This window comes from Columba livia, chromosome 12 (assembly GCF_036013475.1).
Source record: "Columba livia isolate bColLiv1 breed racing homer chromosome 12, bColLiv1.pat.W.v2, whole genome shotgun sequence".
NCBI classification, from domain to species: Eukaryota; Metazoa; Chordata; class Aves; order Columbiformes; family Columbidae; genus Columba; species Columba livia.
The window spans coordinates 1,427,752-1,490,119 of NC_088613.1; the positions used below are offsets into that span (position 1 = coordinate 1,427,752).

A 62,368-nucleotide genomic window follows, 5' to 3' on the forward strand; every position below is an offset into this window, starting at 1 on the left:
GTCCTTTTTTTCCCATTTGTCTTAACTATTTCCCTGCAGGATCGCAAGAGGCAGTATGAGCTCCTCAAGCTAGAACGTGATTTCCAGAAGCAGGCCAATGTACTTCGGCGGAAAACGGAAGAGGTGAGGAGCGCATATCCACCAGAAACTCCCAAACCGTTCCTAGAGGTCTGCAGAGTACAGTTGGAGGTTGTAAGAGGATATGCAGAAGCTTCTTAAAAGCGGTTTAGAGATCTGGAAGGAGGTGTTTTTCTCCCTGTAGAAAAACCCCGTGCTTCTGGCTTGTAGGCTCTGAGGGACTCTGGTTAAACCTGCTCCCTAAAGGGGAAATTTCCCTGTGTCCCGATGTCTGGCTTGCACTGTGTTTACCTCCTGGTTTCAGCTGTTGCCCATGGAGTGAAGTGACTACTGTTCAGCTCTTGTGTGAAATGTTTTACAGGCAGCAGCCGCCAACAAGCGCCTGAAGGATGCTCTGCAGAAACAACGGGAGGCTGCCGAGAGACGGAAGGAAACTCAAAACCGGGGAATGGAAGGGGTTGCTGCTCGAGTCAAAGTAGGTGATACATGTTGTGCATTCCACCAATGAGCAAATGGAGTTTCAGCTCGGTGCTGCTGGGGTTGACGCTGGAGAGCAGAGGGGAGAAACATGGGGTTACCTGTTAAAGGAGGCAGTGTGATTATTGAATTTGTCTACGAAGGCGTTTCAGAAGGTACAGTTCTGCAGTTGAGACTGCAGTAAATTCCTCTTTCTTTTTCCTCCAGAGCTGGCTTGCAAATGAAGTAGAGGTTCTCGTTAGCACTGAAGAAGCTCGACGGCACCTTGCAGACCTGCTGGAGGACAGAAAGATCCTGGCACAGGAGCTCCATCAGCTTAAAGAGAAGAAAGAGGCTGGAGAAAACCCACCTCCAAAGCTGCGGGTAAGAGAGGGAAATACCGTTTTCCCTGTCCCACAGCTCTGGCTGTTCAAGTACTGTCACTTGGTCACTCTTCTCTGACCTTTCCCTTCAGAAGGTGGGATGGAAGTGGTTCCTCTCTGGAAGAAAAGGGCTCGTGTTGTTACTGTCCCCTGGCATCTCAGGGAAACAGAGTTGCTGATGTAACTTATTAATTAATGCAACACATTTGATGCATGTGAGTGGGTCACAGCCCTTATCAAAGACTTGATGCTTTCGAGAAGGAAAAATGGTATTTAAGCTACAGAGAGATGGCTCCTCTTTACTGAAATGTCTGTAAATGGAAGCCCAGTCCTGCGTGCATTTCTTCACCTGTTTCTCATTTCTGTCCCGTGCTCTAATCCCTCAGAGACGCACCTACTGCATCACAGATTTGCAGACATCAGAGTTGGACCTTTCCCTATCAAAGCAGATAGAAAGCCTGGAAACTGAGATGGGGCTCAGGTAAGGCAGCACCACAAAGCTGATTTGCAGGGCCTTGCCTTCATTTTCTTCCCCATCTCTACCTACAGTTCTTCTGTGGCAGTCAAATAAATTACTGACAGTGAAAAAATATGAAGTAAGGCCATGTGTTTTCTCCTGGTTTGATTCTTTTTTATTTCAAAATGTGGGGATGTGAGGGCACTGCTTGTTTGCTAAAATTGCTTTGTGCTTAAATGCTTGTGAGCATCTCTGTGTGAGGGAAACACTGTACTTTTAATTGGAAGTGGGGAGGGGAGGAGAAGCTCCCTGGTGTCGCCTTGCACACTCCAGCTGCTTCCCTAAGCACTCAAAATTTTAACTGGAACCGTTTTGTCTAATGTGCTGGTGACAGCCCAGACACTAGCCCAGGTTTTCTCCTGTGTCATAATCTCAAATACACACGTTCTTCCAAAGGAGTGCCCAGATAGCGGATCTGCAGCAGAAACTCTTGGATGCTGACAGTGGAGATCGGGTGAAACAGCGTTGGGACAGCATTGCAACAATTCTAGAGGCTAAATGTGCTTTGAAGTATCTCCTTGGAGAGGTAACTTCTGAATTTTCCTATTTTATCACTAAAAACAAAGGTTTTAAGTGCTTAGCCAGAAATAAAAAGATATGACTTACAGGCTGATAGCAGAGATGAATTCAAGCGAAGTGCTGCTGTGCTGGGTGAGGTTGATTTCGCCTTCACTGGTGCGTGTCTGCCCAACAGACTCTGCAAACGTGGAACTCACTGACCCAAGCGCTCGTCTTGCTCTTGTCTTCCAGCTGGTCTCCTGCAAAGTGCAGGTGAGCAAGTTGGAGAGCAGCCTTCAGCAGAGCAAAGCCAACTGCTCGGACATGCAGAAGATGGTGACTGAAGAGCAAAACCACAGGGCGGAGATGGAGGCCGAGTTCCAAAATCAGTGTTTGCTGCAGGAGCAACAACACCAGGAGAAGGTAAAACAGGAGGAATGGACATCTTGAGAGCTCCTGTGTCTTGGCTCCGATTCCCAGATCTGCTCAGAGATAAACGCAAAGTGTTGTGCTGAAACCAGCCGTGAGCTGGTCGAGGTTTGGTGAAGTCTTGCAGGACAGCTGACAAAAACCCAAGAAATCTCCCCATTTATCTTCTGTTTTATCTGATAACTTTTCGTGATGCTTGAAGTGAGGACGTCATACTTGAGCACCAGATAACTTTTGAAGTAGATCAGGGCAGAATCACGCTGAAAATGGCAGAAATAATATTTCTGAAATTGCTAAGGCCTTAGAGCGGCCAGGAATTCACGCCTGTTTGCTATGTTAATTTGCTTTTAGGTTCTGTACCTGCTCAGCCAGCTGCAGCAAAAAGAAACAGCAGAGAAGCAATTGGAAGATTCACTGAATGAGCAAGAGAAAAAGCTGCAAGAGCGAGTCAAGTTCCAGGTGGAGTGTTGGGACGTGGCTTTGGGGAGATGTGGCCATCGGGGATACCTGTCACTCGGAGCGGTGGCCTTAGAGTGAGGAAGGTGCAGGAGGATGGAGAGTGTTTCCATTTGTAGCTAAAATTGTGCTCAGTTCACTTGGTTCCAGGGGATAATTGTTATATGAGTTGGAATAAGCCGGGGGGGGGTGGTTCATGTATCTTTTTCTGTATTTTCTTCCATTAAATAAATGTAAACAGGAGGAAGAGCTGGAGAAAATGCGGGAGATCTGTGAGAAGAACCAAGAGCTTCTGCAGGAGAATGAAACTCTTAAACAGGTAGAGATCTGTGCAGACATGAGTCATAAGAGCTCCGTGGCAGCTGGGTTAACGAATTTGCAAAGCTAACTTTTGTCCCTCTGAACAGAAACTGCTGCTTATCCAAGTTGCCAGTGGACAGAAGATACGTCACGCTCAGCAAATGTCATCTGAGTCCCCAGATTCTTCTTTTGACTATATTCTACCCAAAGTAAAGGTGCTGTATCCCACTTCTCTTGCTTGTATTGGACCTGGGCTTTTTCCAAAAGACAGTCTTGGCCAGTAATAATCTTGATTTCTTCCTCCCAAGTTGCTTTTTATAAGGCATCTTGTTCCATTTATTGAAGTGGGCCAGGTCTCTACTTCAGACAGCCCCGATGATACCCGTTTTCAGAATACTGCTGAAAATACCTTGTGTTAGTTTTTGGATTTAAAAAAAAGAGAGGAAAAAAAAAACCCAACTTGTTTCCATCTGGCTCTGTATCCTCCTTAGTAACCCAGGTGGCTTCTCTGCAGCATTTCCAGTCTCTGAATGATGGAGCAAAGCATCTGTCACAGAAAATGTAATCACTGCCTTGCGAAAGGGATGAATCTTCGTGCTGGGAGGAATAAATGATCTGACACTATTTTGCCAAGACTATGACACCAATCTATTAACTTTCCAAGGCTTTGTCAACTTTTTTTTTTAAATTCTAGCAGTTCAAATTGAATTTTTATTCCCTGACAACTTGATCTTTTGTTTTTTCCCTGACCCTCCCTCCTCCTTGGCTGCCTGAGGGGGATGGGGCCGTGCTTTGGGGCCCTCTGAAGTGCCCTTGTCAAACATAAACCCGCTGTTTGTTCTTCGGGGGCCTCAACCCTTGTGATCTCTGCATGTAGCCAAAGACTGGCCGGCAGACGACAGCGAAATCGCGTGGAAGATGCCCAGAGATGCACGTGGAAGAGCTGTTCTCAGACTCGGACACTGGAGAGGAGGCAGAGGATGCCGAGTGGCTTCCGGTAAAACCAGGCAGAGGAGCAAAGAAAGTCGTGATCGGGGTAAGATCTGGTTACCTGTGGCTTGTTCTTCCCTGGGAGTCACTTGCCTGTGTCCTTACGGATCTGCTGTGTGTACAGAGAAACTGTGAGACGGTTGCATCTCCACCATTGTTCTGAAAAGCCTTTATACGTTGTTTATATTGGTTGTTGGGGTAGATTATGACACATTTCATGACAGTCACTGGAAATGTCAGCAATTACCCCAGGAAAGCTTAAGAATTTTAAGGTCAAGCTTTAGTTCCTTTCACTGGAGCTTTCCAACCTGATAAATCCTGAATGACGGTACTAGGGGTGGTTTGGGTTTTGGGGAGTTCTTTTTGGCCGTGTTGCAGGAAGGAGCGTTTGCGGTTCTTCTGTGTTCATTTACGCAGCCCAGTAGAACCTGAGTGCAAATTCCGGCTCAGTTCAGAACTGAGTTCAGAATCACAGAATCATTTTGGTTGGAAAAGCCCCTCAAGATCGAGTCCACCAGTTTCCCCAGCCCTGGCACTGCCCCATGGCCCTGAGAACCTCATCTCAGGACTAAGAGAAGATGCTTTGGTGGGGATACTGAAGCAAGAGTTGGCTCTGTAGCTGCAAAGGTCTGGTTTTTTATTCCTGGGAGGCAGGACTGACAGTGAGACAATGAAAGGTCCCTGGCAGCTTAGGGCTGGTCCCATCCTTTCGTTTGCTGCCAGCTGTGGCGATCTAGACTCAGTCTATAAAACATGAAGCTCTTTCTACACAGAACTCTCTTTTTCTGTTGTGTTTTCCTCTCTTAGTGCTCCTGCAAGGGCTACTGTGGGAACAGGCGCTGCGGCTGCAGGAAGCAGGGGTTGGGCTGCAGCGACAGCTGCAGCTGCGACTTGTTCAACTGCAGGAACAGGGACCCCGGCGTGCGGGTGAGCGGGGCTGGGGGGCCGGCGGCCAAACTGTTAGCAGTGTGAGCAAAGCTGGCTGAACAGGTCAGCGCTTGTGCTGTTAGTGATTTGGCAACACCACATACACACCGTCCTGAAACGTGTAACGTTGCTGGAATTCAGTGGTTAGCAGTGGGAACTGAGGACAGAGTTTTCCGCTGCAGTACCAGGAATATAGAGATTTGCACAATGTCCCAAATCCCACATTTACCCACTTGTCAGCCCTGAGTCTGAGACAAACAATTTAAGTCTTCCTTATGCACTTAGTAAATGAAAATTGTGTCTTTAGCTTTAAATGGCACAAAAACTTAACTAATTTTTAGGGGGTTTGTTGTTTGGTTTTGTTTTAAGAACAGAAGGGTGATTTAGGGAGGGGATTGTAGCATCAGGAAGGTTCATGAGCAACTGGTGGTAGTGAGAACTCTTGATAGAAGGGTCTGCTGCACTCTTGGAGATTTGAAGTAGAGACCACCTGTAGTAATTATTTAATTACTGTTTTATGAAACTAGTTGCCTGACAAAGGTGTCCAGCATCCTGTACTAGGAATTACTTGACAAGCTGCTGGCTTGGAGACCCCTGATATTCCTTTAGCGGTGGGTGGGGAAGGAAGGGAGGTTAGATATTGTAGAAATGTCTTTAACCTTTGCTGCCCCCAGGACGCTTTACTGGGCGAGGACCAAACACGGGACTCAGGAGGTTCCTTCAAACTTGAAGACCTCAGTGAAGTGACTGCAGGAGGGACCTTCTTTCAGCCTGTGAATATCACCTCACCCTCGGAGGTACTGCCTGACGCTGGAATAAATGAACAGTGGTTCGCAATGTGCGCACGCCTTAGTTAGGGCTAGTGACAGATCTTAAGGAAAAAAAAGACCCCGAATGATAGAGTGCTGGCAGGAAATTCCAAACAGACTACAGCTGTCAAGCCAGCTTGTATTTAAGCTTTGAGTCTGTGTCTCTAAGCTTTGAGTTTGCTGAATTCTTAAGTTTTCGTACTAAAACTTTGCCACATGGGTTTCACACGCTTTCCTGCTGCCCCTCCCAGCAAGCAGAGACTGGTAACTGAGGGGCCGGCAGGACAAAATCACGTCTGTCTACATCCAGAGTGACTGTTCTTAAGCCATTGGGTGCTCAGGCTTGGCAGCTGTAATTTCACCTCAGCTGAATGAATTCCCTCATCCCACATGTGCCCTCTGTGCTATTCCAGACACCGTCTCACGAATTTGTCCTCAGAATTTTGTCGAGTAAAGAAATGAAGCAATTCTTGCTGTTGGCCTGGCAGCCTGTGTACGTGCTGCCCCGAGCTCGGGTGCCAGCTGCTGCTGCAGGGCGGCTCCAAAATCGTCCTCCGTGTTCTTCCGCCAGGTGCTGAAGGACATCACGGAGCAGGAGGTGTCCCTGAGGAAGCCCAGCGCTGCCGCCGCCCTCCTGAGGGACGAGGAGGCCCGGGAGAACCAGGTACCGCTCGGCAAGAGGAAGAAGAGGATTCTGAGCAGCAACACCAGCTTCTTCTCGGGCTGCACCCCCATCAGGGAGTTCGAGTGACGAGCACAGCGGCCACTCTCGGGCGGTGCATTAGACCCTCGCTAGCACTATGTCAATAATTGAAGTGATTTTAAATAGTTTTTGTAGCTTTAATAAAGGTAGTAAAACCTTGCTGACTTCTAGTTGGACATGATTATGTACATGGTACGATCTCTGCAATTAAAATGGATCTCTGAACTCTTCCAGCAGCTGCTGCTCCTTTTCTTGCAGGGGAAGCACAGGGCAACTTGCAGCGCGAGTGGGAGAAGTGGGGAGAAGGCTTTACGGCACACTTAAAAACAACCGGTAAAACAATTAACTCACATTCCTGACAAGCTGCTTGATTTGCAGAGAGGCAACACACAGGAGCATGTAACACGTACTGTAAAACTCGCAGGTAACACCCTGATAGCAAACATTCGCATTCTCTACTGCTCATTTCAACACCAGTGCTTCCTTAGCTTCTAAGTTTTCAACCTGCTTATTGATGGCCTCTTGAAGATGGTCAATAAATTGCTTGTAATTCTCATTGGGACCCCGATTAGCTTCTTTATCTCCATTGCGTGATCTTATACCCTAATTTCTGCCCTATATTGTCCCAAAGTTCAAGTTTAAAAGCCTTCTCGGTTTCTGCCGGGTAGCCATTACTTCTACACCAAACTAACAGTCTACGTGTGTTACTTTCTTCATATTTAAGTCCTCCCACAGAGAGAATAGCAGGAGGAGCTTTCTGTTTTGTTGTTGTTGTTTTTTATTTTCTTTCTGTTTTGTGTTTGGCATTTTTTTGTATGTGTTTCTGTGGTTTGTTTGTGGTTGATTTTTTTCCCCAATGGCAATAGTGATAACTCAGGCTGACACTGGGCGTGCGATGGACCGTGCCTTGGCCCTGCACCTTCCCACAGCTCTGTATCCCACGCAATATTCATAATTACGTGCCTTCTGGTGCAAGCAGAGCCGGCTTTTCTGCACAGGATTTAGTCAGACATGTCCTTAATCACCATCAAAGGGTAACTGCATGGTTTCTCCTCAATCCAGTTCGTACCAACATGCATGAGCAATGCAACTTTCCTTTGACTCCGAGCCTGTTCCCTTTCCGAGGGCGCGCACTCCGGGTCGCAGCAGCTTCACCTGTGCCCGTGGGGCTCTCGCCGGTGCGAGCAGCTCGGAGGCACCGACCCGGCTCACCCGTGAAACCTGCAGATCAAGACAAGAACCCGCGTGGTCCTGATAGAGAGAACTGACTAACTAACTGTTTAAGGGTGTCTAGCTTAGAGCTTCATGTAACCCATTATGTTAAGAAAAAACAGAACCTCGTCGAATGCCAAGATAAGAAGTGTTACAGCACCTAGATGTAAACTTAAGGCACCAGCTGTAAACTTGAGAAGACGAGATAAGGAAGATTTACAGCAAAAGGAGGGGAACCAGTCTGGTTTCCATCGACTTGGCAGCTTGGGTTCCAGTCAATTCAACATAATGAGCCAAAGGTAAAAGGTTCACTGTGACGAAGCTGAAGGAGCCTTCATCCACAGACCCCCAAAGACCCCTCCTCGAGACCACCAAGTGACACTGTGCAGGTGCAACAGGGAGGGATCAAGGAGGAGACTATGGAAATGATTACCTGGGACTCATTTTAATGAGAAGCAGGGAAAGGTTATGAATATGTATAGGAGTTCCTGGGGTCATTATGAATATGTAACACCTTCCTGTATTTAAACACACCTCATATTGTTAGAAGTTGCGCATGAATGGTGGAATAATTCCCCTCGTGCCTGACGTCAAAATAAACGTGTCTGCTTTATAACCTTGCTAGTTGTAAAGTTTTATGACATTATAGGTTGTAAAGTTGTTTCCGCGCGTCAGTCCCACGCTGACTGCAGCCGCCTTTTTTGCTTTCCAAGCGTGTAAAAAGTCACTGGTAGCCATAAAATGTTTATTTCCAAGTGAGTTAAAGAAGCCGGTGAGTCATGAGGACGTGACCCGGCACGAGGGCATCGGCCTCGTCCCCAGACCCTCCCGTCCTTGGGGACCTGGGAACGGCGGGTCGGGATTATTTGATATCTGCAGAACAAAGACGTGGCACAAAAGGGACCAGATCATGTGGGTCAAGCAAACTGGTCGTACTGGTCAACGGGATGGTGGAATCACCCACCCGGGGCTGGGAGCACCTGGGCACAGGGAGAGTGGGGAGAATAGACGTTTATTCACACATTATATTAAACTATGACAGCTATAAAATGTTGACTGAAAACGGGTTCATTGTCTTCCTGCAGTTACAGACCCTTCCCTTTCCCAGCCAGCACGCTCGTTGCTCGGGCTTAGTTTGAGAACAAGAGATACCACCCGGCAGAGTTAATGCTTTAATTGCTCTGTCTGAGAGCCGAGGACACGTGAGCTCTGCCCACAGCTGTGGGGCGTGGGGGGCAGAGGTTGACTGACACCCCCACTGAGCAATGAGTGTTCCAGCCCGTTAGCATCATGCTAATTATTTAAGAGTGGGAGGTTTAGTCGGCCCTTTTGCCATTTTGCAGAGGCCTCCGGGCTTTGCTGCCTTTTCTCCCCGCTCCTCATCAGGATGGGCTCTGGGACCAGGTGCGTTGCTGGGACCGGCTGCTCGGGAATTGAATGAGTACCTTTTATTTATATTATAAATATCTATTTACTAGTAGTGTATTAGTATTTTGCTATTTATGAACCCGTGTTTGCCTCAATCAGTTTGTCCCTTCTCTGCGGGTTCTCTCCCCTATGGGAGCAGTGAGGAGCGGCTGCTGCGCCAGCGCGGGTTAAACCGCCACAGAAAAGATATCTTCTATACATTACATTACATTACATTACATTACATTACATTACATTACATTACATTACATATTACATATTACATATTACATATTACATTACATATTACATTACATATTACATTACATATTACATTACATATTACATTACATTACATTACATATTACATTACATATTACATTACATATTACATATTACATTACATATTACATTACATATTACATTACATATTACATTACATTACATTTATACTATATTCTATGCTATATACAATATATACACATTATATAGTAATATAATGTATTATGTGCCCTATGTTTTTTATATATATGTATATATATATAAAAAAATGTCCTCTGAGGTGTCTGTGGAGAGTGTGTGTGTGTATATATATATATGTATGTATATACGTGTGCATATAAAAGACTAGCTGTCTGTGAGATGGGAGAAGTAAGTGCATGTAGTGATTTATTAATGTTTAATTAGAGATCCAATATAACAGCATTGTTGTCTATATATTATAAAATAAATTCTAAATGATAGATTATATAATATACAATAATGCATAATATATTACTTATAGCACATATATTCTATATAATAATACAATAATATTATAATTATACTATGTATTATATGATTATATGTATAAGTTATATTTTACATACATAAAAGTCTGGCTCATATTGTGCATACAGAGAATGTTTAAATACAGAATCACAGCCAGACAAACAAACGTGAAGTTCGAGTCCAACCGTGGTTCTTTTTATGTGTGTGTGTATGTGCGTATGTATAAATATGTGGGCTTTATATTTAAGCTATACAAGAACATAGTATTATATGTTCGCTATTACATTATATGCTTTATGTTCGGGTATATATTGAATATAATTTTAATCTGTATATATATATGTTTTTATATATAGCTGTTAAACACCCACTCACCAGCCTAAACCTTCCCATGACAGGATGGCTGAGGTTATGTTTGAATTTTTATATATATATATATATATATATATATATATATATATTTATATTTATATTTATATATACATATACATATACATATACATATACATACACATATATATACGTGTGTATATATATATACACATACATATATATATATACACACACATGTGTATATATATATATATATACACACATGTGTATGTATGTAAATATATATATATTTAAAAACAAACAAACAAATAAATAAATAAATATAGAAAAAGCACAGGTTTCTATGTGTTTTAGATATACTATATATGAAGTAACCATGCGATAGAGTATATATTATGTTACACATTATATAATAATATTATGTATTATCACGGAATCACAGAATCGACTGGGTTGGAAAAGCCCTCAGAGATCATCCAGTCCAAGCCTTGGTCCAGCTCCAGTCCATCCACTAGATCATGGCACTAAGTGCCATGGCCAGTCCCAGTTTAAAAACCTCCAGGGGCGGCTGTGCCTTATATATATATATATATATATATATATAAAATAAATATATATTTAAAAAATAAATATATATAAATATATATAATGTTACACAGTTATAGTATTATGTTACAGTATATATTATGTTACATATTATATAGTAATATTATGTATTATGTGCCTTATATTTTTTATATATATATAATGTTACACAGTTACAGTATTATGTTACAGTATATATTATGCTACATATTATATAGTAACGTTATGTATTATGTGCCTTATATATTTTATATATATATATATAATGTTATACAGTTACAGTATTATGTTACAGTATATATTATGTTACATATTATATAGTAATATTATGTATTATGTGCCTTATATTTTTTTATATATATATATATATAATGTTACACAGTTACAGTATTATGTTACAGTATATATTATGCTACATATTATATAGTAACGTTATGTATTATGTGCCTTATGTATATATATATAATGTTACACAGTTACAGTATATATTATGTTACATATTATAGAGTAATGTTATGTATTATGTGCCTTATATTTTTTATATATATATAATGTTACACAGTTACAGTATTATGTTGCAGTATATATTATGTTACATATTATATAGTAATATTATGTATTATGTGCCTTATATATATATTTTATATATATATATATATATATATATATAAATGTTCTCTGACGTGTATGGAGAGAGTGTGTGTATATGTGTGTGTATATATATATATATATATATATGTATGTATGCATATAAAAGACTAGCTGTGTGTGAGACAGGAGAAGTGCGTGCATGTGGTGATTTATGATGTTTGGTTAGCGAGCCGATACAACGGACTCGTCGTCTGTCTCACCGGCAGTTCCAGCCGCACAGGCAGAGCTGGCTGTGCACAGTCCCCCACGCTGCACGTGTGGGGGCGCAGAGGGGACAGACGGTGTCTGAGCCGGGACAGACGGACACGGAGGGAGACAGCGCGGGGGTGGGGGGATGGAGATGCAACGGGTGGTGGAATCATCAATAAGAAAATATTAAAATAATAAAAATATCAATATATATAAAATAATAACACTATACGTGTAAAACTATACATCGACATATATCAACATGCATATTATATAATAGCAAATGTTAATAATATGCAGCATGTTCTATAACATGACATTGTGGCATATATTAAAAAAAAACCCTATATGATGTTTTGTTATAGCTTATGTTTTGTCACATATTATGTATGCTTTTATATAGGAAAATGAACTAGTGCCCGAGCATGTGTGTGTTTATACAGTGTCCATATATGGAACAGGTGACAGTGTGTGTGTGTGTATGTAAAAAAACTGAACTGACCTGTGTATGTATGGCTACATACAGCTTTAATAAGCATGTTTAAAAGGAGGGGGGGAGTGGATATCTTATAGTTTTATTTATACATATAGATATATTTGCATAGTATATATGTAAGAATAGTGTACCTGAGAGTGTGGACGTGTACAATATTAAAAAAAATACATATTCTGTGTTACGGTGTATGCGTTGTCCAATGTTGTAGGCTGTGTATGTTCTACACCTATAGAAAGGGTGTCTGAGGCTGCACAGAGCGTAAATATATGTAGCTATATCAAAGAATGCGTCTGCAAGAATGTATATTTGTAACACAAGTGCATACACAATATGTATTAGATAAGAAGGGGGGCTGAGCGTGTTTATGTGCATGCATAATTAACTACTCTATGTCCTTTGTATGTTCACACTATAGTCTCCCTATATATACAGTTTGTGTATATCTCTATCTATCTCTATCTCTATCTCTATCTCTATCTCTATCTATCATCTCTATCTATCTATCATCTCTCTCTATCTATCATCTCTATATCATCTCTATCTCTATATCATCTCTATCTCTATATCATCTCTATCTCTATATCATCTCTATATCTATCTATATCTGTCTTATCTATCTATAAAACAGAATAGCTGCTTGGGAAACTTTGAGGGTGTTTCATACAGTTATTTGTGTGTGTATACATCCATATATAAATGTATGTAAAACCACCTGCTGCATACGTACACACACGTTTTTGGTGTGTTTGCGTTTCTGATTCGCCCCCACCATCCCCTCCCTGCGGTGACAAGGGTCGTTCCGCAAGCGCCCCGTGGGGACAGGGAGCAGCCCCCCAACAAACCCTGTGTCCCTGTCCAAGCTGCTTTGTCCGCCTGCTTGTCACGCGCGGTGGAAACACGGGGTTTGCGTTTGTAAAGGAGCCAGAACTGGTGCCAGAGCCCCACAAGCAGGGGAACGGAGCCCTTGGGAAGGGCCCTGGGAGCTCCAGCGTCTACTGAGGACACGGGTACAAAAGCGAATCTGGATATATGTTTTTATATATAGCTGTTAAACACCCACTCACCATCCCAAACCCTCCCAGGACAGGGTGGCTGAGCTCATGTTTGAATTAAAATAAAGAAATAAATTAAAAAAAAAAAATATATATATATATATATATACACATACACACACATATATATATATATATATAAAGCATAATTTTCTATGTGTTTTAGATATACTATATATAAAGTAACCATGTGATATAGTAAATATTATTATGTTATACATTATATAGTAATATTATGTATTATGTACTATATATATATATATATATATATATATATATATATAAATGTTCTCTGAGGTGTGTGTGGAGAGTGTGTGTGTGTGTATATATTTATATATATATATGTTATATATGTTGTTATATATGTTGTTATATATGTATGTTATATATGTATGTTATGTATGTTATGTATGTTATGTATGTTATGTATGTTATGTATGTTATGTATGTTATGTATGTTATGTATGTTATGTATGTTATGTATGTTATGTATGTTATGTATGTTATGTATGTTATGTATGTGTTCTCTGAGGTGTGTGTGGAGTGTATATATTTTTATATATATATATTATATATATACACACACACACACTCTCTCTCCACACACGCCTCAGAGAACATTTATATATATATATATATATATATATTATATATGTTCTCTGAGGCGTGTGTGGAGAGAGTGTGTGTGTATATATGTATGTATGTACGTATGCATATAGAAGTACCAGTTTGACCACGCGATGAGTGGGACGTGCAGCGATTCGGAAATAAAGAACAAATCCCGGCTGGGATTTTACCTCCTGTGTCTCAGCTATTTGGGGAAAACGAAGGCCGATGCCCCAGCCCCGGCCCCGCTCACCCAGGACTCTCTTTGGCGTTATTGGCAATAAATCTCCGTGTCACACCACCAAGCGTTTTCTAAAAATCACTTTTACTTGGCGCGGGGCAGAACTGGCTCCCGAGAGACGGGCACGCGTGGAGAACAGCGCAGGAGGGGACCGAGGGGCATCAGACACCACGGACGACAGGACAGATCGGCTGCTTTCTCGTCTGCCGCGGGCACCCAGCTGTCAATTACCAGCGTTTACAAAGGAATCGCGGCAGAACCCGTCAGACTCAACAGCCGTGGCCGAGGACGGGAGGGGACGGGACAGTCTCGTCACAAATTGTCGTAGTCGTCGTCGTCTTCGTGCTTCCTCTTCAGGGGGTTCGAGTCGTTAGGTGGATTCTGTGATGAAACCATGTTTGTGGTAATAAGAATGTTCTTTGGTCCAATTAATGAAGGATTAATTAGAACATTCTGAACTGTTGGAGTAGTTGGTGTGGCTGTGAAAAAGAAAAAGGAGCTTGAGAAAATGCGAATTACTTTTCCCCGAGTGAAAGAGAACGTCCCAGGCAATAACGCAGCACGGCACGCGAACAGCCCGGGCTAGAAACCCCCAAACCCTGGGAAACGCCACGCGGAGAAACAGGCAAATGCTGGCTGGGGAAACCTGCCCGAAGCGGCACGTTCCAGAGCCACATTCTTACTGTAAATTTAACTTCCCTTCTGCTAAAAACAAACCCAAAAAGTGGTTTTGCCCCAAGAATCTGTGTTGTTTTCCGCGCTGGAGTTTTCACCTGACTTGACGGCCGCCTGGGAGGAGGGGATCTGCACCGTGAACCTCTGTCCCGCCAGGGACACCGGCGTCCCCACCTTCGCCGACACGGACACCGTCTGTGCGGCCGGCGTGCCTGCAATCCAACAGCGCCCCGTCAAACGTCCACGCGTTTGCCAAAATACGCTTTACAAAAACAATAAAACTACTTGCTCGCGCGAATCTGATTTCGGAGCGGAACTTGTTATTTTTCAAAGCAGAGGAGCACACGGAGCTGGACACACGGTTGGGTTTTCAGGCACATTTACCTGCACAATTCCAGGCTGCAAAGGCGCTAAGGTGCTCGTGCTCAGCTGCACATTTAGTGAACCTTTTAAAACTGGATTTTACCCGGTGCTATTTGTAGTTCAGTGCAGCGCTGAGGCAAAAACCACAACCTTATGTGAGTTACTTGAATTGTCTCTTCAATTATAGAAATTATCACAAATGCAGGAATAAAAATACAGTGTTAGTAATGTACGTATGTATCCAGATAGTATTTTTTAAATGAATCTAATTTTCCCGATGCTGTTTGCTAAGATGTTAAACAACACGAAGCTCAGGTGGCACCCGACACGTCCTCAGTGGTTGAAACGTGTTTTAAATTGTTCCTCGGTGTTTTTTCCCTTCAAGAAATGAAGGTGGGGAACCGTGTTTCCTACCTAAGGTGGGGGTGCTGGGCCGGCTGCTCACGGCACCCACACTGAGCCGCGGGACCGTGATTCTCCCCGCAGAGGAGGAGACCTGGCGAAAGAGAACATTCTGTTCAGCATCCCCTTCGAAATCAACAGTTCCTAACATGAAAAAATTAAGCTTCTCCCTGCAAAAGCCCAGAGAGCCCGTTTTGGAGCAGCAACACACAGCTTATGTGCCAGCACCGTAAATATAAGTGATTGTGTGGTGCGAATGTCGGCAGCGCGAGGCAGAGAGCGCCTGGAGCGACACAGCCAACAGCGCTCGGGGCCATCGGGGCTTTACAGCGGCTACCACGAAGAATACAATATTTTAATCAACAATTACTACTCCACTCTACACTCGGCAGCCAGGCACATCCCAGAGCAACATCCAGAACCTCCAGCTTTAAGATTCTTTCTTTAAAATGGGCAAAATAAAATCCTACACATCATGACAAGCAGTATTTTCCAGCAAGCAAGGTAAATCTTTTCCCTCTAAAGCAGAAACAAGGGAGGCCCAAGTACAAAATACCCCTCAGTATCTCTACTTTTGCCTTTTACAATTTGATATTCAACTTGACAATTTTGCCTTAACACTAAAGAATTCACAGATGCGTTTACTGGTTCACTTCGCACTGCAAACGAAAGAGCAATAAGAACAGCTGCAGATTCCTACAGACAGTGGTCGTGGCTTCACACGCTCCTTGACACGCACAGGTCAGCGTTTGCCCTTCGGAGACACGGCAAACTCCAATTCCCGACAGCAACCGCGGGCGGGCAGCGGGTGACTCTCTCCTCACCTTCTTCTGCAGGGACTTGAGCCGGTAGTTCGGGGCCGTCAGGCAGTACCTGTCGGGCGGCAGCCGGGGCCCGGAATACGGTTTGATCAACGGCAGCGGCGTCTGGTTCTTCTGCCTCGCGATATCTAACAGGAACTGCAGGGACAGGGTTACACTCCCACCCGCGTTCCGCCGCTCTCTGTGTTCATCGCGGTGGTTTTACTCACGTCTCTGGGCGGGGGGGATGTGAACGACTGGTCCGTCCGGCACTGGATCGCCAGCCTCACATCGTCTGCGTCCACGTTGGATTTCTTTGCGTGGCTCGAGTAAATTTTTGCGTCTTCCAGTATCGTGGTCACGTACCCTTGGAAAAGCAGAACCTTTAGAATCGTTTTGGTTGGAAAAGCACTTTGAGATCGACTCCAGCCATTGCCCACCCCCGGCACTACCCCCTGTCCCTGAGAAGCTCATCTCTGTGTACTGCGAACCCCTCCCGGGCTGGTGGCTCCAGCACTGCCCCGGGCAGCCTGTCCCAGTGCCCCACAGCCCTTTCCGGGGATAAATTGATCCCAATATTTCCATTAAGGCTGGGTTAACAGAAAGACACTTTCCCCTCCCGTCCCACCCGCCTGTCACCGAAAGCGCGGTTTCCCCGGGAGTTATGAAGGCTGACAGGGCCCCCCCGGGGACCCCGGGCGGCGTTTCCCTCCCCAGGGCCCGGCAGAGCCCCCGGCCCCGCTCACTGTAGGTGAACTCCAGCATCTGGTTGATGACGCGTGGCTCGTACTCCGTGATGCCCATGTCCTTCAGGATCTGCGCCATGACCTGCAGGCCGGAGAGGCGCCGCTGAGCTGGGCCGCGCTGCCCCGGCCCGCCCGGCTCCCGGCCCGCCCGGCTCCCGGCCCGCCCTACCTGCGCGTCCTTCGGAGCGCTCTTGGGAGACGCCATCTTCGCCGGCTCCATCGCTTCCGCCTCCTCCGAGAGGCCGCTTCCGGTCATGTGACCGGGGAGCAGCCGGGGGGGTTGCCATGGAGACGCGGCCTGGCCGCGCCGGGCGGAGGCCGGAGGGGAGGAGCCGCATCCTGGCAGCAGCTGGTGCCGCGCACACGTTGTTGTTTTTCCGCCTTCCTGCGCCAAAGCAAATAAGTCCTCGAGGGCTTTAACAGCCACAAACGGGGTGCCGGTGTCCCCCTGCTTGGGGGGGAGGGGAAGGCCCAGGCCTCAGAGTGAGCCCCTGAGCCCCCCCTCCAGGGTACTGGGTTAGACTGGGCTTTGATCCTGCTTTGTATCATTCAAAAACTACATTTCTGCAATGCAGAAATGCTTATTTATGAAAACACCTGTGGAGACAAAGCGAGACATGAAGGCACAGCCCAAGCCTGCAGGGCTCAGGGCACTGTCCCCTGTCCCCAGGAGGGCAGCCCCACACAGCCCGTGGAGGGACATGTCGCTTCATTAACAGCTTTGACGGCCACTTTATACATTGTCAGCATTCCCAGGACTCAATAAAAACAGGAGTACTGGCAGCAGGACTTCATAAGTTTGTTTTCATGACAGCCAAAGGATCTCTATGTACTTTCCACCCAAGTCTCATCGAAAGCCTTTCTCTCGGTTTCTGAGGCAAAACAAATTGTTGTCTTGTGATTTTGTCCAACAGGGGAATGAGCAGCACAGGAGGAGCAGCTGCAATAGTGTCGTAATCCACCGCGGTGCCCAAGCGGGGCGCGGGCTGGAGGAAGGAGACACGTCCCGTGGAGACGGGGGGAGACGCCGGTGTCCCCCCAGAGCGAGGAGCCACAGACACCCGCCATCGCTCCGATTCGCGCCCGTGAGGCGTCGCAGAACGTCCCAGCCGCAGCGACTCTCTCTCTCGGCTTCGGTTTCACACCGGGGAGCCGGACGCTCGGCCCGGGTCAGTTTACGTACCCAAAAAGTGGAAAAGGCGCGTGCGACGCGTGCCAGCGCCGGAGGGTCGGGCGGCCAGAAGGACTCTGCTGCGGCTCTTTGGCGGGGAGCGCCGCGGCGTTGTCGGCCAAGTCATTTGACTTTCATGAGTCAGAGCATGTTACACAAAAACATCCTGCGAGGAGGGAGCGGAGGATGAATTCCAGACACTGACCTTAGACAACAAGCAAAACCCACTTTTTCCCCTTGTTTTAGGGGAGAGGGGGAGGGCGGCTCTTCCAACCTGGACTGGGGGCAAGCGGTGGATCAGGCTGAACCTTGGCATTGCCAGGCTGTCTGCTGTCACTGCCATTTAATCCTGATGCAGTAAAAAAGAAAGATACTTTGTACTGCCGAAGGGCTGTGGATTTAACCCCCGGAAGCAGGCAAAGCCCCTTGTGTCCTTCAGATCTGTCTGCACTGCGACTCCCCTTCCCCACCAGCCCTGCTGCACAGCAGACACTCTGTGCTGAGCAACACGACCAAGAGCTGCTGGCGCTCACAACCCTTCTGCGTTTCCCCGCTCCTCCGCGGCACAGCCGGGCGGGCGAAGGAGCAGCCGCCCTCCCTCTCTGCTCAGACACCGGGGTTCCTTTTGGTGCTGGAAAACAGGAAATCGGGTCACGGCCCGGCCAGGCCGAGCGCCGGCTCCTCCGGCTGCCGCCACCGAACCGGGGACATTCATCAAAAAGCAACCGCGTCCCAGCTGGGAGCGATCTGGGTGAAATGGGGGCGACAGCCGGGGCTCTGCCGTGCACAGGGAGCAGCGTTTAACTCACCAACACAGTGTGAAGCGTTGGGAATTTCTTCTTAGATTTTTGTAGAGGTGTTTAAGGTGCAGCAAATGGAAGTTTGAGATGTTTAGGTGCCTAAAGCTTTTGGAAAAACCACCACTTCCACCTCTTGGAAAAGGCAGCAAAAATCTCCCCGACACTCCAACCGGGCATCTGTCAGCACAATGCGGTGACTGTGTCAGCACTGACCTTTCCAGCCCAAAGCCCCCACTGCTCGGCTCTACAGAATACTGCCTTTTGTCTGATCCTCCAGACAAGGAAAACTGCGTTTTGGAGACTGATGTCCAACTAATGGCTTTCCCGTCCTATCTTAATAATGTCATTAAAGCGCTGCCAGGAGAAATTTCTCACTTGGCGGCATGTGGCGGGTAGAAGCTCAAGTGGGAAGTGCCCTAAGTAAACAGGGAACGATAGAAAGTTAGATAACTGGCCCAAATGGGCTAATTACATCTCCAGTATCAAAAGGTTATCAGTATCAAAAGGATACTGGAGGTGTTCCCTGCCTGGGAACCACAGACACTTTTTGCGGGGTAAGAAGAAAAGCAGAGTGGGGGTACGTGAATGAAATGAAATGTGGTGCAGCGTGTAGGTGGAGGAAGAAGGATGAGGGCAGGATGGGCAGCACAAGAAACAGGTGCAAACAGTCAGGAGTCTCAAGCCCATTTCCTCACAAATTGTGCCTTGTGTCGGGGAACCCCGGCACCCACTTAGGAAAATAATTTACGTTCTTTAACTGATCACGTAAGAACTGTTGTGTAGACGCTTGGTGCTTGGACACTCACCCTGGAACGCCTTTCTCTTCCCACCAGCCGGGTTTCTGTCAGCGGGACAAAGCCGGCCCGGCCCTGCCGCAGCACTTCAGCCTCACCCCACGCTCCTCTTCGGCCTCGGGCTTCCATAAACGCATCTTCCACAACCGCATTTCACACAAATACAGGAAAGCCACGAGCAAAACCCTGGAGGACGCCGGCAGCCCGGACCGTCCGCAAAGCTCCAGTGCAGGGATTTGTCTCAGTTCTTCAGGACCAGACGCTTTAATCACAGACCTGTAAAACCTAATTCAAGTTACTTTCTTGCCACAGCAGGCGAGAGCGATGGAGCAGAGGTTAAGGGCAGACCAGCTGGTTACGATCTGTAAGGTTCTTGGAAGGAAAGCGGTAGGAAACACTCATTTTGTGGGGCTACAAAAGCGTTGCCTTCTTCCTAGAGAAGAGGACGGTGTTGCACAAAGGTTCTCACAAATAACTCTTCTTCCAGAAAGACTTTTTAAAGACAGCTCTTAATGACACTTAATAATGACGCTGAACATGTTCCTTCACATTAAATTACACACCATGCAACCGACTGCTCTCAAATGAGATTAAAACCCACAAAGAGACACAACCACGTGGTAGTCAAATTTGAATACATTTGTATTATTTATTGGCTGTATTAAATATATTATCTATTTGATAGTTACAATTTAGTAATACAATGCATGGCGGCTTTAACATAAGTTTGAGATACCTCAACATTACGATACAAGAAAACTGAAGATACCTAATACATTAATGCCACTTGGGTACATCGTTCTGGAATGGACAAGAGCTGATGGAACACGGGTACTGCGGTCGGCTCTCGCAGGTATTTTCCGAAACGTGAGTCTTCTGTGGCAACTCCAGCAGAACTTTCACGTTTGAGGAGTCAGGACTTGTTAGTATTTCCTCTGCAATCCTAATCGGACTTTTAAAACGATCACAAGAATCATCGCCAAATCAACCTCTACCAACGTCGTTCTAAGAGTTAAAGAAATAACCCTTTGGCAACAGAGATTTGCTGAAGGATCTTATTTGCTAGAAGTCGACTATGAAGAGAAATAAAGACAGATTGTAAACTCTTCTGCAAACTAAAGACTAATATCTGTATAAAACTCTTTCCAACACTGGAGGGAGAGATTTCTATGATATAATAAATGATTAACTTAAAGTTCTGCTACAAGTAGAACAATACATTCAAACATACATTTTTCCAGGACTTTTAATCAAAATAAATAGAGTACAAAATGAAGATTACATTTTGAAAAGATTAATTTCAGATTGCACCATAAATCTACTTTTAAGAGTATTAAGCGATACTATGTCATAATTTAGGTTTTCCACATCTGAAATACAACACAATGCCTCGAACTCTAACGCAATATTATTCACCAACTGCCATAGGAGAAAGACCCTTAAAGTGATTAATTACTGGAAATACGTAGCCTGTAGCACTATCACATCCGACATTCCACAAACAAGTGCATCTCTCTGGTGTACAGGAAGTGTAGCCATAGTCTTGGCAAAAATACGCTAAACCTACTTTTCTCTGGCATGTTCCCAATGTCGTTAGCAAGACCCACGGTCAAAATTGGCGAGTTCCAGCTTTCCCAAATATTGGCCATAAAGACGACAGACTGGTCTGTAGGTGTTCGCCAGCAGACTGAACAACAACAGTCATACGTAGTGCACAGTGTCCTCAACAAAATCCCCTCCAGACAACAAACAGGACGAGTGTCAGGAACAGTTCATAGCGGGCTAGAAAACAATGGAATGTGAAGCTGCTACCGCTGGGATAGCAAGTCGTTTCAAACGTCCTATCAATGGTATCTAAAAAGAGTTCTTCCATGTACAATTTGATAACTCGGGTTCAGTTAGAAGGGCATCCAAAAGCAGTTTGAACTTTTTTTTTTTTATTTTTAGGTTAATAATAGTACAAAAAACACTTGCTCAGTTTGAGCCAAATAGCGTCACATTTATCATAAATGCACTCTTTCTCCTTAAAGACAATACCTGTGCTTTTCTGAGGAGGCTGCGAAGATTTCATCAGAAGCACAGGGAATTACTTTTCTCTCAGGCACTGAGAGTGAAATGCGGATTGGGCCAACAGCTGCTCCCACCGGCGGAAGCGTTTCGGTCAGAAATGTGCGATACAAAAGGGGCCTTTTCTGCAGCGGCGCGTCCGGACGCCGGGCTGGGCACACGTCCCGGCCCGCTCGCCGTCCTGTCCAGCATTTTGATTAAAACCTAAAAATGCCGGCACCCTCTACTTGAAATGATTATTACTGAATCCAAAAAGACTAAAGTAACTGTAAAGTAGTAATATCGCTAAAGTCAAAGTCAATATTCTGCTTTCCTTCTACAGCCTATTACATGTGGTATGCTCTAGTAACGGTTTGCAGTTCAGTACGGCTCTAAGCTGAAGCGTTTGCGCTGCTGTATTTCACGTAGACCCAACTACAACGATACCTGATTAAACGCTGCGCTCGGCTACCACGGCTCCAGTTGGACTTGCGCTGTCAACGCCGCTCTCTCGAACCGGCCGGGGGCCCCGCTTGGAGCTGGGAGAGAGGAGGAGTGTGCACACACGCCGCTGTGCACGCTAAGGCAGTTTGTGTTTTGTTTTCTTGCTGTTTTATTAACAGCTAACCCTGATTACTGAGGACCCAGGATTACCCTTTCTACAAGAAATCTGCGTTCGGTATTTGGAAAGGATCTGCCAACCCAGCCTCACTGTCGGCCAGCAGCAATAGGTGGAAATGCACGAAACTCTACATTTCCAGCGAGGATTTTAATTAGAACTAACCATAAATACCCGAAATAGCTTCTGTACAAAAAGCTGAGTACTGAATAGGCTCTTGTCTACTTGATTACAAAGTACTGAATAACGACAGCAAATAAAATAGCAACCACGGCAAACCCGCAGAGAAGAACAATGGCGATGAAACGCTCTTCGCGCAGCGTCTTCTTGGTCTCTGCCAACTCTGTCGTTGAATCGGCGCAGGGCGGAACCAGCTCTCGCTTCTGAGATGAGAACACGGTGCTGGGGCTGTAGGGACCGTACAGTTCTTGCGATCCGCTCGCGTCCTGGGACTGCCGGCCGGCGCACACCCGGAGCCGGTACTCACAGTTTGTCTGCAGGTTCGGGAGGCGGAACGAAGTCTCTGGTCCCTTGTACACCTGGCGAGGAGAAGAGAGAGAGAACCGCCTGGCACGGGATTCACCTCGCAAGCACGACACGGTATTTCCCATTCCGCTTCATGCGCGCAATAGTTTGTCCAAGTCAAAAAACCAAGTTCATGATGTGAAAGAAAAGGTACCTGCTCAAACTCTCTCCCGGCAGCAAGCTGAAGGATGTAAACAATGGAATCTCCCTTCATGGGCTGTAAAGGCTCCCATGTGATTTCGTAAGTGTTTTCTTCCAGCTGATTTGCTTTAGGTGCTAGAAAAAAAAGTGATTGGTTGGCATTTTAGAAGAAGAGAACAATGGTCTCTACAAAAGTTCTTGGGTTTTTTCAATCACAGGAAAAGGGCCAAATCACCAGTTTTTACAGTGACTCATTTTCACAGTTAACGTAGTGAATGGGCAGTGGTTTCAGTGACAAGTTTTCTCACTCCGGCTTCAAATAAACTTTGCTTTTGTGTGTTTTGCACTGAAACTGTTCCAGTTCTGACACAAGTGACCGGGCAGTGCCAATCTAAAAGCTGAAGGGTTTTCCAATGCATTTGTCAGTGATGTGGAGGTAACTGGCATTCTTAGAGGTAACAGTCATTCAAATAATTTTAAGCAATTAAGATTTGTTTCATTCTCATTTATTCTCTGCTACATTTCATAACATAAGCTTAAAAAACGCTCACTGCAGTATTTGTAGGCTACACTTGTCTTTGTTTTCAAGCTGACAAGATGAGCTTCTGACGTCTAATGCTTGTCCAAATGAGCAAGCACTTCCGAATCACTAGATAAAACAATATTTGTGGCCACATACTTCCAGAGCCGAGATGATACGTTATAAACATGACTGAGTCAACTAATTTCCCTGCAGGTAATTATCATCCCGATCTTCAGAATGACTTTCTCTAATGGCAATCTTTGACGCTTGTCTTAGAAAGTGAAGATCGGAGCAATTACTTGTGTTCTCCTTTGCCTACATGCTGTTCTCACTTCTATCGACTGACAGATAACCCTGAAAAATGCCTTTGTAGTAGCAAAAGGGTGGAAAAACCCCGCCTGTGAGGGGTGGCAGAGCCACAGGCTGGCCCTGGGGCAGCAGAGCCCTTCCTGGACCCAGAGGAAGGCCAGCGCAGCCAGGCTCTGTTCGCTGCCCCCTGGAAAGATGCCGGGCTGGGAAGAGAGTGAGGTGCTGGAGTGGATCTCATACGTAAAGGGCTTGCAGAAGTTCCAGGGTGGTGTCATCTCACCTTTGAGAGATGCGGGTGGAGACTTGGTTGTAGTGAAAGCGTAAACTTCAGAAAATTCTCCCTCTCCAGCGTCGTTACACGCCTGGATTTTAAAATAGTACGTAGTGGATTCACTGAGCCGCTGTACCTTGTATGTGTGACAAGGACCGTTATAAACGGTAACAAACCTGCGAGAAAACACACAATAGATACGATTTAGGATTATTCAGTAATCACAAATTTGAATGTGAATATTCTAAGTGGAACATTTTCACACCCAACTTAAGTACAAAAAAGTGACATTCCGGGTGCCTCAGATTCCTCCATACCGGCACGACGACCATGAGGCAGCTCGAGCTCTGCTGTTGTCACCAGCAGTTCTCATGTGCATTAAACCAGTCCAAACTGGTGCAAGTCCCAGTTTACATTCCCAACGCGTTTACTCAACCTGTCTCGGCGCTGAGCTGCAGCTGTACACGGGCTACCGCGCAAATGACACCACCAAAACCCTCGTGTGTACCAGGTACGTTGCGATTTCACGTTAAAGAAGAGCTGTCAACCCCAGGTCTCTCATATGCAAACTGGACTTCATTTTAGAATTCCCAAAAAATAGAAGAACTGGCTACAGCGGAAGATGGGGAGATATTACTATTTAAATAGTAATTAGTATTTACTGTTTACAAGTAAATATAAGTGCAACAGCTACTAACAGCATCTGTAATGGAAAGATGGGACGCAAAAACGCAAACTAAGGGGCAAACTTTGGGCTGCCCAGCGCCTTACTCGTGCCACCACAAGCGAGAATACTGAATCACTGAATCCCAGGATCGACTGGGTTGGAAAAGACCTCAGAGATCATCAAGTCCAGCCCTTGGTCCAACTCCAACTGTCTTCAAAATGTCTTCAAAACTTGATACGAAGCTGTAAAGCAACAACATCCTTAATGCTCCCATTATCCTACCTGCCAAACCTGTCCTCCATCTGCAAGTTGAATTGTGTGGGGTTGGTGATTAAAGCTCTGCTGGGACCTTCACCCCATTTCAGTTTAAGGCTCTGGTAGCTGAAGACGACGCATTCCAGGGGGGGCGGGTCCGGAGGTAGTGGTTTGGTTTTGGCTTTCATGGAATGACTGAACGGACCCACTCCAAAGTTGTTGATGGCCTGTACTCTAATTCTAGAAAGGTGAGAAGAGCACCTATATGGGTAATTTACTAAAAAATGCTACGCAATACAGCAAGATTTAAAATTTGTAAAGAATCTAACTCCAAACAATAAAGCAGTTCAAATGCAGTTAGAAATGAAGTATAAAAAATAATCTACTTCAAAACAAGTCAATGTAATTACACTGCGTTCAACATAATGAAGCTTCAGTGTTTCTTAGCATCGTTCAGGTTCATTCTCCACCTCAACCTGAACCGTTTGCCTCCCACTGATGCTGAAGATCCATAATGTGAACTCAGCTTTAACCGAGCGACACAGGAACAGCCACTCCGCTCTTACCTGCACGTTCATCCTCGTGTGGCGAGATACTGACCACTGCATTCCACACACTGCTTCTGAATAAAACAACTCTAAACCCACAGAACTTAGGATCAAGCCTTGGCTGTGAGACAGAATGTTAATCTTAGCCCAGCAACCTTAAACTCTTGCAACTAAAACAACATGGTTTCAGGACATTACAACTTTTTAAAATGTCTTTTTTCCCCTTAGAGTTGCAGAGGGAATTAGGCAAATAGCCTGTAGGTGAATAAAAATGTACCCTGAAACTTTAAAACTCTACCCTGAAAGCTATTGCTTGAAAATCCTGCAACTGTGGTATCAGAACAAAATGATTGATTATTACCTGTACAAAGTGTCAGGCAGCAGATTCTCAAGAACATGGCTTGTATTTCTTCCAACAGTCACCAGCTGCTTTTCCCCATATTCTATATTATATCCAGTGATCTCTGACCCATGACAACACGGTTCTTCCCATTGAATCGCAAGGCACGTTGATAAAGGAAGAGAAATCTCCATTTGATCTTCTTCAAGTAAATGCAGCACTGACACGGGCGCGGGCACCGACGCGGGGGTTGTCACCACGCCGGCCTCGCCAAACAGCCCAACTCCAGCCACGTTCACAGCCTGAGAGAGACACCGCGATCACCTACCGAATCCACATGTTTCTAACCGGTCAGATAGATATCACGCTTCCTTCTGCATGGCATTAAGAGCCATTTAGGGGAGAATGGAAAATCTCCCACATAAAATGTGAATACAGCAAAATGTCTGGTAGATAATGCAATGCTAGATCTCAATTTAATTTCTAAAACCACAGAGTTAGGAGGGACTCGGGGGGGAAGGAAAAGTTATTTTACCAATTACCTACTACGTGGCATCAGTGGGCAACATTTTCCATCTCCAGCTGCATTTTTTCTTCAACCTCTAAGTACCTGTTCATTTGCTTAGTAACAGGTAACCAAAGGCTTTTCATACCTGGACTCTGCAATAATAGGTGGTTGCGGGTGTGAGACCTTTGACTTCGTAGCTCTGGCAGGGGCCGGCGTAAGCGATGTGCATGGACCCCTCCGCCTGCCCCCACTCCAGCCTGTACTCCCCGATTTCTGCGCCGTTGCACGCGGGGCTCTGCGGGTTTAAGCGAGAAATTCACTTTCAGCTGTTGCGCAAGCGTCACCTCTCGTTCTGCTGAACAGAGACTGGAAGAGAAGCGCTGGGGCTGAGACCTGGGGTCTTGGCCACCAGAGCCAGGGGCATGATTTCAGTTCTGGCTTGTTGAAAGGTTTCCATCTAGACACGTGGCTATAGTAACAACGGGGATGAATTCATTATATTATCTACTAGGTACCACAAGGAGGATTGAATGTCACCCAATTCATGCAGTTAAGAGGGAAATTCATAGCTGGCAAAAATCTACAAAACCAATGTATAACTCTATAAAGAAATGTGCTTAAAATATCCCACCCCTCCGTTTGTTATTTCTTCCATTTCTGCGTAGCCCACGTGTGCCACTACCATTCCAAAGGCCAAATGTTAATTTGTGTATTACTGAAAATCATTAAAACCTACCTCCCATGAAACTACAACGCAAGTCGCGCTTTTACAAGTGATCAGGGGTTTGCAACACTGATCGGGGGGTCCTGGGGCGGTGCAGATCTCTGCTTTGTCAGAGTGGGGGCCAAACTGCGAGAAAATAAAACCGCGTGAATATAGCAACAGCAGCAGAGCAAAACCTGATATGCGAGGAAGAAAACAAATTATTTTTAACTTGACAGAGAAAGAAATAGTTCAGTGCTTAGTTTCACAGCACCGTTTAAAATGCCTTTCAGGTAGCTCACCCTCGCACCCGGCCCCGTGCCCCCAGGATGCGTCACCCTCCCAACAACTGCCCCCGCTACCATCCCGAAACTCCCTCCACTATGACTTTGTAACTCCTCCTTGCGCTGCCGGCAGGATCTGCCTTCCAGAAGCAGCCGGGTGCTGCTTCAATCAGACTTTTACGCAAGCAACGTTCATCCCAACATTACTTGAACACACCCCTCTCTCCACAATACTGTTCCCAAGCCACCGATCTGCAGAGTCGAGGCCAATTGTCAAAAGTAGCATTTGTGCCTTAAGAAATGGCTCTCAGTGGTTATTCACAGCCAGAAGTGTAGGGTTGACGCTGCAAAATGACTAAAAGTAGTAAAAGAATGTCTAGCACTAACTTGGCCTAGTTACCTTAGGTACTGATAGTAATCCAGCAAAAACGACAGAAATGCGACACACAGGGAACATCCCCTGAGTTGGGGACATTCCGTCCGTCCTTCAGCCCTAATTTATTGAATCTTCTTTGAATCAATTTGTTTTATGCTGTAAGAAATTTCACTCCTTCAACAGAATTAGAACACAGAAGCTACAAAATACCATTGGTCTTGAAAGACAATAGTATATGAGTAAGAAAACAGTATATTACTCTTGTGTCAAAAAGCAATATTTGATGTTGTCAGTGCAGTGGTTACCCCAACTTTGTTCGCTGCTCGTATCCAGAAGCAGTATGTTCTCCCTGGGAGAAGACTGGTTACTACGTATTCAGAGGCTGGGCCCTGATACACTTGTCTGCGTTCGTCTTCGTCAGCACTTGCCATCTCCAGGATATATTCTGTAACCTCAGAACCTCCATCCACGGACGGTGGGCCTAGGAAATTCAAAGAGAATTTATCTTCCCCCCACTATTAATTTCATGAAACACTTTTGCTTTTGAGTAAGTTTCTAATGAGCCTTCTCAAGCAAAAAGGTGACTCAGGTGAATTCTAAGTTAAAGCGCAGGCTTTAATCGTACGTCTGAGTAGAAACACTTAATGAAGCTTGGTTTTCCCTCCCAGAGAGCAATGAGTTTAACGTGGCCTTTACTAGGGTTTTTCAGATATTTTTCCTATATTTCCTTCAAAAGCCAGTGTATCTTCATTACTCTTTGATTATCTCCTTTACTGAGATCAAAACGAGAGGAGGAGGGCTGATTTTTACATTGCCAGACACGTGTCAGTAACTGGAAGGTATTTCTGGCTGCCCAAGTCCCACGGCATCGCGGCATCACCGAATCGGAGGCGGTCAGCGAGCCTTGGCCGCCTTCAAAAATCAAAACTGCGGGCACGGACCTCATGACTATATCTATACGTTTTCATTTGCTTTTCCCTCTGAAGTATTGTACAGATTTATCATTTTTGCTCAGAATCACGGCAGCTTACCCCACTGTAAAGCGATTTCCTTGGGCTTCGCTTTGCCTGCCAGGTATGGAGAGGGACACGGCCCAGGAGGAACCGCTGCCGTTGTGACGGTCAGAACATCAGAAGCCTGGCAGGAATACATGTTATTTTAGAGTGGAAACAAAACAATACGTCACTGAAGCAGAAATAGAAGTGCTTTTCCTTTTCTCACCTGGCTTTCGCCACCTTTACCGGCACAACGGGCCCTCAGCCTGTACGAGGTGCCGGGCCGCAGGTGATCGCACACGTGCTCGCGCTGGGCGCCGCTGTAGATGGTGTCCCATTTGCTTCCTGAGCAACGAGAGAAAATACTTCACGCTATGGAACGTCTCCAAAAATCAACCTTCAAAATTCTTTCACGCAATTATTAATTAAGAGCTAATCCAGCCACGGAATCCAATTTGGACGATCAATTATGCAAAGAACATGCACAGCACTGCAGCGATCAGTAGGCTGAACTAGCACACAACTCCATTAGTACGTAAAGATGATTGCTCACCAGCTGATGCTTCTGAGATTTCCAAAAAGTATTTAGTAATGTCTGATCCTCCATTATCTTTGGGTGGTTCTGAAAGAAATCAACATCTCAAAATCAGTTACAGAAGATTTTAAAACAGTGCGTTATCCTGTTATCAGCTTTTTCTGAGACCATATTCATTACAGAACACATTTAACTAGCAAACTTGATTCAAAGAGAAAATTGTGCACTTATACGTTCACAATACATTTTCAAGAACTTTTTTTTCCCCTGTTATTAAATTACACCAAGAAGAGGAGTAAGTAGGAGAATATTGCCAACTTCAGGTATCGCCTCTCAAAATGAACAGCATGTGTCTATTATTTAAGCATCACGGTAAATCGAGAGGCTGTTACACCAGCCAACAGTATTGACTGCTGCTCTAAAATCAATCCAGAGAAACGCTACGTTTGGCCTGTAGCCTCAAAACAAACCAAGTTGCAATTTTTTGGGAACGTTCAATATGGTATCTGCTGAGACAACTCATTAGCCTGAGCTCGCCTCTGGTTTTTAATGTGCGCTACTGAGCGCCCGTCGATACACAAGCAGCCCTGAAGCACGGTGTCACCCCAGGTGACCTACCCCAGGTGACTTTGACGCTGTGCGAATGCACCTTGCCCTTGACGCTGGGTTTACCGGGCGGCCCCGGTTTCTCGGGGTTGGTGCTGAGTTCCACCACCTCGCTGGGGCTGCTCCTTCCTTCGCTGTTGTAGGCAAAGAGCTGGTTCGAGAATGAACGGAACATGGAATAAATGCTTGGTTTAACGACGAGCAATACGCTGCTGGTTTATAAAGTTCTTCCATAGAAAAGAAAACCAACTTCCAATTGAAAAGAAAACAAAATTAGCTAATGCAAACAAAAAAATAATCTAACTTGTATTATGATTCCGCCAAAAACTATAATAACAACGGCAACGCTGCAGGTAAGTTTCTGCTGTCTCCATAGAAAATGTCTCGGCTGCACAAAAACGCTAAGACTCTAGAAAAGCACACAGTGATTAAATTAGAAACAAAACATAGTACAAACCCTGAACTTATAGGATGTGCTCCTCCTAAGGTTTCTTAAAGTGCATGAGAGTTCATCTCCATTGTACTGTGGCTGGAAACCATAACCCTGCAAAGGAGGGAAAAGGAGAACCAACGCAGTCACCAATTTTCCACAATCAAACAAAAAAACACGAGGTTGATCTTTTCTTCTTTTTAGCTTGAAATTCATCTCTGTTTTGTGAATACACACGATACTCGGCAACTGTCGCAGCGTTTGATTTGAAAGTAAAATCCAGAGCCGATTTTTTATTTGAGCACTGCTGCGTATCAGGCTTTTGCGCATACGTAGAAATAAAACCAACGGCACTTACAGAACCTTCTTCCTCCACGTCCAGGCTGTAGGTGAGCGCGTCGTCGCAGGACACGCCGTGCGGGGGGCTCCACCGCAGCGCCAGCCAGGTCACCCCCGCTTCCAGCAGCACCGGGGGACACGGTGCCGGGGGGACGATTCCTGCCGTGTAATACGTCACCGTCTCGCTGAACCCACTGCAAAAGGATTACAGAAAACAAACCAACAAAAAATCAACACCAGTACTTGATGAGAAAATAGGTGATATGATACATTGCGCTCGTTACCTCATTCCAATATCATTTTTAGCAGCTAATCTGAGCGAATATTTTGTCGAAGGAGAGAGTTTGGTAAGTTTGTACTGCTTCAGGTGCCCGTAGTAGCATTCTTTGAAGGCTCCGTTCTTGCCCTTTAAAATAAGAACAACCCGAGTCATGTGTTGCACAGGGATCACGGCCTCCCTGCCAAGGTCACCTACTTCACGTTTTCCTTAATTTCAGTTCACTAATTAAAAGAAATAAATCAGTAAGCCTAAAGAATGGAGAAACCTAATGTCATCACACTGAGCATGCCTGACTGTAATCCTGAGAACTCTGGATAACAAAAGCTAATTTTGATTGAAATATCTGTTGATGTTTTGGCATTGTCAGTTTGACAGAATGGCAATCAGTAACTGCAACTGAAATCAAAAGGCGTTTCAGTTGCAAATGACTTTAGAATACATTTCAGTTAAGAAGTTCAAGAGCTGAGTAACATTCGTGACAGCGACTGGAGAGAGAAGCCAAACGTTCACCCATTTAAACACGGTCTGGGGATTCATGACGCTCTGAGCGACAAGAACCGGTCAAGGGAGGATTGACGCTTTTTAATTGCTTTGTCCCTTTAAACTGTCTGGACGGTTGCACTGAAAATAGTTAATGTACCTAAGCAAAAAGTATTTTTAAGTATAACTGGTCTACACATGTCATTACGATGGTTTGTTTGCACTAGAAAAGGTCTTACCTCATCCCATTCTAAAAGAAAATTAGTTATTTTGGAACCATTGTCATTTGAGGACTGAAAATAAAGAAACAATGAAAAAAGTTAAAATCAAGTGATTGTACCTGAGAAATACTTTTGCACATTAAAAGAAACATGTTAACAATTGGATAGAATATATTCCAACTTCCTTTTAAAAGGAATTCTGTTAATTCTCATCGTTTAGAATATGAAGTTTTATGTTATGAATAATGTAAATGATATTCTTAGAGCTTTTTTTCTTGTGTCCTTGCACTGTGTGTTCACCAACTGGGCAACGTAAGCGCTCGGACACGCAACATTCGTGCTTCTCATGACATGAGAACTGGGAACTTCCTTCACAGATTATACAAATAATTGACTTAATTTAAGTCATTTAGCTGTAGTGTGTTTTCCAGGTTGAAGTGCAGCCATAAGGAAAACAAGGTTACCAAAAAGTCTTCACAGATCCTGTATAGATTCAAAAAGTTAAATCTACAAACTAGCCAAAGAAATTCACTATGAGTTGGTAAGGACAACTATATGAATTATAACCTTAAATCTATTTATCATCCAGAAACCCCAAGCAAAGATAGAAAATGCTGTTCTTTCCCAAGCTGCCAGTGCAGAGGAACTTTCCTACTGGCTAGTTCACACCATGGAGATGGATCTGCTGCCTGCTCCATCACGCCCGAACCACTAAACTAAGTGAGCGCCAGAAGAAGCAAACACCTGAAGCGCACACGACACAAGCGACCACGGTAACTGCAGCAAACCCGCGGGACCGCTCACCTTCCACTGCAAACTCAGGCTGTTCTTGGTCCTGTTAATCAGCTTCGGTGCAGCCGGACAGTCTGGTTCACAGCTTTCGGTAGTAAAGCTCACTAACTCCGAAATGGATTCTTTTATGGAGCTGCTGGTTGCTGAAACTCTGGAACAAAGGAAAAAAGGACAATTGATTATGTTGTTATTGCATTAGCACCCGGCAATTTAAGGACAGAGCTGTTGGCTCTAGAAATGAATTAAACCACGAGCAGCAGTTACAGCAACAAGACCAGGAATCAAGGGTCCAACTGCTCTTCTTTCAGATCATTGAAGCTGAGGTTAAATTAACCTTTTGCTAAAAAGACCTTGAGATTCAAATACAGACAACACTTACGTGTGCAAGAGTACGGACACCAAAACAGCCTAAATCAGCTGCTGAGGCAAAACAGGCACGTTCACCAGTGTAATTGTTTAAATGGGCCAACCTCTAGAACAGTCATGCTCATTTACGTTTGGTTTTGACTAATTTTTCAGAAATACGGTCCATCTTAGCAAACAAACTGTAGGTAAAAGCAAGGTGGAGGTTATGGAAAGGAACGGCACCAACCACCTTGTTCCACAAAATACCAGAGGATAACTTAAAAGTTTGTACTTCAGAGATACAAGAAAAGACAGAAGACAGTAGGGAAGACAATGAGGTGATATTTGCATGAAATTAGAAGATAAGTGGGAATTCAGATGGCAACAGGAGTGTTTACAGCTATGTATTTTATGCAGAATATTCCTCAAGATGTTTGCGATCACACCTTTTTCACGTAGCCACAATACCTTTGTGACGAACATCTCACCAAAAGCATTAAGGATTTCATTCCCAGAAACGTACCTGGCATGATAATCAGTTGCTGGTCTGAGATCAGGAAGCGTAATTGTTAATTCCTCCCCACTGCGAAAAAGAGGAAAAAGACACCCAGAGTTACAGCTCTTCCTTATAATCTGAAGGATAAAAGCTCATTGAAAAGCAAAACCATGTAGCGCACATTTAATTTTCAAGTTTTCCATTGGCCACGTAACTCTTTAGTGATATTACTTAAAATTTATTTCCCGTGAAGTAGGTAGGTCTGCAAGTCAACAAACAGCTCCTGATAGAGAGATTGCTGATCGGTTAATGGTTTTAAACATCGGTATTGTGCTTAAATGAAGAAACTAAACTTACACATAGACAGATTTAAATTTTCCATTTTTACCACTGTTGGATATTGCTACTTCAAATGTAAATGCTGCTGGACTATGACTATGGCTCTCTCCATTCTGTGAACTAACTGGGAGATTCCAGGACAGAACGGCTGATCTTGCTTGTATATCAGAAACCTATTAAAAGCATAAATAATGCAAGTAAGTTTGCTTTCTGTAATAAACGGTATATTAGTCAATAACATGGTGTCGCTAGTTTGCCCATGAAGTTCCTCACTGGAGGAATTCTTTACCTTTGTAGTGGGAATACTGAGTCAATACTTGAATTTAAATTATTTCCTCTTTGCATTTCTAAAACAACATTGAAAAGATTTCCCTCTGAACGCTAAACCGGCTTACAGACACGCTACATTGTCCCAGGCTACGAAGAGAGAACTCCTATTTCACCTGCACGCTTCACATCACTCATCTGGAGCAAATCTGCACATGTGGAGTCTTGAACACTGACGCCACGTCTTTATTCAGGCCCAGTCGGACGGCCTCACTTTCTAATTCTGTTACAACTCCCTCACATGGCCTTAATACTACACCACTAAGCCAGATGGTAGCAACAGGCTCTGGTTTTAAGCGCTCACGACTAAAAGTTTGGGTCTAAGCTTTTTGCTGCTTAATTCCCACATTCCCAATTTTCTCTGACAGAGGCGACACATCCTTCTGTCAGCACAGAGTGCTACAAAATGAACAAATACTCCCCCAAACCTTGGGCAGAAGAACACAACCCATGCCGACCGTCTAGGTAACGCGGAGTTTCATTAAGCATGCTCAAGAGCAAAAAATACCAGCGCAGTTTTAGCCTTGAGATGTTTCAATTAACGTCTCCAGACTCCAACTTCCTAAACAAGTCTGCAAGTACTCAAATATTTGCTCCAATTTCTAAACGTAAAATAAAGAGAACATCTGTTTTTCTAAGTTCTATTTGAAATAGTTTTAAATCCTCTATGCGGAACAAAAGTTGGTTCCAAGAGTGGAAAGATTTCCATCAGTTTAGCAGGTGCCCAAGCCCTCGTGTATCCCAGAGAACTCCGGCAGCGGGTACGCGCTCTGCTCACAGGCTGCGAAACTGAGTCACAACGTTCAGAAAGTGCCTTTCTACAGCACGGCTGCCCTTGCCCAGCTAGAAACTAAAATACATTTGTCTCTACTGGAAAACGAAACGAAAAAAGAAAAAGAGATCGATAAGACACGTGTTATTTTATAGAAAGTGTATGCCCAGAAAATAACGGTATTTTAAGGATAATACTTACGACTGGCTTGCCAATGCTCAAGTGAATATCACATTTCTTGGGTTCTGTGTCAGATTCTGAAATTTCAAATACAAACCAGATTACTGAAAAGCCCAAGAGCAAAGGAGCCTGTTCCCAAAACACCACCGCGAGATGGAGTTCTCCTCATTAAGGGCTTAACAATAGGACTTATTGTGCAAAGTTCATTTCCCCTGTTTGTTTTGGCTGCGTGACGGGGAGAAACATGAACTATCCAAAACTAACAGTGTTACAAAAACCCTTTTAGCACATCCTGCACAAAGGGGATATTTCCCTAATCTGAGCATAAATGGGTTTTCTTTGACAACACAAAAACAATCCTCCAAAAACGAAAGGTGTTAAAAAACGACAATAAGATCTTATCTCTCTATTGTATGTGCCCTCCTTGAATTTCTATTGCAAAACGCTTGCTCTGGGCACAGTTTGGAAGCAGCCTGAGCAAAACCGCTCGCTAAAAACACCTAGAGGTACCAAAAGGTTGACGTCTGGAAACCGAATCCTATCTCTCAATTGTCCACGTCCAACAATTCAGGACATTATTCTGCCATCGCATACAAAGCTTTTTTCCCCGTGACCTGGAGGAGGACCAGCCCTTGCAGCCTAACGAGGCCACTTCATTTAAGACACACACAAAACACCAAGAGGTGCACAAATCGCTGAAGGAATCATGACAAGGAACTGTCTGTGTTTCAGTGATGCTGCTTCAAACAGGAAAGACAAAGACACTGTACACGAGGTATTCTAGTGTATGCAAGTAAATAGCCATCAACTATTAAAAAGCTCAAACATTAATTTGAGCAGAATAATGCACTGAACTGCAATGAGAAGCAGTAACCTGTACAGAGCTCTGCTCAAACCTTCCTACTTCTGGACGTCGTCAGTAACGCCCAGTCATCTGAAAAGCAGCCCCGACAATGACCCCAGTGGTTCTGGGTCAGAAACGGCACCAAGGGAACAAAAGGTCTAACATTAAATCTGATAAACCTCCAATGAACAAACTTGGCATTACCATTATTTCTAGAGGAAAAATATCCAAACACAATGAAAACTACGTCAGGCTTTTTCGAACCCTGAGTGGCCCAAGACAACTACCAATCCATTTTTTTTCAGAAATTGTTCTGCAATGAACTTACAGTTTGTTTGGTTTGGTTTTGTTCTGTTTTGGGGTTTTTTTACCTTTTCCCAACCTACCTGCCACCTCTGGTTCTGCAGCGCCCTTTGTTTTTCCGATCTGCTTCTGCTTTAGCGCTCCGGCCCCTTGCTGGCCCTTGCCGCTCCCATTCTGAATTGTTGCGTTGGAAGAATTAACAACTTTATGTGGTGACGCCGGAGGACTGTTCAGTTTATTGTTAGCATGACCACCAGCTTGTCTGTCTTTTAGCCTTTTCTTCAGGTGTTCTTGCATTTTGAGACTCCTTTCATCCCGCTGAATGAAGTTTGTCCTTCCATGAGAACGAGGTTCTACAACGAAAGGAGAACTTATGCCATTATTCAGTATAATTTATTAGACATCTGAGAAAAGCTGCGTGAGTCAGAATAACTGCAGCAAACAAAGAACTTGAAACCCACAGAACGTCACTGGCGTCGCTTTGTCAGGCTGTACATGTATTTTGAAGCGTTTAGTCAAATGCTACAGGAAGATACACAAAATATCTGCACGCAATTTTCAATTCTTGCTATTTAACTCATATCTAAATGGTTCACTTGTTTTTTCTTAAACATTATTTTTGACCCCTTGCTGAGTTTAGGGTTTGGGTTTTTTTGAATTTAATTCTTCAGGCCTTTCTCTTCCGTCAGTTGCTCAAGATCACGCTTTGCCATTGTCCTTCTTCCCCAACACAGCCACACAGTCACATTTTCAAATACGTGTAAGCAAATTTAAGACCCAAACGAACTTTTTTTAAACATAGCTTGGGTGGTACTGAATATTTCACCCTGGACATGAAATAACTTCATTAGCAATTTCAGCTTGAGAGATGGTGAACGGTCTTACATCGTCTAATCTGTTTCTGTACTAAATGCTTGTTCATACAATAATGCATTTAACAAAAGAAATTCACGCCAAGGAGAGTGTGACTGTAGAGAAAGGCAGAAGCACTGATAGCAACAAAATGAAGGCTGCACGGAGCGGAAGGCTCTCTCGTGCCTTTGAAAACAAAACCTCACCTTGTTCCTGGAAAACGTGGGGCGGCGGGTGCTGGTGCAGGAACTGGGGGGGCAGCTCCCCCGTCCCCGGCACCGGGGGGTACACGGGGTGCGGCGGCGGCAGCAGCGCGTGGGGATGGTGCAGGTAATGGGGCGGCACGTGGGGCGGAGGAGGAGGGTGCATGGAGGGGTGGAATTCGGCCGAGTGGGGCAACACCACCACCTTCCGAACCCCGTTCTCTTCCACCACCTGTCGGGGGAGAGAAGGAATGAGAAGCTGGTACAAGGAACCCGTCTGTGCACCTCAACTCCAACACAAGGAGATGCTAAAAACCACATCCGTACGTATGCACAGCAATATATACGCCCCTTCCGCAGTCAAATTTTGCCAGTGTGAAATATATTAATGTCTCAACATGTCGCTTTTCCCACAGTACATTTAAAATACGGTAAGGTTTTATACAACACTTCTCTAAATCTCAAAACCGAGAAGAGGCTGTGGACAGAACACAGGTTTCAAAAGACAAGGTCAGGAGACCCCACAGAGCGGGACTCGCAAAAAGACACATTAAACAAGGATGCCGTTGAGTAAAACAAAGCCTGGTTTAGTCTCAGTTTTGAGAGCCCTGGGACAGACAACCCAGCCCAGTTTAGTCTCAGCTTTGAGAGCCCTGGGACAGACAACCAGAGGCTGAGGATTCCAGGGCCCTTTCTCCAGGTGGGTTCACGGTACAGACAGACTCAGAAGCAAACTAGATTGTATTAAATCCTATTTAAAGGCAGACAACAAATCCATTGTTTCCTCTTCTCCTCCATGCAAAAAAATTAAACAGGTTTGAGCAATCCATAAAGTAAATAATACAAAATAAGATTCAACTTATTTACGTAGCCCTCTTACTAAAAACATACACAATTTAGATCTTCAGGCATTTAAAGGCAGAGCTTACACAAAAGCAGGCCATACGTTTTATGCTGTTAGCTCCTTCAAGATGCTCTTTTCAAGCATGTTTAGTTTGGCTATAAGGAATCGCTGTAGCGTTTCCTAGGTGGCTGAGGCGGCGCTGCGGATGTTGAAATATTGCTTGTGCCAAAGGTACATTTGGAAAAGCTCCTCAGCAAAAGAAAAGGCAAACTAACAAGAACTGATCCTTGTGAAGGGAAGCAGAACACGGCCACTCACTAACTGCAAGGACCAAGTGCAGCATGAGACGGCTGCGCCATTAGATATTCTTAACGGAGTTTAAATTGAAGGAAACAAAACAGAATAAGCCACTTAAGACTAAGCTTAAACTGAATATAGTTTATTTTAGAGACAACGTGGGGGGCTTTTTGGTTCATCAACAGAACTAAATACACCACTTGGACTGCATTACAGTGCAAAATATTATAACACACACTAGAACATATACGTCACAATTCATGGCAGATTTTGATGGCTATGTTAACTCTATTTTATGCGTATATTAAGCAAGAACAGGCAGCACGGTTTCAGGTAGAAAGGATACCTTAAGATAACAAGGCTTTCACGTGGTTTTACAGCCTGAAGCTGCTGTGTCCCCATTATCCGCAACGGAATCGCTTCATTGCACTGAGGCAGAAACCAACAGAACTTACCTCTGGGCTCTGCTGGACACTTTGGGCAACAGGAAGTTAACGTTTCATCTGCTGACAAGATCTGCATCAATAACTCAGGCTCCAACTTAAAGTTGGTTTCGAACTTGTGTGTCCCTGTCATAATGACCAAGGGAAACCAAACCCCCAAACCTGGTTTCACGCGACAGCAAACACAGAACAAATGTATTTTTCAGTCGGCACGCCGCAGCGTTTGTGAGGCTTTCGCACAGCGTTCGCACCGAGGATTTCACTGCGTACTGATGCACAAATCAGCCGGGGAATCCTTCTTCAGGGTCTGCACCAAAGCACCCACTTGTCACAGCAGAAGCACAAGGTGCAGAGGCAGCTGTATGCAAAAAACTGCCGGGGCAACCCAAGAACACACAGGTAAAAGGTTTTCAAGCCTGCTGAGAAAACTCCTAAATCTGAACATCACGAGAAAATGAAAAACCAAGCCTGTCCCATTTAGACATTTAGTTTGAATTTAAGTGAACAGAAGGTGACAGAGCCTACAACAGAGTGAGTTGTTAAGTTCAATGGGGAAATAAAGAGAGAAACGCTTCAACAGCTATTCCAGACAAAACACTCTCTAGTTTTATACCCACAAACATACTGAAATATAAGAATAAAGTTTACCTGAGATACATAACCAGGAGGCACAAATATAGGTGGCATAGAACCATTTGGTGACATCATAGGAACATGTGCTGGACCTGGGAGGTAAGAAGGTGCCACTTTTTAACACACGAGGCTTTACAAACTCGAGGCCCCTGTTTTTCCATTTTCCGAAGGTGGGGGCTCACTTCGGTGCCGGGAAAATCAGGAACTGCATCCACCTCTGTGTTTGTGGAGTTACTTTTAGACACGCAGATTTAGCAGCAAGGCTTAAACTCTCCCATTAAAAAGTCACTTAGGAGAGAAACTTCAATAATCGGGACTGGGAGGTTAAAAAATAAAATAGTGACTGTACCAAGTGTCCATCAAGACAAAGAACACAATTCATGTCGACGATGGAGAACTTATTTTCACATTCAAAATATACATTAAGTATAGTCTAATAACTTTCAGGAAGCATCCAGAATGTTGCTGAACGCAAGTATGGCTGTACATCTGTTCTACAAAAAGCACAGATGAGGTTTATCCCAACCACCGTGCTTCTACAGCCAAGAGTGTGGCTTTCATTGTACGAATCAGCACAGATACTGCCAGTTCTTATTCTGTGACAGTGTCTGTCCCAGTGCTGCCTCACCTGCGCTTGACGGACAAACTGAAAAACCTGATCTATTGCACTGCAGAACATACAAAACCACATTTGACACTTCACAGACAAATACCAGTAATAACATTTCCAGCATCGAAACATTTGGATTTGGTACTTCAGTTTTTCCTTTACCTTGAATACACTGAATGTGTCCATCTTCAGTTGTAATCGTAAATGTTTCACCTGGGTTCACCTGTACAAGAATAACCTGTAGAAAACAAAAGAGGTGGGTTTATTTTCAATTTTTGAAATTACTCAGGAAAGAAAACGCAGCTGTACCCTATACCCACAGGGCAGACTAAAACCATACAGCTGCGGCAGCTTCAGAGAGCAACGAAGCAAGATGACAAACAGGGAGGGGCAGAATGAAATGTCTCTCTACTTTCACATCAAACCACTAGTTTTACACAATCAGTATTTTTCTCCAATTACTACAAGAAGTGCTTCCCTTGACACGCTCAAAATAATTAACTAAGCTTCTATTGTCAATATTTTCACACTGCTTTTTCTTCTACTGAAGCAATAAAATGCCTATTAATAAAATTCACCTTCTTTCTTTCCTCACTTTGCCTACGACAGTTTTACCTGAGGTAGACGAGTCGCTTCTGGACACGAGTAAAACAACCAGCCCGCTCAGAAAGGCCCTTTAGCCCGCCGGTAACACTTCTTACGGTTCCACGAGTCGGACCGATGACTGACAAGACTTTTTCAAATGGCAGAATTAAAACCCCTGAAGCTTACGCAGATCTGTCGTTTCAGGATACAAGTACATTTCTGACTTCAAGAGTAAAGTGATGTCACTTGTTTAAGGAAAACAGACGATAAAGGGCCAGGGATTTGCACAAAGAACCAGGACAGATGGTTTGTGCCGGGCGAGGAAATTCGGAGGCAGGAAAGATTTAGAAATCCAGGGAATGTGCCGGATCTCGGGAACAGGTTTAAACTAACTGAAGTTCTTACCAATAGTTCAGGAAACTATTAAGTGAACTCATAGGCGAGCGGTGTAATCACAGGGCTGCAGAGCGGCCGAGGCTGGAATGTCAGGAATGCACGGGGCAATGTCTCAAGAGGAATGACTCACAATAATTAACGAAAAAATGCGGTTCCATCTCCCTTCCACCAAGGGAAACCTCCAGGAAGGCAGCGTGCTTCTGAGCAGGCAATCTAAGCCAAGTTAGAGGCACAGATGGCAACACCTCAACGTGTTGCACACAACCACTTCTGAAAACCAAGCCACTGGCTGATAGCCCGTAACAGCCCATCCTGCACAGCACTGCACAGAAAGAGTTCAAAGTCATCTGTGTTAATAAGGCTACTAAGTTACTCTATTTAAAAGCAAACTTGTAAATGTGATTGCAACACGATGCGGTTGTTTATACGCACACATTAGAGTGAAAAATGTTGGCACTTCAACATGAAATCGTGTTCCTGGCCCCATGAAGATTTGTCACTAGACAGTCATTATTTCCAACGTGATTCAGTTTTAAGTCTCGAGGACTATCAGTCTTCAGTGTACTCTTCCAATGCCATTTTCCCCACGCATCTCCAAGATAGGACGGTTTGTACCTTTTTTCTCCTCTTTCATTCGTAAAGCTCAGTGCCTGCAATCGCCTCCACTGGCCCCCAGCACTCCCGCCACGGCCGCTGGGTCATCCAATGCGCGGCAGTACTGCACACGCTGCTCTGTACCAGCCGTGCTGGACACACTGCTATGGAGACGGGGTCCAGAGAGATCTACTTGATCCCTTCTCCTCGTGTAACACGAAACGGCACCTACAGAAAAACCTCACAGCTGGGCAGGGGCTACAATTTCACAGTGCTACTGCTGGAACTTCAGAATGAGCTCAGAGACCTTATAGCTTTATTTATTTCAGACACACTTATTGTACTTTTATCTCCAGAGTCTGAGGAAAAAAAGCAGAGTAGACTTCTTTTCTTTTAAATCAAACCTATTTTTCCAAGTATACGACAATGGAAGCAATGCAGAGCTCTCCTCCTTCCCCAGCTGCTATCTCATTTAAACTTTGCAGCTTTTATGGTCTATCAGACCCTCAACAATTCAGGACTGCTTTGTTGTACCCTGTTTATCCCCCACACATTCAAACAAGCCAAGGTCTTCGCTGTTACCCTTCATAATCATTTCATATGCCAGTTATCCTCTGGAAACTTTCATGCAACTTTTCCTTCTGGATTAATCCCCTAATTCCTATTTCAATCAGCATCAGGCGCTTCAAGTTATATATCGAACGGATTAAAGCAATTGGCAGTTTTGTCCCTTGCTTCAACAAAATCATTATGTATCTCCAGGAACAAAACACCTTCAAATTTATGTTTTGTTTTTATAGAATCAAGCCAGTAAATTCACTTTGAGTTTACTGATCACTTACACAAGCTTCTGCCTCAAGTTGCTTTGCTTCCACTTTTGCCCGTATTTCTAATCACACCCGGCACTTCTGAAGGGTTGTGTCCAAGAAAATTCTAAAGTTTCAACTAAATATACTCAGGTTTCACTACTGCACTGTAATTATTAATGAAGATACTTAACATCAAGAAGCCAAGGTCTTTTCTCTCATTTCCCTGCAAAACACCACTTGGTTCGGGGCACTGCACCCACCTGGTTATCTTTATTGATTATTTTACATGAGCTTTAAGACAAGCTCTCAAATCCCTAGTGCTTTATTAAATCCATATTTTACACTTTTTCCTTTCATTCTTTGATTTTAGTTTAATTTTAAAGCACTTTGACGCATATAACAAAAACTCCTTTTTATTTGCAATCCTTTCACATTTCCACCATATGAATGTTGAATGATTTTCTTCCTCTCTCTGTACTTCTGTTTCACTGATGCCAGCGCCGAGAACCACGTGCTTTTCTAACGCCGCAAATCCGCATCGTAGCTCCTTTATTCCAAGCCTCATTGTCTTTCAGCCATCACGCAAGTTGTACAACAACCAGTTTTTTTGTCTGTTCTGTTTTCTACACCACTCTTGAATGTTGAAATCCCCGCTCCCACAGTGAATTGTCCTAACTGGAGGATTTACTCGCCTGTTGGATGCTGTCCCCATTCACCATGTGAGGTAGAATTGGCACTTCGTTCAGGAGCGGCGTCGCTTCCAGTGGAGGCGGCTGGTCGGCCATCATGTCTGGAAACCATTCATGGGCAGCTGCTCACGTCCACCGCTGCTGAAACACAAAGAGAGCGGTAACGTTACATATGTCTCTCCCAAATAATCATTTCCTTCTTTTGCCAAACTTGATACCAACGGTCCAGAAGAAAAACACAACAGCGCCTGCCCACAAAACAAACACTTGCACTATGATATCGGCTCCTTTACGACAGCAATTCGAGAGCATTTGAAAACTCAGTAGGCAAATCTCAGACTCCAACACTCCTCAGCTCTCCCCAAAGACTTTCAAATAAACTGACTCTAAATAAAACGTCCACTTCTAGTTTCATTGCACGTTTAAACACTCGTGCAAACTGATGGTCTTGAAAGCGCCGTATATCCAAGCTCCTCATTATGGAGCACACCCAATTATTCTAATACGTTATCCTACTTTTCCTTTTTAGGCACTGGAATATCCTTCTTCCAAAAACACACTCTTCAAATACACATCACGCATATTCAACTTGACATGCCACGAGCCATGAAATTGCTAAGTGAAGCAATTACACAGTAGCATAATTTCCATTTATGCAACACTCCATTCCTAAACTTGTAGTTACAATTTCGAAATTGCCTGTACTCCAGAACGCAAGTTTTAAGGCAAATCATTCCCATCCTACGTGTCCATGTCAGTCGTCACAAGCGAGCAGAGCACCTTGGACAAATGGCCTTAACCAGCACCGTGGAGAACTGCAGATGGAAAGCGCTGCGTAGTTCTGCGCTTCTACACAGTCATCCGCAATTACAGTAAGTACAAATACAATCCAAACGTCAAAATACAACCCAAATACCAGTGAATGTTCAGCATGTAGTTAATTCAGCAGCCGTAAAAAGCACAAGATAACAGGATACAGGAAACGCTGACATTTCCTTCTCCCTTCCCATCACCTCCTATAAACCCAGGCGGAAGACAAAATGCGGTTAGGACAGTCCAATTCATTCAATTAAAGATACAAAGTAATATCAAAACAAAACCAGCACGGAAACATGGTTGGGAAAAAAAGAAAAAGGAAAACGCGTGATTAATTCTGTAATTGTAGGGCTGAATTACCAAATCACCAACAATGGGAGGAATATCACAGCCTGGCCGTTAGCACTTCTTCTGGCGCTAACTCATTTCGTTCAGAAAGCGTCTGGAATAAAAGCTTCAGTTGGTATCCGGTTTGTCCTAAATATACTTAACCACCCTAGAATGTTATTGATTTCCCGAATAAAATAATCTTCCATCTTATTTGTCGGATTTGGAATTAGCCCTGCCAAGGAAACAAACTCATCTGAGTGCATAGAACTATTCCACTGAAAAACACCTGCATGGTGATGCGTGTTAACACGAAGGCAGAAGTTTCTTCCATTACATCTCTCCCATTTTTAGAGGTTAGATCTAAGGCTTATGAGCCACAATAGCAGTTCAGTTGACACAGGCAGATTGAAGCTACTTTATATATGTGTATTGTCTCAACCTCTTTCATCTAAGAACCTCAAAGACGACAGAAATTAGCACTTAACACAAAGGGGAAAACCCTTCGCCAAAAAGCAACTACATCTGCATTCAAGTATTCAACCAACCAAAATAACCAGCTGTACAAACCAAGTCCCAATACCACCTGCAGTTTTAAATACAGGTTCAAAGTTTCTAACGCAGTCTCTGCTATCTCAGTTCTCTGAAGAGAAGTGTCCGAGCCTTTGTCCCCACCAGTGAGCAGCACGGGGGACTCAGGACTCATTGTGGGGTTCAGAATCCTTAATCTACTGCCCAACGACACAGGCAGATTTACACTTACACACACACAACATTCTACGTAGTGCTGCAACCTCCCATTTTTCAGAGGAAGAACTCAATACTTGGAGTATTACGAAATGAATGTTTTTATACAGCTAACAGCAACCTCCCAAAATAGCAAATACAATTTCATAGTAGGAACCTCCATATGGGCAGAGAAAATAGAAGTACTGGCGTAAACGAAACCATTTAAATAACTCTTGGGCGGTTTCACTTGCCTCCAAATGCCAACATTTTGCCGCCCAGCTGGGCCCAGGTGCCTGTGAGGGGCTGAACAGGCATCGTAAAGAAGAAAATCCCACCGTATACTGATGGACTTGGTAAAAACCCAAGTGTTTTTGCTTTTAGAGCACTTGCAAATACTGCTAAGAGAGCAGCAAATGGCACTGACGCCCTGAAGGCACCACCTCTGCTGGGACATGGGACTCGACCTCTCTCCAGCGTAACGGGTCAAACCTTTCAAGGAGAAGAAAACCTTCCCACCGAACATCGTATCAACGACTGCGCCTCCCAAAGTCCCTGTTTCGCTCAAGGAAGTAGGTGTTATTTGGGTAAATAAGAGGAGAATTCCTGAAAAGTTATTACGTACTCAGCACAATTTCCTGGAAAACAAAACGAAGAACCAGAGGCGGGTGCTGAGAAGCCGTTCCCAGCCCCGCGGCCGCTCTGCAGGACGAATCCAGCCCCACTACTGCTGGCTGCCCAAAGGGCCAAGGGAAGAAAGAAGAGAACAAAGCAGCGTTTGCACTAAGAATCCACAGGCTGCGTTGGCATTCAAGGTGAGCTAACGCACAACAATTTAAATTCTAGACTGAAAAGAACCAAAAGTCCCACCTGCGAGCATTAAAGACTAGGCAAATGTGTCATCTTCAGAGTCGCAAAGGAAGATGCTGAGAACTAGTGAATGATTCTGTATGCGCCAGCAGCAGAATGTGTAGAGGTGCCTTCCAGCACTTTGTCACCAGGCACTGGAGATTTTTGAGTCGGTGTGGGATTAAATAGTTTAATTTATATTGCAAGGGCACTTCTGGTCTGATTCATTTCTTTACCGTGGTTTCTATTAGACGCCAGCTAAAGGTCATTCCCAAAGCTTGTCTGAGCTGAAGGATGCATTCAGCCCACACGGCATCACAGCCATTAAAACAAAGAGAACTGGGACTAACCATCTCAAAAATAAACCTCCTGAGTCAAAGCTGGAAGAAGTAACAGTGGCTATCACATTGCTAAGCTAACAGCAATCTACCCCAGGAATAGCTGGGGCCGCTGCTTTCAAAGATTATTGCTCAAGGCGCATCTAAAAAGCGGAAATATTTTGTTACTTATTTCACAACATTAAAAATACATTTTAAACTAAATGAAACCAGCTATTGTGCTCCTGTGCAAACCAGGAAAGCAAAGGCAGCTCATTCAAGCCTATCTGGTGCTAGATCATCACACCTTAAGCCTGGAAAACACGGGGGATTATCGGGAGATGTCTGGAAATTGAAATAAAAACCAGTCTAAAATAGTTTCAAAATTAGAACAGCAACACCTCTAAGAAAAGGTTACGATTGGAATCGTTTTGCTGTGCAAGCGGCAGCCACCAGTAACACCAGCAGCACCTCCACAGCTTCACAGACGCGGCTCCTCCTTCGGCAGGAACAGGGACTTGCAACGCAGTGCACGTGAAAACAAACCCTCTGTATGCCCATCAGACTTGGGTTACAGCGCTGCATAAAGTAAGAAAAAATAATACGCTAAAAATATCCTTTTCATCGGAATGACATCATGCTGTAGTCATGTTAATAGAATATCAGATTATCTACAGTGCAAATATGTAGCAGAATTATATATCGGGCAAGTCTTAGCAACCCTGCTATATCAAAATACTTTCCTAGTGTACCAAAAACCTCTCTCCAGAAAGACATCTCCTGATGGAATTTAACAAGGGCAAGTGTAGAGTCCTGCATCTGGGCAGGAACAACCCCAGGTTCCAGTATAGGTTGGGAAATTACATATTAGAGAGCAGCGTAGGGGAAAGGGACCTGGGGGTCCTGGTAGACAACAGGATGACCATGAGCCAGCACTGGGCCCTTGTGGCCACGAAGGCCAATGGTACCTGGGGTGGGTTAGAAGGGGGTGGTCAGTAGGTCAGAGAGGTTCTCCTGCCCCTCTACTCCGCCCTGGGGAGACCACACCTGGAATATTGTGTCCAGTTGTGGCCCCTCAGTTCCAGCAGGACAGGGAACTGCTGGAGAGGGTCCAGCGTAGGGCAACCAAGATGATTAAGGGAGTGGAGCATCTCCCTTATGAAGAAAGGCTGAGGGAGCTGGGGCTCTTTAGTTTGGAGAAGAGGAGACTGAGGGGGGACCTCATTAATGTTTATAAATATATAAAGGGTGAGTGCCATGAGGATGGAGCCAGGCTCTTCTCGGTGGCAAACAATGATAGGACAAGGGGTAATGGGATCAAGCTGGAACACAAGAGGTTCCACTTAAATTTGAGAAGACACTTGTTCCTGGCGAGGGTGGCAGAGCCTGGAACAGGCTGCACAGGGGGTTGTGGAGTCTCCTCCTCTGCAGACATTCCAACCCGCCTGGACACCTTCCTGTGTAACCTCATCTGGGTGTTCCTGCTCCAGCAGGGGGATTGGACTGGATGATCTTTTGAGGTCCCTTCCAATCCCAAACATACTGTGATACTGTGATACATCACACACAACCTGAATGGGGAGAACACTGGCCGGAGAAGAAGCTGAGCACATTTCATAAACAGCAAATAAGTTTCTAATCCCACACAGAAGCTATCACAAAGACTGAATCTTCACTATAGCATGTGCTGGATTTCATATGGAAAAAAAACCTGTTCCAAGGAGCTTATTCCTTAAATGGAGACTTGATGTTTCATTTTGTCTTTGACCTTTGGAAAAAAGTCACCTCTAGAACCGGATCTGTGGGCACATCGGGACTGAACCTCCTGTGTTCTGATACAGAAAACACTGAGATGCTGCCATGCCCAAAACTCCAGCAGAACTCTCGCCAACACACTTCGGAGTATTTTAAACACACTTTAGCCTGTCAGTTACATTTTGCATCTGTGATCTCCAAAGTTTGTGAAAACACTGTAAGATTAGACGCAAAAGTCACCCCCAAGCTCAGGCTAAGGAACGGCCTCGTCAGAGAGACCAAACCTTATTTATGAATTCTAAAAAAACCTTGATTTGAAATGTAGGCCGCCTGCAATTCTGAGGCAGGAAACATTTGGGGGGTGTTGGGGGGAAGAAATACATACATATATATATATATATATATATATATATATATAAGCGCTACCCTCTCCCACCCAAGTTTTTCAAATAAACAGTATTAACAAGGTATTTAAGATATCATCCCAATCCTAAAATAGTTCTCCTCTGCCACAGGACCACACACGAGGCCTTCTAGGTGGACTGGTTTACTTTGAGCAAAATTAAGGGAATGAGAGACTGAACAGAAGCTCAGTTTAAGCTCGACTCTGCAGAGACCACCATGGCTCCGAACAGTCAGCTCTTCACAACTAAATACATGGCTTGGTTCAAACGGTGGAAATAATTTCTAATGCCACCCGAGTGGATTTGTCTGCCCCATCCCGTGTAAGTTGGGCTTCCAGCCAGAAGGGCACCAGGACCTGGATGTGAAAACCTTCTTCATGACTTACCCAACAAACACGCTCAACGTTTTTAATACTTCCAGCTGGAAAGCCTGATGTCATACTGATGTAGGTATTGCCAGGAGCTCGCAATTCTGACCGAGTACAACAAAACACCCCACCAAAGTGCCCGTCCCCGCTCCAGAGCGCAGTCCGAGGCTCCTGCACTCTGCGCCCGCTCTTTGCTTCTAGAAACTCACATTTATTTTTCCTCTTTGGAGATCTAAAAAAGTGTCAACCCCAAAACATTTCTCCGTGTTTTCCAAAAAGTTTAACTGTTCCTTACATGCTTGTTTAACAAAAAACCCCAAAACCCCAGCGAAACAGCAGACACAACGTACCAAGACCCATGGGAACTTTGACAGAAGAGCCAATATCAACTTTCACCTGCCCTTACCCATCTGGATCAGGTTCCTGACATGACTGTGCCAGGAAAGCCATAAAAACAATTGTCCCACTCCACCCTCAAATAGAAACTACACAAGCAACCGCCCACAATGCGGAAGAATTATTTTAGCACTGAAGAATTCCTTTCTAGCCTGAAACTGCATCTCTCGAGATTGGAGAGATCTGCTCCATGGGGACAGAACCAGCAAGTGCCCACTGATGGGGCCACAGCATCTTCCCCGGGACCGCTGAACTTCCTGCTGCTCGTCACAAGAGAAACGCCACTGTTCACAACTGGAGTTGGGAAGAAGTTATCTGTCAGTGCCCAAAGGACACTTGATTTGAGCCGTTCTTTAACAACCACCTCACTGGTCATATTAGGACCACGTCTGTCCTCTCAACGATTCATTTATGGGGCCTGTAAAGTTTGCATTAACAACTTCTGTAATGCAAACATTACATTATTTTTAGATAAATACTTTTCTTTGTTGTTTTGGTTATTTTATGTCACATCCTACACAATTCTGTGCTGCTCCCTAAGTGACCGGCCCCATGAAACGGACGCCAGTCATTCCCGAAAGGTCCTTTTCCAGCTCAGGGAGTGCTGGAGCTGAACACCCCCAGGACCGAGCCCTTCAAGTGTTCCATTCTCACTTCCGTTTTTAAGAAGTAATGGGATGGAGATATCAATGTTGTTTAAAAAGAAAAGTACTGAAAGGCAAACCTGAGTGCTTCTTTCCGCCGGCAGGATTGATCACATATTCTGGGAGAAGTCAAGTTACTCATTTTAACGTCCTAAAGCTACACAAAGCACGACACTGTCAAACTTGTATGAAAAAGCTTTTAATAAACGCAATGTAACAACATATTTATTTTAAATATGATTTTTTAAGTGTGAAACCATGGCCCCTGAATTTCCAAACATTGTTCTGGTTGTTCAGGCCTTGAAGGAAACCAGTTTATTCACACATTAACAACGTACTACCGAAATTCTGTACCCAAATGTCTACCTAAGCCACTCAGAAGTTACAGAAATAACAGACCGTGGTTCATTGAAAAGTAATTCCAAAACCACTTCTGCCCAGGGTCCCAAGAAGCAGAGCACGCTGCTGAAATGAAAAGCATGAGAACAGATGAGAAAGGAAAACCCGACAAAGGCCAAAGGCAGCGACGGCGGCCTCTGAGGTCTTGCGGTGCAGTCAGAACGCTCTCAGCGGTAAAGAACAGCTGGAAAGCCAACTGTGTACTGATCTGCAAATAAAACACACCCAACTCTAGAAAGACAACACTATACTCTAACCAACACAAGACCTCTTACGTCCCTGAAAACGAACCTTGGTGATAATGCTGTAATGGCCACAGAGAAGCCTGAACTGGTCAGCAAAAAGGTGACCAGAATTTACACCTTTGCATAACTCCAGACCTGAACAGATGAAGCAACATGTTTGAAACCGTGCCAAGATTTACAAGATGGGAACTGCAAGTTTCTACAGGGAGCTGCACGTGCTCCGAGATTCTGAAACACACGTTACATATCTGGATAACTAAGTCAAATTCTTTCCTATGGGACAAATTTGGTCTTGAAGTGGAAGGTAAATTTGAATTCCTTCTACGATAATTTCCCCCTGTAAAGGAAACAAGTTCTGCACATTTATTTACCAATCTTTGTCACTTTCAGGGCAAAACATTCTATTTCCAAGACTGGAAACAATTCAAAGAAATGGCTACTGTATGTGCGGACAAGTCCACCGCAAGGGGAATGAACACTCCAAAGCACCCTGTACGTGAGGAATACCTCCTTCAGAGCAAGGGAGAAGTATTAAGTATTTTTAGAAGCTTTTCCTGTCACCCTCAAGGAGGAGCTGCCGGAGGAGCAGCCAGCGGGTGAACTTCAGCGGCTTTTCTCCCTTGTTGTACACATTGTATTTCCAGACACCAAACGCGCTGCGTGTTTGCCAAGCCAGTGAAACCTCTGGTGATTACGCCAGGGAAACACCAAAACTCAGCTTTTGTTGGTGCCAGAGCTGGGTAGCACCTGTCCTAAATCAACCCAGAGAGTGTTATGGGATGGCAGACACACACACAAAGCTGGTGTGACACCAGTGGGATCTGATCCAGAAGTTCTCTTCCAAAGGGTTGCATTGCACATCTTGAACAACTATTGATTTTTTGTTTTAAACTTGACTCTGAGAGCAATCATCCGGATTATCAAACCCAGCACTAGCAGCTCCATCTCCAGGAAGGGCTCCCTACCACCAGACTGCTCAGTGCCAGCGGGCGTCTAGTCCGACAAAACAGAAGTAACATCAGGACTTGACAAGATGAACGCAAGCAGGAGTTTGCTTTCAGGTTTCTGTGGGCACTAAGGAAAGCAAAGGCTGATTTTCCACCAGCTCTGATTCAACCTGCTTCTGCGAATCAGAAATGTGCTTGGGGTATCCTGTCCATGCACTGATGCAAATAAGCTTTTTAATTGAAAAACTCCCTTACAAAATACGGCTTCAAAAACAAGCACAGAAATACAGCAAAAGCAAAGGTTTTCTTCAAATGGTGGGAGAGTATGCAAACTGCAAGCACGGAAGAATTATTTTGATACACAGACTGAAGACTCTTTCCCTTGTGCAACATGCGAAGAGGTTCGTGCTGTAACACTTCAGCTGCACAGCGCAACAAATGAGTCTGGTTAAAACAGCTTATACTTAAACCAAGGGCTAAAACACCCCCATAAATTACTTGAACTACCACAGCTGAGCAGTCTCACAGTAACAGACCACGTGCACTTTTTCAGTTCATGGAAAATGCAAGGTAAGGCACGAGTACGAGATCATACGTGGGGTTTACGCAAACACTTTGCTCAGCATTTGGAACACACATATAACCATAACCCAGTTCAGCTGATGCGTGGGGACACACTAAAATAATTTGCTTCTATACTTGAGCTTTAAATATTTATTGGTAAGGCAGCTAACCTGCTACAAGCACAACACACCTTTACATAAGAGCATAAGTATCAGTTATCACAGTTTTGAAGAACCTAAGGACGACAGTGTATGTTTTATAAAGTTTATATTTTAAGAAATCTCAGGTCACCATAGCACTACGAACCCCACTGCGGTTACGTGTTAATGGTGCAGATCGCCCTGCTGGCTCGCAACACTCCAATACTTCACACAGCAGAACCGAAAGCAACTCATCCCACTACAGAGATATCAATGTTAAAGTTACTTAATAAAGGGCATGGAACAGCAGATTAAAATACTTCATGTAAATTTATAAACCCATATGTAACACGGTCAAATGACTTTCCTCCCCAAAACAGCTCTAGGAGACTATAATAATATAGTTAGCAATTTTTTTGTGTCTTGTAAGAAATCTATGTGCTGATTGACCTTTTGCTCACAGGACACCCCCAGCTTTTCTCCCCAAAGACTCACTGACGCAGCTTCACATCACATTCTATTCTACATTGATTAGTTACCATTTCTTCTGTTGCAAACCAAACAAGATGGGGCCTGGGAAAAACAGCTAAACTGCTCTTTACAAAGCTGAGACGAGCATGTTACACTGAATTATAGAGCAAAGTCGTGACATGAAAACTACTTCATTAGAGGGGGACCTGATGACAGCACAGATAATCCCCCATCACAGGAAAACTCACATCAGCTCTCCAAAAGATGGAACAACCGTTCTATGTCTTTACATCAAACAGGTGCTTTCTGATTCACAAATACTTTACAATGCATCTGCTTATTGCCCTCCAGTGTAAAACACACTGACATAGCCCACAGTTTCTAAAACTCATCTTTACTTTTGGCTGCTTGTATTTTTAAGAACGCAACTGCTATGGTTTCACGTAAGAGTCTTGCAGTGTTGTACAACAAAAGACAAGTCACAGGAACCTTCATTAATAAGGAAGCAGCAAGCGGGAGGGCTCCTGCTCTCAGCCGGGCCATGCCGTGCCAGTCCTCCGACAGACTGCTTCTGCTTTTGGAGCAGGTCAGTTCCACGACCTGAGCAATTCTGTGTCTGAGGAGCTCAGTTCCATGGACTCCAACTAAAAGTATCTGAGTAAGGTACCTAGTTAGTCACTTGCATGTTCGCAACCACCCACCTGAGTGCTGTCCTGCCCAGGAAACGCATTTCACTACAACCAGAACTGACTTTATCCAAAGGCCAATAACACAAGGCTCTCTAAGACAACATGTCCAGCTACAGGGGTGAGGGAAAGCGAGAGAGAGAATGTTATGTGAAGATAAGGTTGCTACCTCATACCATCAATAATGTTTCTGTGGAAATACCAAACCTCTTCTTGCTTCAAGAACTCTATCAGTTCTTCCTTCCTCAGTTCATTTTTTCCATTTGATAATATGTTATCAAACAATTTCTTCCAGGAAAAAAAAAGGCATCTTAAGTTTAGGAAGCGGTCAAATACTTTAACATTATTCCACCTTAAAGTATTAGGGACTTAACAGGGAAAAATGCTTCACAAAATCTGGGAGAATAGTAAGTTATGTCTAATTACCTTTGACACTCTCCTGACTTGAATTTGCTCCTGCTGATCAGTGTTACCCGGTGAGCGGCCGCAATGTGCTGTGCTGTCCCTCGCTCTTCTTTCTGCACACAAGAAAAAAGTAACAGGAATTTCTTTTCTAGTGACTTGGCAAACATAAAGTCCTCAGGAAAAAAAGGTGCAGCAAACAATCCGCATTCAGTAAGACAGCAAAAGCCGTTAGAGAAGAGCCACTGATTAACTCTGCTAGAAACAGCAAATAAAACTCAAGGAAGACTCCGCTGGGAAAGAACCAGGAGACCTTACACAGCTTTCTTGCATCTATTCAGTATGCACAGAACGCAAAACCTGACAACTGTGTAAACACTGCAGATATATTTAATGCTATATTAGCCAAAGACGCTCCACTGCTTGTCTATAATCTAATTACTAAAAGGTAACTTGAACCCTATGAAGATGGTTCCCAAATGAAGCACATTCTCTGGTAATTAAGTGCATTTACTTAGTTATCTATGCTCTATTCCTCTATATAACAATAATGATGAAAAAAAAAAATCACATTTCAAAAAAATATGTGAATGTGTTCAGATTTAAATTATCATGAAAGTATTTATCTTTAGATAGGGGACACTAAAAAAAGCCATAAATCGTACAATCTGGAAAACACAATCAGAGGTTTCTGTTCCGGGGCAGCGCAGCTTTATTCTAGAAACCGCTCCGCTAAAGGTGCTCCAGCAGGAGAAGGTAACGAACAGGAGCCAGTCAAAACGTTATATTTAATAGCCTAAAAATCATCGCCTTTCTCCAGCTTGAGCAAGGGAGGCATTTTCCACATCAGTCAAGATACGGGGAGCAAGAGCAGATTTACACTGAGACTGGAACAGACTAAGGGCGCAGAGCCAGCGGTCTGTCTTTGCTGGTCAATACACAGAAAGGGTTGTGTTAGCACCACCGAAAGAATAAATTACCGCTGCTTTTACAATAAGCTCTTCAAGAATGCAATAAAGACTTCAGTGTGTGCTCCTCACTCAGGAATCCAAAACTTTTCAGTGAAGGTCTGTCTGGCAGCAAAGATAACAGCTCCAAACTAACCATCCTGACTTTGGAAAGCTTCATGACAACGTGCTAAAAACAGGTGGAAAAAAGGAAAAGGTTACTCCTCTGGTATTCACCAGCCTTGAAACGGCAGCAATGAGGAACCACAGTTTTAAATACCCCAGTTCAGACCCCATCTTTTTGAGACATAGCAAAATCAGAAGTGCGAAATGTAATTCTTTTTCCTGAAGTCTTTTGACTGTTGCGGTATTACTAATATTGGGGGATTCTCACCTCCTTTCAGAGATTTAAATTTAAAACTCTGCCCTGGTCAAATGAAATGATGTCAGGAAGTTCAGAAAATATCTAACTAGGGAAGGGAAAATATCTAACTAGGGAAAAATCTAACTAGGCTCATGATTCTGGTGCAGAATATTGTAAGAATGCCTCCCCAGCTCTTTTCTTAGAAGTTAGAAGCTTACTTCTATAGCTTGACAGGAAGTTTTCCAAGTCCTGGTCATCATATCAAAGTGCCAGTTTCAGTCTTCTAAGCTTAAAACATGGATTTTAGTTTGCTTGAAATTCACTCAAAGAGACTCTGAAACAGTTTTTAGTAATGGGTCCACCAACGGATCTACCATTCCACCCATACACCGCCCAAACGCGCTGTGTTCCCAGCGGGGCTTTGCCAAGGCAGCACTCGCTCTCGTGAGCACAATTGCCGCAAGTTCTACTGTTCGCACAGTATACATGAAACCTCGCTTTGTAAGGACCCACCAAACCTTTCCTAAAAATAAACATAGAAGATGAAAGATTGTTGGCATGGGTGTGACAAGCCACACAATCAACATGATGCTAACGCCAGCCGTCAAAAGAACCCCAAACAAGAGCCCGTTCAAAGCGTCGTACAGAACATTTATATTCAACTTTGTTGCAAATTTGGTCTCAGCACATCAAAGAAAGATGCAGTTGGTGATCAAGCACTGTGGCAGGAAACCTATTTGTGTAGACAAAGTTATCTTCATTCTCTCGAAAGGTGAATACACTGGGAAGTATTGTTTTAAGCTATTCTAACATCCAATTCCCCAAAACCATTGGCAAGTAAACCACTGTAGTAAAATTAACCACCAGCTTTTACAAACAAAAATAATCTATCCTAATAGAGCAGGAATGAAAACAGCCTGTAATATGCATCTGTGGAGACAGCAAGCCCAAGAAGTTGAAATTAGTCCACTTCATTGTCCAAACTCCGCTCAGCTGCAGTTAGGGCCAATTTTCTCAAAAACTCACTGCAACAATCCGGAGCCTCCAGTGGAGTGAAGAACTTGTAATATCTTGCTCCAGGAGCCCGAGCCCTGTTTGTTCAGAGGTTGCTGGATTAAGAATCACAAACTAAGGATAACGCTGAACACAAAGTAGATTGCTGTCGACTCAGCTTTGTAGAATATTAGATTTATTTGATCCTGGCTAAGAGCAAATTATTCGCAGACAACAACAGCATTCCAAAACTTTGGAACGCAGGAAGGTAGAGAGATCTAAAAGAGAGGACAGCGTAACAGCTGGCTGGTTTTCAACATGCATGATTACACACACAGAGCCCCGAGAAAGTCAACGGCCTTCCTATTTTACCACCTTATCCTTTTTCACATACAAATTACATAAAATGAGGAAAGGAATGCAAGCGTGGGAAGCAACTCGTGTTTTGCTTCTTACTCCTAAAGATACCGAAAAAAACAAGAAGTGTTTTCTTTTATACTGGATATTAACTCCAAAGTCAATTTATTGGTTTAAAATGCAGGGAGGATGCTTCCCTGGTTAAAATGCTAATCTGAGGCTCAGGAAATCTAGATTCAATTCCCTGCCTCACCACATACTTCCTGCGTGACCTTGGGCCATAAATATTTCGGTGCCTCAGTCTTTCCATCTGTGACTGAGATAGTATTTCCCTATTGAAACAAGTGTCATAAAGATAAAAACATTAGGAATCGCAGACCATAGGCATATGCGGACCAGGGCTGCTGAAGAACTTATCTGCAGCGGTTCTGTGTGTCAATATTCACAGTCAGGCATCGGGTAAAGCAAGGAAGGGCTGCCAGTGCTAAAAACCTAGCTACCACAGGACAGAAAAGACCTAAAATATGCAAAAAATGGAGAGAAACTGAAATACAATATAACCTCAATTCTGAAAATAAATTAACTTTACAGAAAATTTCCATCATTCCAACAAGAAATCCAAACAGCAAATTTTAAAGAGAAGCAAAACTCTGAAAGCAACTGAGAAGGAGCTGCTCACGGAAGCAAATACACCTGCCAGCAACACATTACTACCCCGTTTTCAGATATTATTGTGCTGTGCTGCACATGAAACACCGCAAATAAGAGGCGGCCGAGGGGCTGCGGCGGCTGGGGGTCCCGAACCCCCGGAGCTTCTCGCCCAGCCCTCCCCAGGAAAGACACCGCTCAGGGCTGGAGTCAACGGCCTTCTGCAAGAGGCAGTAAATGGGACTGCGCTGAAAAGCGGTCACGGTAGGATCCCCACCTTTGCAGAGGGGGGAGAAAGCAGAACGGGGGAGGATAAAAAGAAAAAAAAAAGAAGAGATGGTCACCACCCAAACAGCAGATGACAGGACTGACCTCCCCCTGCCCCGACCCCAGGAGGAGCTGGGGGAGGTGTCTGGTACTGGAGCTGCTGATCAGCCAAGGGGAACAACTAGAAGGCTACGTGGCATTCGCAGGCAGCGGCTCCGGCTGCCGAGGAGGGAGAACGGGGGAAGGGGGGTGGCGAGGGGGAAGCTGGAGAGGGGGGGGACGACATGACTTCAGATCTCAACCCCTACAGAAATAGAAGAAAAAAAGGCGAGGAAAGGGAAAGAGAGAGACGGAGAATTAGTGCGTTGGGGAGAGAAGAGGGAACGGGCGGCGGGAACAGCGAATGCGGGGAGCCCGGGGACACCCGGCCCGGGGACACCCCCCCAGGGACACCGCTGGGTCCCCCACCCGCCCGGGCGCTGCCGGCTCCGCGGGGCTGTCCCGTTAAGCGCCCCCCCCCCCCCAGCACCCCCAAAGCCCCGGCTCCCCACGGGGCAGCCCATCCGTACAGCCCTTCTCCTCCCCTGTTCCCCCGCACATCCAGCCGCCCCCACCTGCTCGGTGCGCCACGTCCACCCCCCAAACCTGCTCCACACCCCGGGCTCCCCCCCACAACACCCACCCCACACCCTAAAGTTCCGCTTGTCCTCTTGACCACCTCCGGCCCCGGCTCCCCCCCCGCCCCACACGGCCCCTCGCTGCGCCCCCCCGGCCGCCTCCAGCCACAGACGGGCCGGTACCCGGCGCTTCCCCGCCCCCAGCTCCGACCTCGGCGGGCTCCGCTCCGCTCCCGCCGGCGGGTCGAGCCGGCCGCCCGCTCCTGGCACTGCCCACCGCGCCTTGGGCGGGGAGCGCCGCTCTCCCCCGGCCTGGCCCCGCCGCCCATCTCCCGCCAGCCCCCAGCAGAGAAGCGGGGAGCCCACGGGAGCTGCCCCCCGTCCCGGGCCGCGTCGCGGCGGCCCCCGCGGCAGCACTGCCCGTGCGCGACGCCGCAGCCCCTACCTCAACCCCGGCGCTGCCGACCGCCAACCCGCCGCTCCGCCATGATGGAATGCGGACACTGCGCCTGCGCCGCCGGCCGGGGGCGGGCGGGCGCGCCAACCACACAGGCCGGGCCGATCTTCGTCTCCAGCCACCCGCTCCCGCGGAAAGAGGCGCGGGGTTGCGGCGGGGGAGCCCGCAGGTGGCTGGGAGGCCGCGGCCGGGAGCCCTGGCCCGGGGTGGGTGACGGGCGTGGAAGGGCTGGGGGGAGAAGGAGGGGACGCGGCTCCTCAGGGCAGAGGTGGCACCGAGCGGAGACAAAGGTGCCGCGGTGGCTGGAGCGGCCGGCGCCCGTGATCCCGCCATGGCCGGGGCCTGGGCCGTGTCCCATGAGGTGCCCCTGGGCCCTGTCCCTCAGGGCCGGGCTTGGTGGCCCCTGATGTTCTGTCACCTCCCACCACCCCCAAACCAGAGCCCAACTGTGTCGTCTGTCCCCTTGTTGTGCCAAAACCAGGACAAATACAGTGTTTTACACATTTTATCCATTTCATCTCCCTCCTACCCAACTCAGGGGGGCAGGTGGGTCGCAGCACATAGAAGACCCAAACTGTAATAGTGTGTGATAATACAAAAAGCATCAATGCTGATGGTAAGAAGCCAGAGGTGTGACACCAACTGCTTAATTGGGCAAAGCAAAACGGCAACATTTTGTCAACGGCTCGTGAAAATGAGGAGTTGGTTATCCCAGAGGGCAGCTCCGTCCGTCCTCCACGTCCTGACAGAGCGTCCCCAGCCCTGGGGACACCAAACCCTGGGGACACGGAGCGCTGGGGACACTCCAAGCCCTGCGGACACGGAGCCCTGGGGACAACGAGCTCTACTTCAAAAAAGGATCAAGGACAAGGGCTAAAAAAATACACAGCAGAGGCCAAAGAACCCCCCGGCACATCCATTTTCCCCAGCAATGAACATAGCAATACATTTTGCACTCTTCAGGTTATTTCCACCAGGCAGTTGTTTGCACCGATACGTTTCCATTAAAGTGTTTTAAGCAAATTCCAGGCACTTTTTCTTTGGTTTAATTTAAAGCAGTGATTTCAGGGGTGTTTTGTGCACAGCATGCGAGCCGGCTTCTGTGTGGATGCAAAATAAATGTGACAGCTCCACATAAACTGTGGATCGCAGCAGTTTAGAAGAAAAAGGTCAAACTGGACATTTATATGCAAGCTGTATAATACACATCTAAAGAATCTAACCTTTTACAATGAATATCCATGTGTTTACCCCCGGGCTGATCTTAGATACATTTTTAATGAATATAGGAAATTTTATGATGAATAGAAGAAATAGTTCCTTCACGTCAGAGGATTGCTCTCTGGAGACTCGTGGAAGTGGTTGATTTGCCGTGCCCAACAACCTGTGCTAAACAGGACTAAAATGAATTCCCATCCATCTCTTTAAATAGGCAAGCAGTGCTGAGGAAGGCCAGAGGATGTGGTGTCTGCTGAATTTCTAGGCGACTAATAGCTTACCTTCTTAAATAAATGATACAAAACCACTCAGTGTAACTATACAATTAATTTTACTCATATTGGCCTATAAAATGATGGATATATTCTCTGCAAAATGATAGCAAGCGGTGAAAGAAGAGATAAAACCCTCCTATTACATCTGTGTGTGGTTGGCACTTGCTGAAGTGTTGTCTGTGTGTGTGTGTGATTGTCTAGCTAGTACAAGATTTCAGTGATATTTTTTAATTTTACACTTGTTTTGGGGAGAAAACAAGAAAATTCTACCATTATATTTCAGCATCACCGAAAATGGACATTTGGTGCAGGATAACAATCGCTGGTGCATTAAAAATGGCTTTTGCAAGGAGCCCGTTACCTTTTCATTCTGTGATCTCTGTTGTCACCCCTATTTAAGCTCCTGAACACATGCGAGAGCTTCTTTGTCTGAACAGCTCATTGCAATGTCCTCTGTGACATGAAAAAGAAATATTTGGTCGCTGAATTGATGGCAAATTCCAGGAGGAAAGGGCAGGGGAAACCTTTTCCTCTTACCAAGACGATCGGCAAAATCCCTGTCACGGTCTCTGCCCTGAAATTCCCTCTTCTTTCTACCCCTTCCACAAGTTTTCCTGCACATCGCATGTTTTATTGCAAAATTAATAACTCCTTGTGCCTATAAAACGGATAAAAATCTTCAGAAAAGGATTCAGAGGAAAACCAAGCCGCTCTGTTTTACATCGTGGTGTACTTTTGCCACTACCACTTAGCTCTTCATTTCGCTGACAATTCTGCAATGACATTCTTTATTTCCAGCTCAGATTTAAGGCCTGTGAACACTGCAGAGAAGGCAGAAGACGAGACCTGCCCGGGACGCCGCTTTCTGCATTATTGTGCTCTAGGAACAAAAGCTTGGTTAATCATTTCACCTTTGAGAGAATTCCTGGAATCTTCAGCCCTCCATCTCAGGAATCTTATAACTCCGCAGGATCTCACTAATCTGCAGCAAAGCATATCGAGTGCCCTGGGGATTTCATTTCTGAGGTGAAATATTTGTACTTAACTTTTGGGAGATCCCCCGCAAGAGACCCGTCAGGATGCGATTTGGAAATTTGAAATGCGCCGCATTAAGCAAACATCGCTGCTGAAGGCAGCAATTCAAGGACTATTTTGACTTTGCGGGCTCGGTGTTTGTTCATTACCAGCCAAACCTTAAAAGTTATGACTAGTGGTGCTGTGTGATGTGCGAAGGTCTGATTCCATATCGGGAGCATCCCAGCGCAAGGAAGGTCTTTGGGGGTGAATGCTGAGCATTCTTTGTGCTGAAGGCTGCGCAACCTCCCAGTTTTGATTATTACAATAATTTCTTTGTAGGTAATAATGCAGTATTTTAGCACTCAGAAAAATCCTTTTCCTTTCCCCCTGACCTTTCATTAAATCGGTTTTTCCCCTTTAATTTTCCATTCTAAACAGACTTAATACACCAGCGAGGTATTCACTGGTAATTCTAGCAAACGTGATGGCTGATGGAAAAGCTTATGGAGTCGGAGCCAGTTGCTTGTGAGACTCAGGATGGAAGATCTAAAAACTGCCCACATTCCACAAGCTCCAGGGCTCCTTTAAAACTTAAATTGCTTCAAGTACAAGAACTATTCCCACACCGTGGAAAATAAATGACCGCATGTTTGCTGCCGACATCCTACATCCAGATTGCTGTGGGATGACAGTAAGGGAAATGTTACGGCCGGTCGGTGAGGCTGAATAGGCGGCTCATTCTAGATGGCAAAGCTGCACAAAATAAATATTTGGCGTGAGGAGCACAGTGACCAAACTGCCTGGAAAGAAGGTCCTGCTTGGTTGGGTCAGAAATTACCGAGCAGGACGGAAAAAGGGGAGCTTGAATGTGTTCTGGAGTTCCTGGAGAGCCGTCAGGGCTGCGCAGGGGCAGCGGGGATCCCTGGTGCTCAGCTCGAGTCCCTGGCTTGGAAAGAATGGGTTTTGTTTTGAAACGATCCCCCAGGTTGTCCTTTGGGTCTGGAGAGGAAGAGGAGAGGGAGACACGGAGCCCGGGGCTGCTGGCTCAGGGCGGATCCAGGCCTGGGAAGAAGGGATCAAAAATAGCAGAATGTAAGATCAGAGAACAGCTGGAGAAAGGAAAAAGGAAAGAGAAAAGAAACAGCCAAAAAGGGAAATGGAAATGAGTCAGGAGGGAGGGAAGAGGGGAATGGGAAGGAATCTGGGCTTGTGAAGAAAGGGCAGCCTCTGGGATGGAAAAGGAGGGTTAAGGAGAGTCCGTCTTGGCAAAACAATGGCAAGAAGCGGTGCCAAAAACATGGTCATTCTTCCAGTAGAAAATTTTGAATTGTGATTTCTATTTTTTTTTCTTTGCTAATCCAACTGCTCCAGGTGAGTTAATAAACAGGAAAAAAAAAAAGAGGGAAGAGGGAGGAAAATATTAAAGCAATGGAAAAGAAAAACCTTAAAAAGACGGGGAAGAGAAAAAGAGATGAGAGGAATATGACAATTACAACGTGCTCCAGTTTGAACATGGGTAGGATAACAAAAAACCTGCTGCCCACGGCTGGACACCTGG

General features: G+C 44.9%; 3 protein-coding genes across 13 annotated transcripts in view; 1 reads left to right on the forward strand and 2 right to left on the reverse strand.

The window, feature by feature from the left end:
- Positions 1–6,776, forward strand: part of LOC102089575 (chromosome-associated kinesin KIF4) — a 19,520-nt gene extending 12,744 nt beyond the window's left edge. For both annotated transcript variants that reach the window (XM_065077354.1, XM_065077355.1), the window contains exons 19-31: positions 40–123; positions 440–553; positions 763–918; positions 1,304–1,398; positions 1,831–1,960; positions 2,185–2,355; positions 2,713–2,820; positions 3,059–3,136; positions 3,225–3,332; positions 3,995–4,153; positions 4,915–5,034; positions 5,709–5,831; positions 6,415–6,776. In XM_065077354.1, coding sequence (XP_064933426.1) covers positions 40–123; positions 440–553; positions 763–918; positions 1,304–1,398; positions 1,831–1,960; positions 2,185–2,355; positions 2,713–2,820; positions 3,059–3,136; positions 3,225–3,332; positions 3,995–4,153; positions 4,915–5,034; positions 5,709–5,831; positions 6,415–6,594 — 1,626 coding nt within the window. In that variant the 3' untranslated portion in view covers positions 6,595–6,776. The remainder of the gene's footprint in view (positions 1–39; positions 124–439; positions 554–762; positions 919–1,303; positions 1,399–1,830; positions 1,961–2,184; positions 2,356–2,712; positions 2,821–3,058; positions 3,137–3,224; positions 3,333–3,994; positions 4,154–4,914; positions 5,035–5,708; positions 5,832–6,414) is intronic.
- Positions 6,777–14,156: 7,380 nt separating this feature from the next.
- On the reverse strand, positions 14,157–18,590 carry TAF9B (TATA-box binding protein associated factor 9b). Of its 3 annotated transcripts, XM_005511808.3 has the most exons (8): positions 18,521–18,590; positions 17,245–18,412; positions 17,076–17,157; positions 16,560–16,696; positions 16,354–16,488; positions 15,542–15,623; positions 14,863–14,976; positions 14,157–14,568 (listed from the first exon to the last, which is right to left on the reverse strand). In XM_005511808.3, the coding sequence occupies exons 2-8, from the start codon at positions 17,329–17,331 to the stop codon at positions 14,402–14,404; spliced, it is 804 nt and encodes a 267-aa protein (XP_005511865.2). In that variant the 5' UTR covers positions 17,332–18,412; positions 18,521–18,590; the 3' UTR covers positions 14,157–14,401. The 3 variants fall into 3 exon arrangements, with proteins under 3 accessions (XP_005511865.2, XP_064933459.1, XP_064933458.1); XM_065077387.1 differs by lacking the exon at positions 18,521–18,590 and having other exon boundaries at positions 14,157–14,470; positions 17,245–17,390; XM_065077386.1 differs by lacking the exons at positions 14,863–14,976; positions 18,521–18,590 and having other exon boundaries at positions 17,245–17,391.
- Positions 18,591–20,464: 1,874 nt separating this feature from the next.
- LOC102084491 (fibronectin type-III domain-containing protein 3a-like) lies at positions 20,465–58,430 on the reverse strand. Of its 8 annotated transcripts, none has more exons than XM_065077373.1 (27): positions 58,289–58,430; positions 53,675–53,766; positions 43,198–43,332; positions 40,284–40,359; positions 39,527–39,603; positions 37,298–37,526; positions 36,323–36,592; positions 35,114–35,169; positions 33,832–33,986; positions 33,502–33,561; positions 32,646–32,784; positions 31,860–31,913; positions 31,145–31,266; positions 30,880–31,054; positions 30,549–30,635; positions 30,104–30,242; positions 29,504–29,572; positions 29,177–29,295; positions 28,987–29,092; positions 28,261–28,436; positions 27,329–27,442; positions 26,738–26,887; positions 26,106–26,386; positions 25,224–25,436; positions 24,284–24,450; positions 23,185–23,306; positions 20,465–23,044 (listed from the first exon to the last, which is right to left on the reverse strand). In XM_065077373.1, exons 3-27 carry the CDS (start codon positions 43,291–43,293, stop codon positions 22,727–22,729), a joined length of 3,570 nt encoding a protein of 1,189 aa, XP_064933445.1. In that variant the 5' UTR covers positions 43,294–43,332; positions 53,675–53,766; positions 58,289–58,430; the 3' UTR covers positions 20,465–22,726. The 8 variants fall into 8 exon arrangements, with proteins under 8 accessions (XP_064933445.1, XP_064933442.1, XP_064933447.1 ...); XM_065077370.1 differs by having other exon boundaries at positions 43,198–43,335; XM_065077375.1 differs by lacking the exon at positions 58,289–58,430 and adding an exon at positions 58,055–58,084.
- Positions 58,431–62,368: the final 3,938 nt, after the last annotated feature.

What these genes read in the sequence shown, in the direction of transcription:
- LOC102084491 (XM_065077373.1), bottom strand. Translation starts at nt 43,293, where the DNA reads ATGATGGCCGACCAGCCGCCTCCACTGGAAGCGACGCCGCTCCTGAAC. An exon ending in TGCAGAACCAGAGGTGGCAG is followed by an intron (nt 35,170 to 36,322) that starts GTAGGTTGGGAA and finishes TTGAAATTTCAG; the next exon opens with AATCTGACACAGAACCCAAG. An exon ending in GTAAAGGTGGCGAAAGCCAG is followed by an intron (nt 29,093 to 29,176) that starts GTGAGAAAAGGA and finishes TATTCCTGCCAG; the next exon opens with GCTTCTGATGTTCTGACCGT.
- TAF9B (XM_005511808.3), bottom strand. Translation starts at nt 17,331, where the DNA reads ATGACCGGAAGCGGCCTCTCGGAGGAGGCGGAAGCGATGGAGCCGGCG. An exon ending in CATCCCCCCCGCCCAGAGAC is followed by an intron (nt 16,489 to 16,559) that starts GTGAGTAAAACC and finishes CTGTCCCTGCAG; the next exon opens with TTCCTGTTAGATATCGCGAG. An exon ending in CCAGGCGGCCGTCAAGTCAG is followed by an intron (nt 14,569 to 14,862) that starts GTGAAAACTCCA and finishes TCTTTTTCACAG; the next exon opens with CCACACCAACTACTCCAACA.